Raw genomic sequence first — 72,089 nt, forward strand, 5'->3', positions numbered from 1 at the left:
AAAAAAATTGTGCAAAATCCGGGAAAATGTAAAATCAGGCAAGTTTACTATATGTTATGTATTAGTGGGACCACAAAACAATGGTGTAAAATGAAGGAAAACTTAAAATCAGGGGATGTATAATTAAGGTTTCACTATGGATAGATAGATACCATCAATTAGCTAGGTAGACAGAAATTAGATAGATAGATAGATAGAAAGGCAGATAGATAGGCAGATAGGCAGATAGTTAATAGATTATTACAAGAGAGCTATCCAGATAGATGTATGACGCAGAAAGATAGATAGACAGATGAGATTTCCTTGACGGTTACCTGTAAATCAATTTTTCATCCATTTTTTTGCAGGTTCATTTTTACGCGACAGAAAAATCTATTTGCCGAAATGATTATCTATGGAATTATTTTATACCTGCTGTCACTGATGTGAATTATGCTTGTGTTGCCATCCCATGCTCCGGCTAACCAGAGGTGCAGGTAAGCTCGCAATTGGATCTGTTGAGTGCATAGGGAACGACGGGGCCAATGGGAAAGCAAGAGGAGGGGTCCAGTATCCCCTGCAGTAGGGAAGCAGTTTAACAGCAGCGCCGTATCCAATGCACTGTATCTCTGCAGCCTGTGAGGACTGCAGCATCTACTCTGTAGCTTTGGAAACTCACACTTGCTTCCCAGGAACTGTTCTTTTTTTTTTTTTTTTTGCCGCATTTAATCAACAATTTTCTGCTTTGTGCATAACACCCTGGGCACTGTATATTTTCCCCTTCTTTCTGCATCTTGACAACTCTTTGTGCTTTTTGCTACTGCAACCTGTTGTATTTTTGTTACACCTGAGCACCCAAGTGAGCACCCAACCTGTCCTATGACCTTGGATCCAGCGCTCTGCCTTCTGACCCCAGATACCCATCTTACCCTGCTGCCTCTGCTTTGCATTAGCTCTTTAGTTCTAGACTCTGCCTACTGTATACTTGCCAGCCTGGCAGCTTGAACACCTGTTATTGGCATTACGGCTGGCAAAATCAGTGGCCAGGTCTTCCCCAGCCTCACCATGATGTCCTGTGCAGAGATGATCACTATGTGTCTCCTTTCAGCCAAACACTCGCAGGAAGACCAGAGGGAACAGTTCTCTCCTCCAAAGCTCTGCAGCCAGGATCTATCAATATTCCAAGATGTGAGTATAAAATCAACTTAAGAAACTTGGCCAGTGGGTTAATAGTCTGTAATACCAGTTGTATGCATATATAAATGTTTTTACATGCTTGCGTTGTAAATTGGGCATAAGGTTCCAATAATTATATATATATATATACAGATGAAAAATGTAGGGAAATGCTAAGGGCAACAGGGAGGCATTGGTTACTGGTTACTGCTTAGGTCTTTTCTAATGGCATGCTGGTAATGTCATTGGCTTTCATCTACCATGAACTACCAGCATGCTAGGGTTTTCTTATTTACTATTAAATGTTTGAATGTTTGAGATTTATAATTTGGAGTGCCATAATAGCAGGGGCGGTAAATTTTCAGTAATAAATTATATTGGCAAAATGATTAGATTAAAAAACTCGAGCTTTTGTGACTGCTTATTCTCTTCTTCTAGAATGCTGATAGTAACATAGTAAGTTAGGCTGAAAAAAGACACATGTCCATCATGTTCAACCATAATTCTATATATAACCTGCCTAACTGCTAGTTGATCCAGAGGAAGGCAAAAAAAAACCCATCTGAAGCCTCTCTAATTTGCCACAGAGGGCAAAAAATTCCTTCCTGACTCCAAGATGGCAATCGGACCAGTCCCTGGATCAACTTGTACTAAGAGCTATCTCCCATAACCCTGTATTCCCTCACTTGCTAAGAATCCATCCAGCCCCTTCTTGAAGCTATCATTGACTTTCTTATACCATAAACTAACAGCATAATAGGGTACTCTAATTTACTTTCAAATTCTGGAGTGCCATAATAGCAGGGGCAGTACATTTTCAGTAAGTGATATCTTATATTGGCAAAATGATTAGATAATAAAACTCAAGCTTTTGGGACTGCTTAGGTCTCTTCTTCTGGAATGCTGATAGTAACATAGTAGCATAGTAAGTTAGGTTGAAAAAAGACACACGTCCATAAAGTTCAACCATAATGCCCATATATAACCTGCCTTACTGCTAGTTGATTCAGAAGAAGGCAAAAAAAAACCCCATCTGAAGCCTCTCTAATTTGCCCCAGAGGGGAAAAAATTCCTTCCTGACTCCAAGATGGCAATCGGACCAGTCCCTGGATCAACTTGTACTAAGAGCTATCTCCCATAACCCTGTATTCCCTCACTTGTACTGATAGCTATCTCCCATACCCCTGTATTCCCTCACTTGTACTGAGAGCTATCTCCCCTACCCCTGTATTCCCTCACTTGTACTGAGAGCTATCCCCCCTACCCCTGTATTCCCTCACTTGTACTGAGAGCTATCTCCCATACCCCTGTATTCCCTCACTTGTACTGAGAGCTATCCCCCCTACCCCTGTATTCCCTCACTTGTACTGAGAGCTATCCCCCCTACCCCTGTATTCCCTCACTTGTACTGAGAGCTATCCCCCCTACCCCTGTATTCCCTCACTTGTACTGAGAGCTATCCCCCCTACCCCTGTATTCCCTCACTTGTACTGAGAGCTATCTCCCCTACCCCTGTATTCCCTCACTTGTACTGAGAGCTATCTCCCCTACCCCTGTATTCCCTCACTTGTACTGAGAGCTATCTCCCCTACCCCTGTATTCCCTCACTTGTACTGAGAGCTATCTCCCCTACCCCTGTATTCCCTCCCTTGTACTGAGAGCTATCTCCCCTACCCCTGTATTCCCTCACTTGTACTGAGAGCTATCCCCCCTACCCCTGTATTCCCTCACTTGTACTGAGAGCTATCCCCCCTACCCCTGTATTCCCTCACTTGTACTGAGAGCTATCCCCCCTACCCCTGTATTCCCTCACTTGTACTGAGAGCTATCCCCCCTACCCCTGTATTCCCTCACTTGTACTGAGAGCTATCCCCCCTACCCCTGTATTCCCTCACTTGTACTGAGAGCTATCTCCCCTACCCCTGTATTCCCTCCCTTGTACTGAGAGCTATCTCCCCTACCCCTGTATTCCCTCCCTTGTACTGAGAGCTATCTCCCCTACCCCTGTATTCCCTCACTTGTACTGAGAGCTATCCCCCATACCCCTGTATTCCCTCACTTGTACTGAGAGCTATCCCCCCCTACCCCTGTATTCCCTCACTTGTACTGAGAGCTATCTCCCCTACCCCTGTATTCCCTCACTTGTACTGAGAGCTATCTCCCCTACCCCTGTATTCCCTCCCTTGTACTGAGAGCTATCTCCCCTACCCCTGTATTCCCTCCCTTGTACTGAGAGCTATCTCCCCTACCCCTGTATTCCCTCCCTTGTACTGAGAGCTATCTCCCCTACCCCTGTATTCCCTCCCTTGTACTGAGAGCTATCTCCCCTACCCCTGTATTCCCTCCCTTGTACTGAGAGCTATCTCCCATACCCCTGTATTCCCTCACTTGTACTGAGAGCTATCCCCCATACCCCTGTATTCCCTCACTTGTACTGAGAGCTATCCCCCATACCCCTGTATTCCCTCACTTGTACTGAGAGCTATCTCCCCTACCCCTGTATTCCCTCACTTGTACTGAGAGCTATCTCCCCTACCCCTGTATTCCCTCACTTGTACTGAGAGCTATCCCCCTACCCCTGTATTCCCTCACTTGTACTGAGAGCTATCTCCCCTACCCCTGTATTCCCTCACTTGTACTGAGAGCTATCTCCCCTACCCCTGTATTCCCTCACTTGTACTGAGAGCTATCCCCCCTACCCCTGTATTCCCTCACTTGTACTGAGAGCTATCCCCCCTACCCCTGTATTCCCTCACTTGTACTGAGAGCTATCTCCCCTACCCCTGTATTCCCTCACTTGTACTGAGAGCTATCCCCCATTACCCTGTATTCTCTCACTTGTACTGAGAGCTATCCCCCCTACCCCTGTATTCCCTCACTTGTACTGAGAGCTATCTCCCCTACCCCTGTATTCCCTCACTTGTACTGAGAGCTATCTCCCATTACCCTGTATTCTCTCACTTGCTAAAAACCCATCCAACCCCTTCTTGCAGCTATCATTGACTTTCTTATACCACGAACTAACAGCATAATAGGGTACTCTAATTTACTATCAAATTCTGTAACAATATAACATATATAAAAATGTGGCTACCCATTAGAGTCGTCTAAGAATAACCTCAGCTAAGTCTGTCGGCCCTCCTTCAACTTCTCAGCATCCGCCACCATGTTGTGCTGTTCCAAGCTCCCAGCACCACCAATAAAACGGAATATAAAACTCTGGTGGCCCTCTATCACACAGATCCTTTGAAGACAGCTCTCCACATAACTGCAAAATGATGTTCTTGGGAGATTATTACAGTAGTTTAATACACCCCATCCCAGTGCAGCTGCCTTCATATGCCCTTGCCTCACAGCTCAGCCAAAGTAGACCACCATCAGTTTCTAAGTAGCCCCCAATCAGAAATAGGCTGAAAAATCTCCCTCTGTCGCTCTCTCTCTCTCTATATATATACTGTATATACACACACACACTATACATTGCATTGTACCATCAGCCGAACACATATATCAAATGTCCATTCCCTTAATCAGAAGGAAAGTCTATAGTGCCCCTGTCTTTTCCACTAATTTAATTTCATGTCAGAATGTATGAGAATGATGATTTATTACCTATTGCATTAATATCAGGGAGCTGTCACATATCATTAGCTGGAAATATGTTAGTGAGCTCTCAATTACTATTAGTTTCTCTAATGTCAGGGAACTTTCATGTATCATCAACTGTCAGAATGTAATAGAGCTCTCGTCAGGTTTTTTTTTTGTCATCTGGCCTGCCTGCTTGCTTTCACTAATCATCAGCTGCCAGAATGATAGAGATTTTGTATATTCTACTAAATGTCATTGTATGAAGGGACTTTCATTTTGGATCTACTACCATAATAAAGGGGTTCGCTTATCAACCTCTGCTAGGAAGATATGGAGCGTAGATTTACTATCAACTGTCAAAATGCCAAGGAGCTTTCACATATCATTACCTGCTGCAATCCTAGGAAGCTATTATTTACAATCAAGTGACAAAATGTTAGAGACTTCTAATATATTCTCTTTTGCCAGAAATCTACTGCGCTGTCCCTTATATTTCGTGAAAATGATTTGACTTGGCAGGCCATTTATTTTTGTTTAGTGCAGATAAAAATCATAGCTACAGATTTACCCAAGGTCGAGAATTTTTTTTTTCACTGTTTAAAAACCGTGGCAGTGGCAGTGCCTTGAGAAATTAGATTATTAGAAAACTTTGCTTGATTTAAAATTTACCTTTTGGTGCAACATAAAATAGCATAATTCATAACACAGAGTGAAGACACACTGGGCTACTAGTAGCGGCTACTTTTTTAAGGGCTCTGGCACACGGGGAGATTAGTCGCCCGCGACAAAACTCCCTGTTCGCGGGCGACTAATTTCCCCAAGTTGCCTTCACCTGCCATCCCACCGGCACTTAAATGTAAGTCGCCGGTGGGATGGCACACGCGGCGGAGCGATTTTGCGCAAATCGCCGAAAAAGCCTCACGAGGCAACTTCGGCGATTTGCGGGAAATCGCGCCGCCGCGTGTGCCATCCCACCGGCGACTTACATTTTCGCCGGTGGGATGGCAGGTGAAGGCAACTCGGGGAGATTAGTCGCCCGTGAACAGGGAGTTTTGTCGCGGGCAACTAATCTCCCCGTGTGCCAGAGCCCTAAGGCTACTAAACTCCAGAAAATCCCCTGCCATAGACAATACTGAGAATTGCCTCTGCTAAGGGCTCTGGTACACGAGGAGATTAGTCGCCCGCGGCACACAGAGCTACTAGTAGCAGCTACTTGTCACGGCTACTAAAACAGACAATGCTGATCATTTACTGATAATTGTCTCTACGTTTGTTTTAGGGCTCTGGTACACGGGGAGATTAGTCGCCCGCGGCAAAACTCCCTGCTCGCAGGCGACTAATCTCCCCGAGTTGCCTTCCCCCTGCCATCCCACTGGCGAACATGTAAGTCGCCGGCGGGATGGCAGACGCGGCGGCGCGATTTCGCGCAAATCTCCGAAAAAGCCTCGCGACTTACATGTTCGCCGGTGGGATGGCAGGGGGAAGGCAACTCGGGGAGATTAGTCGCCTGCGAGCAGGGAGTTTTGCCGCGGGCGACTAATCTCCCCGTGTACCAGAGCCCTAAAACACACGTAGAGACAATTATCAGTAAATGATCAGCATTGTCTGTTTTAGTAGCCGTGACAAGTAGCTGCTACTAGTAGCTCTGTGTGTCTTCACCCTAAGGGCTCTGGCACATGGGGGAGATTAGTCGCCTGCGACAAAACTCCCTGTTCGCGGGCGACTAACCTCCCCGAGTTGCCTACCCCTGCCATCCCGCCTGCGAACATGTAAGTCGCCGGCGGGATGGCACACACGGCGGGGCGATTTCAGGAAATCGGCGAAAAAGACTCACGATGGCAGGGGTAGGCAACTCGGGGAGATTAGTCGCCCCCGAACAGGGAGTTTTGTTGCGGGCGACTAATCTCCCCAGTGTGCCAGAGCCCTAAAGGGAAAAGCAATTGTTAGAGGCCACGTGAGGCTGGGAGGTCCAGCAAAATCCACTTTGGCTGGGTCGAAGCATAGTAACAGCCCATAAAACATGTATTAAGTTCAAAATCTATAATTTAGCCGGGATAATGCCCCTTGAATGTCAACTGTCAGACTGATAAGCAACTCTCACCATGAACAACTATAATGGCAGAAACCTGTTCTTTCAAATGACAGAGTAGCCGGGCTCTCTCACTGAGCATCAGCTGTTGGAATGTCAGACAACTCTCCCTTGTAATCAATTATTAATATGTTAGAGAGCATTTACTAACCACCAGGTATTATAATGGCAGAACGAAGTGTTCCTAGAACTCAGGAGATCAGGCAACTCTCACCAAAAACTACCAGAATAGCAAAGAACTCTCATTTACCATTATATATAAAGATGGCACAGTGCCCTAACCATTCCTTATCAACAGACATCTCTCACTTAAACATCTCTCAGTATCACATCTTTCAATGAAATATAGGAATGAGTACTTACTGCCAGAAATACAGAGAGTGCTTGAAATTAAAATGGCAGAGAGCTCCTACTTAACATTATAAGAGTGTCAGAAAGCTCTCGGTTAATTATGAAACACCACAATGGCAGAGAGCCATTATTTATCATTAACTGTCACAATGCAGAAAGCTTTCTCTTAAAATTAAATAACAGAATGGCAGAGAGCTCTCACTATCAAATGTTGGAATGGAAGAGTACTTTCAACCAACGACTGAAAATGTAATTTAACTTTCAAGGACGAAAGAGAAAGCCTTGGCTTACAATAAAGTGCATGGATAGAGAATTAGCTATGTTCTTTAAACTTTATATCCTTAATAATTATAAACAAAAAGAGCAGTTAGAAATTAAATAAAAAAGGGGCCCTGGCATTTCAAGTACACAGAGGCCCAAACAGTTCCCCCCAGCCCACTAAACAGTGACTTTCTAGGGCATTTTACAGCAGCCCCTCTGGCATTTGCCTGAACCCACAGATTGCCAGTCTGGGCCTGGGTCCTGGCATTCCAAGTACCCAGAGGCCCAAACAGCCCCCCCAGCCCAATAAATAGTGACTGTCTATGGCACCTTACAGCAGCCCCTCTGGCATTTGCCTGAACCCACAGATTGCCAGTCTGGGCCTGGGTCCTGGCATTCCAAGTACCCAGAGGCCCAAACAGCACCCCCCCCAGCCCAATAAATAGTGAGTGTCTATGGCACCTTACAGCAGCCCCTCTGGCATTTGCCTGAACCCACAGATTGCCAGTCTGGGCCTGGGTCCTGGCATTCCAAGTACCCAGAAGCCCAAACAGCCCCCCAGCCCAATAAATAGTGAGTGTCTATGGCATCTTACAGCAGCCCCTCTGGCATTTGCCTGAACCCACAGATTGCCAGTCTGGGCCTGGGTCCTGGCATTCCAAGTACCCAGAGGCCCTAACAGCCCCCCCCAGCCCAATAAATAGTGGCTGTCTATGGCACCTTACAGCAGCCCCTCTGGCATTTGCCTGAACCCACAGATTGCCAGTCTGGGCCTGGGTCCTGGCATTCCAAGTACCCAGAGGCCCTAACAGCCCCCCCCAGCCCAATAAATAGTGGCTGTCTATGGCACCTTACAGCAGCCCCTCTGGCATTTGCCTGAACCCACAGATTGCCAGTCTGGGCCTGGGTCCTGGCATTCCAAGTACCCAGAGGCCCAAACAGCCCCCCCAGCCCAATAAATAGTGACTGTCTATGGCATCTTGCCAGTCCCGGCCTGCACAGTCGACTATTAAAGTAAAGGGAAATAGCTATTACCGACCATTAACCATGACAGAGGCAGCTCACTCCATTAACCATTAGACTGACACAGAGCTCTCACTGGAATCACAGGGAGTTCTTGTCATTATCCATTAGAAAGGCAAAGAGAAAAATCACTTTCCATTGACCCTTGCTGTGTTAGAGGCCTCTCACTTACAATTGACAAAGAGTCGTTGCCATTGACCATTAGGATGAATGGGAGCTCCCGCTTACAGTCATGAATGAAAGGCAACTAACCATTAACTGCTACAGGCAATGCTTACTTATTAACCATTAAAATGACAGAAACTTGTCACATACCATTGGGAATTATTTTAGCTCATGTCATATTGTCTGGCAGCTAAGCAGGACTATCATGGGGGGAGACCAGTGAACTCACAGGATAATTTTGGGGTCCAAACTCAATATCTATTTCTTTTTGTAGGTTATGGGGGGCCTCGACTTGTAAAGACCCTGAGAGGGCCAAAGCAGTATAATATATATCAGGGATCCCCAACCTTTCTTACTTGTGAGCCACAGTCAAATGTAAAAAAATTTGAGAGCAACACAAGCACCATAAAAGTTCATGGAGGAGCCAAATAAGGGCTGTGATTGGCTAGCTACTGGTTGTGGATCACTCATCTATATAATAAAGATGTTCTTACAAGGTCCACATCTATTTCTGCTTGTCTGATTCAAGTGCAGTACCCCATAAATCTGTTGTTATGATCCTTAGCCCAATGTCCTTCATCATTTCATCTGTAGAAAATGAATTCACATAAAGAGCATCCCCCAAACCACACACACATACAAGCATACGGAACAGCAGCCTCTGTTAGTGATTAGGACAGTGCATCCTTTAGGTTTTCCCCAATATATAGACCCCAGTGGCTTTCACACAGCTCTGAGCCTGAACATCAGAGCAGTAATATGCGGGTCAGGAAAAACTCAACCCAGACCCAAACTTAACCCACAAAGTAATATCCCATACCTGACCATAACCCAGTGTTCCCCAACCAGTGGCTCAGTAGGAACATGTTGCTCCCCAACCCTTTGGATGTTGCTCCCAGTAGGTGCTCATTTTTGAATTTCTGGTAAGGAGGTAAGTTTTGGTTGCATAAAAACCAAGTATAATGCCAAACAGAGCCTTCTGTAGGCTGCTAGTCCACATAGGGGCTATTAAGTAGCCAATTATATCTCTCATTGGCACCCCCAGGAACATTTTTCTTTTTTGTGTTGCTCCCCAACTCTTTTTCCATTTAAATGTGGCTCACAGGTATAAATGGTTGTGGATCCCTGCCATAACCCAAACAATGTTGCCATTGTAGGACCCACACCCAACCCATACCCACGTCCTCCCACTCATGCGTTAAGGCTATGCATGCCTCAGTGAATCTGTGTACACCCCCAGTGTCTGAACCTGCATTGGCCACCCCAAACTTCAACCTAAGCCCACCCAACCCATGCAGTATTACTGATGCCCATCAGCTGCTTGATACTACATGATGCCCCTATGTAAAGCATTGCATCTATGAACACTCTGTTCTCTCTAGGTTCTGCCCAAGTGTATTACTGTCAGCAGTATTAATTAACCTTCACCTCCTGGTAGAGTAGAACGTTAGGGCACATGGCTGGGATGCTTCATAAGTGATTATTCATGCATTTTATTAGACATACAGCCAGCTATAAAGGCAGAGTTATATACAGTAATCAGTAAATAGCTGTTACCATATCTTGCTTCTCTACCTGCAGGGTTTAAAGCTGCGGAAAGGTTACAGGCAAGGCCCTGTGGGACGCCGGTCACAGATAGTTTCACAAATCCCTGCTGTCAGGGATCGTCTCATTATCATTGTGACAGAGCTGTGTCCTTAACCCTTTCCCTCGCATGGACCTTATCCCCGCAGCCTCTAAGGCAGAAATTTTATTGGTATTAGCAGATATCACCAACATGTTCTATGACAGGGTAAAGAGTATTCTACAGGTAAATACAGAATAATACAAAATGAGGAGCAAATGCTGAAATGCCCCCCAGGGTTCCTTAGCAGTTTAACTCCCGGCATTAACCCAGAGATTTAAATACAACAGTACATTTATGGCTGGGTTCTTTTGCAGTGTACAGTGTAAAGATCAAAATACACTACTATGATGATGTACAGTTGGTATTAAAGGAACAGTAACACCAAAAAATGAAAGTGTAATTAAATATAATGTACTGTTACCCTACACTGGTAACACTGGTATGTTTGCTGTGCCTTTTCTCCCCTTTTCCAGCTTGGATTTCTGTAGCAAACACCCCAGCTGTACCAGTGCAGGAATGGCTGCCCCCGGGGCTACACAGCGGGGTATTTATTTAAACTATAGTAGGGTTTCTGTAGCAAACACCCCATCTGTACCGGTGCAGGAATGGCTGCCCCCGGGGCTACACAGCGGGGTATTTATATAAACTATAGTAGGGTTTCTGTAGCAAACACCCCAGCTGTACCAGTGCAGGAATGGCTGCCCCCGGGGCTACACAGCGGGGTATTTATTTAAACTATAGTAGGGTTTCTGTAGCAAACACCCCAGCTGTACCGGTGCAGGAATGGCTACCCCTGGGGCTACACAGCGGGGTATTTATATAAACTATAGTAGGGTTTCTGTAGCAAACACCCCAGCTGTACCAGTGCAGGAATGGCTGCCCCCGGGGCTACACAGCGGGGTATTTATATAAACTATAGTAGGGTTTCTGTAGCAAACACCCCAGCTGTACCAGTGCAGGAATGGCTGCCCCCGGGGCTACACAGCGGGGTATTTATATAAACTATAGTAGGGTTTCTGTAGCAAACACCCCAGCTGTACCAGTGCAGGAACGGCTGCCCCCATGGCTACACAGTGGGGTATTTATATAAACTATAGTAGGGTTTCTGTAGCAAACACCCCAGCTGTACCGGTGCAGGAATGGCTGCCCCCGGGGCTACACAGCAGGGTATTTATATAAACTATAGTAGGGTTTCTGTAGCAAACACCCCAGCTGTACCGGTGCAGGAATGGCTGCCCCCGGGGCTACACAGCAGGGTATTTATATAAACTATAGTAGGGTTTCTGTAGCAAACACCCCAGCTGTACCAGTGCAGGAATGGCTGCCCCCGGGGCTACACAGCGGGGTGTTTATATAAACTATAGTAGGGTTTCTGTAGCAAACACCCCAGCTGTACCAGTGCAGGAATGGCTGCCCCCAGGGCTACACAGCAGGGTATTTATATAAACTATAGTAGGATTTCTGTAGCAAACACCCCAGCTGTACCGGTGCAGGAATGGCTGCCCCCGGGGCTACACAGCAGGGTATTTATATAAACTATAGTAGGGTTTCTGTAGCAAACACCCCAGCTGTACCGGTGCAGGAATGGCTGCCCCCGGGGCTACACAGCAGGGTATTTATATAAACTATAGTAGGGTTTCTGTAGCAAACACCCCAGCTGTACCAGTGCAGGAACGGCTGCCCCCGGGGCTACACAGCGGGGTATTAATATAAACTATAGTAGGGTTTCTAAAACAAATCAGACAGAGCTAGCCATAGGGTGCAGTAGCTGTGCAGGATGATGGGTGCAGTTTTGCTCTCATTAGCTTGCATAGGCACTTGCACTGGCTTTAGTAAATAAGCCAATTGGTGTAAAAGGATGTAGCCTTTAAAATGCTTTGCTGGCTGGATATTTAGATAACAAGAAAAGTTGACAAGAAATCAAGCAAGAACAAATGCAAACACAGATAGGCAGGCTACGTGTAAATCATCGAAAGGCCTGTCATAAAACCTTAAGAACATGCTATGTTTTAACAGTACATTTACATCTGCATTAAGTGTCTCCTATTGATCAGTCAGCATAGGGTAACTGAGTCACCCATCGATCCATCATTCCTCCAAGAAAAATCCTTCTGTACCAGGCTGGGCTGCTAAGCAAGAGCCTCTCCCACTGCCTGTAATATAAGCTTATCCCTGCTTAAAAAATGCCACATTAGTCAATAAGACCAGTCTTCTTAAGAGGCTCTAAACTCTCATGTAATGCACAGTTTCATGTTATATATCTGAGGTTCAGATATAATATATACACCTAGGGCTGCCACTGGGCTGGTGTTCCATCGGCCTAGCCGATAAAATACCAGCTAATGTAGGTGCCGGTAAATTTGTAATAACTTGTCCTTTGCTCTCAGCCCGCCTCCTATATATCCTTAGGGTGACACTTTTGTCCAAATCCATATTGTACAGGGCTACAGCCAGACCTGGACTGACATTCAAAATAGGCCCTGACATTTCAGGTACACAGAGGCCCAAACAGCCCCCCCAGCCCAATAAATAGTGACTGTCTATGGCATCTTACAGCAGCCCCTCTGGCATTTGCCAGAACCCACAGATTGCCAGTCTGGGCCTGGGCCCTGGCATTCCAAGTACCCAGAGGCCCAAACAGCCCCCCAGCCCAATAAATAGTGACTGCTATGGCACCTTACAGCAGCCCCTCTGGCATTTGCCTGAACCCACAGATTGCCAGTCTGGGCCTGGGTCCTGGCATTCCAAGTACCCAGAGGCCCAAACAGCCCCCCAGCCCAATAAATAGTGACTGTCTATGGTAACTTACAGCAGCCCCTCTGGCATTTGCCTGAATCCACAGATTGCCAGACTGGGCCTGGCTACAGCCTCTGGCTACAGCCTTCCTTAAGTTGGCCATACACATTAAGATCCACTTGCTTGGCGAGGTCTTCTCCTGATATTCCCACCTACAGGCGAGTGATATCGGGTGAATTTAGGCTAACCTGGTATTAGTATTTGGAATTAGAACACCGGTAATAGGCATGGTTGGTTTGGGGGGGCGCATCAACGAGCCGATGCGGTCCCTGATCCGACTACATTTTTTAACCTGCCCGATCGATATCTACATAGTTACATAGTTACATAGTTACATAGGGTTGAAAAAAGACCATTGTCCATCAAGTTCAACCCATCCGAGTAAACCCAGCACACAACCTATACTAACCAATCTATACACTCACATACATAAACTATATATATACAACCAGTAATACTAACTGTAGATATTAGTATCACAATAGCCTTGGATATTCTGCTTGTTCAAAAACTCATCCAGGCCCCTCTTAAAGGCATTAACAGAGTCTGCCATTACCCCATCACTAGGAAGGGCATTCCCCAACCTCACTGCCCTCACCGTGAAAAACCACCTACGCTGCTTCAAATGGAAGCTCTGTTCCTCTAATCTATAGGGGTGACCTCTGGTGCGCTGATTGTTTTTATGGGAAAAAAGAACATCCCCCATCTGCCTATAATCCCCTCTAATGTACTTGTACAGAGTAATCATGTCCCCTGGCTGATTTCAGGCCAGATATCGGTCGGGCAGGCCCGTCGTTTCCCCCCTTACACAGGCCGATAAGCTGCTGAATCGCTCTTAGGGACCAATATCAGCATCTACAATCGGCCCGTGTATGGCCACCTTTACTGTGGTTTTATTCTGTGGGCAGAAATAAAAATTCTGTTCGAATCCATTCAAACTGCAAGTGCCGTCAGCACTACAGATCAATACTAGATTATAAGCAGCCAATCTGTAACCCAGCTCACAGATATAGTGAGGCCTTACGGTGTACAACTGACTTGACAAACAGAAATAAATGAACACAATGACCCACTGGCCCCTTACCCTTTTATAAAACTGGGTTTTCATTAGATGTCACTGCTATGGGCTGCAGTTTCTCTTCACAGATGTGAAGTTGCCCAATGAGGCTTGGATGATTTATCTGCTTATCTGGGAAGAAGCTGCATGTGTGGGACACCATGTATAGCAAGGCAATATGGTATGGGACTGGGTTATAATTGCAGCACAGTGTTATAATGGATTATATATGCTGTGGCCTTATACAGGGTATTTTGCTGTGTGCCCAGTGCCCCGATCAATACTGGTTGGTTGCTAGGCTGTATCATTTCTGTACATTGCATGGCTAATTAGAAATGAATATATATACATGGTAACTCATAATATATTTACAGATTTTATCACATTTAAACAAGTGATTTGGTGATTCTAGAGAAAGAGAAGTGTGTACAATGGAGAGGAGAGATTTTAAAGAGAATGGGAATGTGGGAGATGAAGGAGTAGAAGCATGAAATAAATAGAGATGACAATCCCCAAAGGGCCCTGTATATCTGCAGCTTGTATTTTGCTTGCCTTTAATGCCTGATCATGTCTGACATGAAGATAACTTGACATTGAAGCTCTCCCCTTTTTCCCTTGCAGATATTCCGTAGAGCGGACAAGGATGGTAAGTTCCTGGAGAGATCTCTGACGTCCTGTGGTTAAGGTGTCATTCAGATATCTGCTCATGGGGGTGTGGGGATTCGGGATTAATGGATCTTCTCTATGATTGCATGGGGCGAGGAAGCTGACAGCGAGAAAAAGAGAAAGCAGGGGGTCATGTGATAATGAAATCTGAGGTGGGGGGGGATGAATGGTAAATGAATTAATGGGAGACTGGTAGCATACCAAACAGAAAGAGAGGGATAGACAGTGCTAGGGAGAGGGCACAAAAAGGAGGAAGAGTTCGGGTAAATGACACAGATCTGATTCACATTCTAACATGTTTTAATAGCTACAGTGTCCAGGAGCCCCTAAAAGTTCTATTTTCAAAGTATTTTGTACTACAGGTATAGGACCCCTTATCCAGAATGCTCGGGACCAAGGGTATTCCGGATAAGGGGTCTTACCGTAATTTGGATCTCCATACCTTGTCTACTAAAAAAATCAATAAAACATTAATCAAACCCAATAGGATTGTTTTGCATCCAATAAGGATTATTTATATCTTAGTTGGGATCAAGTACAGGTACTGTTTTATTATTACAGAGAAAAGGGAATCATTTAACCATGAAATAAACCCAATAGGGCTGTTCTGCCCCCAATAAGGGGTAATTATATCTTAGTTGGGATCAAGTACAGGTACTGTTTTATTATTACAGAGAAAAGGGAATCATTTAACCATTAAATAAACCCAATAGGACTGTTCTGCCCCAATAAGGGGTAATTATATCTTAGTTGGGATCAAGTACAGGTACAGTTTTATTATTACAGAGAAAAGGGAATCATTTAACCATTAAATAAACCCAATAGGGCTGTTCTGCCCCCAATAAGGGGTAATTATATCTTAGTTGGGATCAAGTACAGGTACAGTTTTATTATTACAGAGAAAAGGGAATCATTTAACCATTAAATAAACCCAATAGGGCTGTTCTGCCCCAATAAGGGGTAATTATATCTTAGTTGGGATCAAGTACAGGTACTGTTTTATTACTATAGAGAAAAAGAAAATCCGTTTTAAAATTCTGAATTATTTGATTAAAATGGAATCTATGAGAGACGAGCCTTCTGTAATTCAGAGCTTTCTAGATAACGGGTTTCCGGATAAGGGATCCCATACCTGTACAACAATTGGGCTGTCAGCTGGGAACAGAGGTTCCTGCTAAATTGTATTAAGTACTGTACAGGGGTATTCCTTTACTGCCATAGTTGGATGGTCTCTCTTTATACAGGTTGCACAGGGGAATATCTTAACTCTCTATTTACCCAATGGGAGGTGGACAGGGCTAGATATGATGTTCTAGTGCCATCCTTGGGTTAGTCCATTAGTGGTACTATAGTGAGCCAAAGAAACTGGAACCCCTGAATGCAACAAAGACATGACGATCATCCGGTTGCTATTGTGCCATCACTTCATTCTTTCAAGTCTGTTGCAGATGATGGGAAACTGTCCTTTGATGAGTTCCAGAACTTCTTCTCCGATGGAATCCTGAATAGAGAGGAGCTGAAGGAGATGTTCAGCAGGATAGACACTAAGCAGGGCAAGTGAGTATAGCTCTATTTACTTTAATCTGACAGGAGAACATAGTTTGTTGGGTCTGCCTTTGTGTCAGGTCTTTAATGTGACACTGTACCTTCATTTTGTTTACATTTTCCTACTGATTTGTCTAATTGAAATATTAAGAGGTGGGTGTATATGTATTTTCCTTATTTTACTCCTTTTTTCTATTCAAAGCTACTTATTACATTTTAGTCTTCACTAGCCACTGTTTTAACTAGCCACTCGAGTTGGCTGAAACATTCTTTATCCCTGCCCATAGCCCTACTGCTGTGTTATAATCCCATTACCAGAAGCCTAAAAGGTCATTGCCTAGCAGGCTAGGGGTGTGATATGATAATTAAGTCCAATTCAGCATGGAGTTCACAGCGCAATTCATCATGAATAGTCTCTTAGATTGCTCAGGGCCTGTATGAAGATATACAACAAATATATATAGGTATTCCCTTTTTCAGCAGGGACAATTTGTTAGTTTGCTCATAGCCTGTACAGAGAGATACCATAAAACTATGGCAGCATAGGGATTCCCCTGTACTAAGCACAATTCAGCAGGAACAGCCCCCTAAGTTTGCTCATAGCCTGTACAGAGAGATACCATAAAACTATGGCAGCATAGGGATTCCCCTGTACTAAGCACAATTCAGCAGGAACAGCCCCCTAAGTTTGCTCATAGCCTGTACAGAGAGATACCATAAAACTATGGCAGCATAGGGATTCCCCTGTACTAAGCACAATTCAGCAGGAACAGCCCCCTAAGTTTGCTCATAGCCTGTACAGAGAGATACCATAAAACTATGGCACATAGGGATTCCCCTGTACTAAGCACAATTCAGCAGGAACCGCCCACTAGTGCTCACCTGACCGTGTGTGCTGCTGGGTGCTGATCGCAGGTTGTGTGGTGCTCGTTGAGCTCAATCATGAGCAATTGCAGCCCTGGAGGGTGTGGTGCGCCCAAGGATGCTGATCCAGGAAAGCCCCAGGCCTCATCTGAGTCACCTAGGCCTCGGGGTGCTTCTGCAGAAGGAGGAGTTTCTGAGGGGCCCCAAGCGGAGTCCCCAGTGCAAGTTGCGGGGTTTAACCCTGATATGCTGCCGCATGAACCGGGATTCCAGGAAAATCTGGCCAAGGGAATTCAGAAGTTTAAGGAGAAAAGGGCTGAGCTTGCGGCTCTGAAATCTCTAATAAAGACCAAGAGGTACGAGTGCGCTAAGGCCTACAGCCTGGCCCGGCCCCGCAAGAAGGTAGAGATTGCTGCCCTGTGCGACAAACAGAGCACTCTGGAGCGGGAGCTGGACTTCCTTGGCAAGGGAATCGGTGCGGTAAAGGAATCCTTTGATAATGCCGAGCGGTTCCGGGAGATGGAGCAGAGGCGCCAGGAGGAGAAATACAGGGCATCGCTGAGAAGCAGAGCCATTACTGAGGTGTCCAGCGATGAGGAGCCTGAAAGCTCTGGGGCCCTCCAGCCAAACCGGCCAGCTCCAAAGTGCCAAGGAACACCCACTGGCACTCCTACTGGTACCCCCACTGGTACCCCCTCAGGTACACCGGGCCTTCTAAGGGAGATCAGGCAGGTGGAGTCTCCTTGCTCCCTGAGACCGCAAAAAATGGTCTTTTCTTTGGAAGAAATTGATGATATTGACCCCAAGGAAAAGGTGAAAGCAAAGGAAAAGAAACAGCAGCTGGAAGTAAGTAGCTTTGTCTACACAGAATCTGATTTCCCTGTCCTGCCCTCACCCCAAAATCAGCCTATGTCTATGGGTGTCTCCCAGGCTGCCCCTCAGTCAGCTGAGGATGTTGGGGTGCAGTCAGCCCCTGCTGCGTTGGCCAGTTGGGCACAAAAAGCAAATGCCAATGTGGCTGCAGCAGGGAACAGTGAGAATCTGCCATCTGGGAGGAATGCAGGGCAGCCGGCGCAGAAAATGGCTGAAAGGGAGTCAGTTTGCCACACTGCTGCAAACATCGGTGCAGAACAACAAGCGGGCCCTGAGGGTGACATCTCACAGCAGCCAGAGGCCATTACATCCACTACTGTGTCTCTCCCAGACCAGGAAAAAGCCAGTTGTGATGGGAACAACTCGGAGCGGAACCATAAAGGCAAAGCTGCAGTCGCTGAGCAGCAGGAGGAACAGCGAAAGGGAAACAAGAAGAAGGAGACCAAGCCTGCTCCTAAATCTGGCAGGAAGAAGGCGGCTGCAAAAGACTCTGCAGCGGACTCTTGTAGTTCAGCAATTCCAACTGCTGCCATTTCCAATGGTGCAAGTGTGCGTGGGCGTGACTGCAGTGAGGGGATCGGTGAGCGACTGCCTGAGGCTGGTGAGTGCACTGGGAATGTGAATTCTGTGGGTGTAAATGTGTGTGGGGGGAAAGTGTTGGGGGGCTCGGGTCCAACTGTGCAAGGGTCAAATGCTGTTGTGCAAGAGGTGAATGTGGGTGCAGATACAAGTGCTGTGGGTGCAGGTACGAGTGCTGTGGGTGCAGGTACGAGTGCTGTGGGTGCAGGTACGAGTGCTGTGGGTGCAGGTACGAGTGCTGTGGGTGCAGGTACGAGTGCTGTGGGTGCAGGTACAAGTGCTGTGGGTGCAGGTACAAGAGCTGTGGGTGCAGGGGTGAATGACCCAACTGGTGCAGTTAATGCCACAGCGGCGGGTGTGAGTGCAGTGAATGAGGTGGCGGGAGTGAGTGGCCAAAGCTTTGCTAATATTGTCCGTGGCAAGGCTAAAGGGCCTGGCAGTGTGAATGTGGCGAAGGTGGCAGTGAGTGGGGCGCGTGTGAGTGACAAACCTGCAGTGGGGAATTACCCCCGACGTGGGAGGATCTACCCCGCAGACTCGGGGAGGCGCAGGAATGTGGTGCGGTTGCAGTGGGAGGGGGAGGGTCCCTTGCCTGAAGGAAATATTGTTGTTGATAAGATCTGTGATATGGGCTTCACTGCAAATGATATTTATTGTTTTGTGCATAACAAAGTGTTCAAAGATTATACCATCAGCTTCATGAGGCCCCAGGAGCTAGACGAGTTCTGGGAAAAGTTTAGGGATGCCACAGGGATGTGGGAGGGGTTTCGGGCAGTGCCCGTGTCTAGGCCTGGGGTCTGCAAGGTCACCATTCTCATAGAGAACGAGTCCATCCCCCCCGCAGACCTTAAGATCTGGCTGAGGAGGTATGGGGATGTGATAGGGGAGCTGGAGAGGGACTTTGGGTACAGGGGGATATGGACGGGGGGCTGGCAGGCTAAGGTGCGCCTACGCACAGTAGGCAATGTCACCCAGCACATCCCCAGCTCCGCATACATTGGCCGGGATTTAGTCTGCTGCTTTTATCCCGGGCAGCCCAGGGAATGTTGGAAGTGCGGCTCCACCAGGCATTTCAGTATTAGTTGCGATGTACTGAAATGCGCCATGTGCCTTGGGGTAGGTCATGTGGCAAAGCACTGTCCCAAAAGCATCCGGTGCAACTTGTGCGGAGAGCTCGGCCATGCGTATGGTTCCTGTCCTATGTCGTGGCAAAGCATTGAGGAGGAATACCGCAAGGAAATGGGGGTGCTGGAGTCCGAGGCCACACAGGGTCAGGTGGTTGGGGAACTCAGCCTGTGCCTGATCCTGACCCGTTCATCCCCCATAATTCATCTCAGCCTCCCCAGGGCCCCCAGCCTCCCCAGGGCCCCCAGCCTTCCCGGGCCCCGCAGTCTTCCCAGGCCCCACAGTCTTCCCGGGCCCTGCAGTCTTCCCAGGCCCCACAGTCTTCCCGGGCCCTGCAGTCTTCCCAGGCCCCGCAGTCCTTCACATCCGTTAGGGCAACACGGGGAAGGGGCAGAGGGAGAGGGCAACCTAGTGGACGGTCACTAATGTCCCAAAGGGTGGTTCAGGAGACCCCCCCTTCTGAGCGGCCTAGTGTGGCTAACAACACATTGGGGGATTGGGTTAAAGTAGGCGAACCCCAGAAAGCCACCTTGGCCAAACAAAAGGCTACCAACTCGAGTGGGGGGAATCACAGGAAGAAAGAGGAAAGGGCAGAGGGTGCCCATGCAAAGGAGGGGGCTGATCCCTTTCCTTTATCTGTAAACAGATTTGCTCCTTTATCTTGGGGGATAGGGCAGAGTTGGAGGAGGAGGAGGAGCTAAACAGGGAGCTGGCACGGTCTGATAACGCCAACTCTTCCTCTTCGGAATTTGAGTACATAAGTCCGGCTGAAGCTGAAAAGCTTCCATCTGGTCTCTCTGCAAAGAGGGAATGCTCTGACGATGATAGGAAGGTAAAAAGGAGGGTGGAAACCTCCTCATCTTAATCACCCTGTAAATGGCTGTTCCCCCTCCGATACGCGTCGTGACCATTAATGTCGCGAGCGTTAAGTCTGTAGGTGCAAGAGACACGGCCTTTTTTTTTCTCTCCCGAGTTGAGGCAGACATTTTATTTTTGCAAGAGACCAGATTATGCAATCTTCAGGTGCTCCATAGGGCCAAGAAGGAATGGGTGCACGGTCCTTCTTACTGGTCTCTTGCGGCCGAGATGTACAGCGGAGTGGCGGTCCTTTTTAAGACCAGTAAGGTAACAGTCAAACGGGTGATTGAGGTAGAGATGGGCAGATGTATGGTCTTAGACGTCCTGCTGAATGGGCAGAATCTTCGCCTTATTAATGTGTACGGTCCTCAGACCCTAAAGGCGAGGAGGGACCTGTTTAGCAGGATTAAGCCCTTTCTTTTTACAGCCCGGCCGATAATTTTTGGCGGTGACTTTAACACCGTGACTAGGCCTATGGATAGGGGAGGTGCCGCAGGTCGGCTGGGCTACGATAGCATTTACCTGAATAGCATAGTTAGTCAGGCCGGCCTAGAGGATGTGCACATTCGCCACTTCCCTGACCGCACGGGTTTCACTTTTTATAGAGGAACATGTAGAAGTAGGATAGACAGGTTTTTTGTTAAACAGGACTTCATAGTGTCTCCTCCTGAGGTGACAGCCGTGGAGTTCTCCGATCACTGTATGGTGAGTGTGTCCTTGAATGTTTCAGAGTCCCCTCAGAGGGGAAGGGGTCTTTGGCGCCTGAATTCGGCCCTCCTGGGGGAGGAGTGTGTAAATCAGTCCTTCAGGGAGTTCTTTCAGGCTCAGGAATCCTTATTAGATCTGTGCAACACTAAGGCGGAGTGGTGGGAGATGGTCAAAAAGAGGGCAGCAGGACTCTTTCGAGGCCTAGCAAACAAGATACAAATTGATAAAGATCGTGCCTACCAATCTCTCAGGAGAAAGTTAGACAGACTGGTGTCTGATGGGGCCCAAGGTGGGGAAGTTGCCAGGGTCCGTGCCCTCATGAAGGAGTATCAGTATGACAGGTACTCTTCCCTGGTTTTGGAGAGGGACTACGGGAAGCACCACTCGCCCGACCCTTACCAAAACTGCCGGGAAGTGTTTTCCCGCAAGTCCATACACGGCTTGCAAAATGTGGCTGGGGTACTAGAGACTTCGGTCCCTGGTATTCTCAGAGTTGTTAAGAACTACTATGCTAAACTCCTGAAGGGGCAGGGGCTCTCCCGGGCCAGTATGTCTTCCTTTCTGGAAGAGACCCCTATTCTGCAAGATGAGAATATTTCTTTTGACGAATTGGAGTGTGAGATTGGAGTTGAGGAGGTCAGGAAGGCAATTGAAGGCTTAGGCCTCAAAAAGTCTCCAGGGCCTGACGGTTTAACAGCCGAATTTTATAAACAGTTTGTTGATGTCCTGGCCCCTCGTCTCACAGAGGTATTCAATAGCACCCTGGAAGAGGGCCTACTCCCTCCCTCTATGAGACACTCAGCTCTTATTCTCCTCACCAAGGGTTTGGACCAGTCTAAGGTTGAGAACTGGCGCCCCATCGCTCTTCTCAATACAGACCGAAAGATTCTGGCAAAGGTCATGTTCAACCGCCTTTTTCCTTTTGCAGAAAGGCTTCTTTCCCCCTCTCAGCACTGCACAGTGAAGGGCCGCAGCACCTTTTCCGCTGTCCTTGGCATCCGGGAGGTCCTAGAGCGGTGCAGGATCTGCGAGTGGGGTAAGTATCTGCTGACTTTGGATCAGTCAAAGGCTTTTGATAGGGTAAACCACGAGTATCTCTGGTTGCTCCTTGACAGGTACGGTCTTCCGGGTAAATTTGTTAATTGGCTAAAGATTTTGTATAAAGGGGCCGAGAGTTTCCCACTTGTGAATGGTTGGTCCGGGGAGAGCTTTGGGGTTTCTTCTGGGGTCCGACAGGGCTGTCCTTTGAGCCCTTTGCTTTATGTATTTGCCATTGATCCCCTCATAAGGCGGATAGAGTGCGATGCATTAGCAGGGGTTCCTCTGTCTCCCGGGAGGGCCCTGAAGGTCTCCGCTTATGCAGACGATGTCACAGTAGTCGTGTCTAGTGGGGAGGAGGCAGAGACTGTGGCACGGGTGCTAAGGGACTACTCAAGGGCCTCTGGGTCCTTGATTAATCAGAATAAGTGCAAAACTTTCTGGATGGGGAAGGGAGATCCTGCCTTCGATCTTCCGGATGTCTTCCCAGTGGCCCAGCCCAAAATTAAAATTCTTGGTATCGAATTTGGCCATGGCGATTATGCCAAGCAAATTTGGGAGGGCAAGTTGGAAACCGCATCTGTTCTGGTGAACCGGTGGAAAGGGTTGAAATTTACCCTCAGAGAAAGGGTGGATCTTATCAAAACCTACCTGATTCCAATCTTTTTGTATCTCAGCCATGTGTGCCTTTTGCCAGAAGCTTTCTACGTCAAGATCAAAGGTCTCTTCTTCCAACTGTTATGGGGGAATAAGACAAACCTCATCAAAAGAAATATTACCTACCTACAAAGGAAGGAGGGGGGTCTCGGTATGGTGAACCCCGTTGTGTTCTTCGTGAACACCTTTATTAAGTATAACTATAACAACCTCCTGTTGGAGAAGCCTCCTTTGTGGGTGGAGATCTTCAGAGTTTGGGCCCTTCCTTTTCTTGAGTGTTGGAAGAGAGGCGGCTTGGTAAAGAGCGTGCGTGCTCCTCATGCCCCTCTCCCGCCTTATGTTGCCGTGAGTCTGAAGGTGATGAGGCGGTGGTGTGTGTCTGTTGGGGAGATCAGGGCTTCTCCAAGAAGGGACATCGATAGGAGAGTCTTGGGTTCCTACTTTCATGCATCACTGGCCCTGAAAGACTGTCCAGACGAGGTGTTGAGATCAGGGCTCTCTTTAGTCAATTCCCCAAGGGTTCCCCCGAAGCTCAGGGATGTCGTCTGGCGCTCCTTCCACGGGAAGCTCTATGTTAATGGGAATCTGAAGTACAGACGCACTGATGACCGTGACTGCCCACGAGAGGAATGCTCTGGGGAAGTGGAAACGATGGACCACTTCTTGCTTCAGTGCCCCTTTAACATAGATGTTTACAAACAAGTCTCTGCTGCCTTGGGCATTCCTTGCCTCTCTGGTTGTAATTACCAGGAGTGGGCCTATGGGGCATTCAAGCGACACAGGGGTATGATTTGGGCACTCTTTTCTTAGTCAGCTCTGTTGTCCGCTTTTACACCTGGAACACACGGTGCAAGGTTTCTCTCAGGCGTGAAGTCCTCCCCTGTCCAGTGGTGGTGGATATGGTACTGGGTGAGCTCGGGAAGATACGCTCTTTGGAGAGACAAAGGATGGATGAAGCAAGGTGGAAGGGTCTGTGGAGGGGCATTCAGTTTGACCCACCGTGAGTCTCTTGCTAATTCTGATGTCTCTTTGGTGTTGGGCTAGTTCTTTTCACCCCCCTTAGATTTTTGCCTTTGTCGTATTTTTCTGATGGGGCTTCATACAGTTTTAGGTGAGTAGCCCAATCTTTTGCCTTCCTGGAGTCAGAGCCATGTTTTGTGTATATAGTTGTTTATAGTAGAGTGGCCCCAGCCAGGCTGAGCCGCTCATTGAAGTTGAGTTAAAGTTGGAAATTGAGCAGCGTTGTATAGCTCAGGTGCGACTATACATCAGCTTTGTAACATTTGTACAGTTGCCCACAGAGCAAGCGGATACGTTTATAGGATAAGCTAATTATGTTTACTGCATGTAAATCTATTTAATGCTTTTGCTTATTTGTTATGTTATTTTAAGCTTTATTGTATTAGGATGCAAGAACTCAATAAACAAAAATTTCCCCTGTACTAAGCACAATTCAGCAGGAACAGCCCCCTAAGTTTGCTCATAGCCTGTACAGAGAGATACCATAAAACTATGGCAGCATAGGGATTCCCCTGTACTAAGCACAATTCAGCAGGAACAGCCCCCTAAGTTTGCTCATAGCCTGTACAGAGAGATACCATAAAACTATGGCAGCATAGGGATTCCCCTGTACTAAGCACAATTCAGCAGGAACAGCCCCCTAAGTTTGCTCATAGCCTGTACAGAGAGATACCATAAAACTATGGCAGCATAGGGATTCCCCTGTACTAAGCACAATTCAGCAGGAACAGCCCCCTAAGTTTGCTCATAGCCTGTACAGAGAGATACCATAAAACTATGGCAGCATAGGGATTCCCCTGTACTAAGCACAATTCAGCAGGAACAGCCCCCTAGGTTTGCTCTTAGCCTGTACAGTGAGATACCATAAAACTATAGCAGCATAGGGATTCCCCTGTACTTATCACAATTCAGCAGGAACAGCCCCCTAAGTTTGCTCATAGCCTGCACAGAGAGATACCATAAAACCATGGCAGGTTGGGGATCCCTGCTCTAACATATCTTAATTTCCAAGAAGGGAAATTTGGAAGGCATGGCCATAAACAAATGATCAACCTTTATTTTTTCAGAAAAGTGTTACTTGTAATGGCTAAATTGTTCTCTGTGTTCATCTGTCTAAGGCTGATAATTCCTCACTGGGTAGAATAAAACCTTCCCTTTCTTCTTTACAGCAACATGGATACAGAACGATTGTGTGGTAAGCTATTTTTTTAATTGCTTCCTTGTGAAAACCCCTCTTACAAAGTACCAGGGTTATAACTTTAGTACAACAGGGAATGACAAGGGCAATAGAAACACAATTAATTACTGGATTTCTTAATTCCAGCCTCAGCCTTTCTGGTTTCCAGGGAGAATGGAACAATTCTATATATATATATATAGGGGAATACCTGCTTAGCTTACATCAGAATTAACCCTAGCAACAGAAATAGCAAAGCTAGTGCATAGCTGAACAGCCCAGGAGTATAGAAGGTAGCTGGGGGTGCAGGAGATTTATGGGTAAACGACCCTAATATAATTTTTCCTGTAGGTCCCAGTAATTTTTAATTATTCGGCCCTCATCAGAATTATTTTATGGTTCCTAAATCTTACAGAAATGGCTTTGTTTCCCCTTCTAATAATTATATTGCTCATCAGTGATAGGAAGTATAATATAATAATCATGTCTGGACTGGGATTCAAAATAGGCCCTGGCATTTCAAGTACCCAGAGGCCCAAACAGCCCCCCCAGCCCAATAAATAGTGAGTGTCTATGGCATCTTACAGCAGCCCCTCTGGCATTTGCCTGAACCCACAGATTGCCAGTCTGGGCCTGGGTCCTGGCATTCCAAGTACCCAGAGGCCCAAACAGACCCCCCCCCAGCCCAATAAATAGTGAGTGTCTATGGCACCTTACAGCAGCCCCTCTGGCATTTGCCTGAACCCACAGATTGCCAGTCTGGGCCTGGGCCCTGGCATTCCAAGTACCCAGAGGCCCAAGCAGCCCCCCCAGCCCAATAAATAGTGACTGTCTATGGCATCTTACAGCAGCCCCTCTGGCATTTGCCTGAACCCACAGATTGCCAGTCTGGGCCTGGGCCCTGGCATTCCAAGTACCCAGAGGCCCAAACAGCCCCCCCCCAGCCCAATAAATAGTGACTGTCTATGGCATCTTACAGCAGCCCCTCTGGCATTTGCCTGAACCCACAGATTGCCAGTCTGGGCCTGGGTCCTGGCATTCCAAGTACCCAGAGGCCCAAACAGCCCCCCCAGCCCAATAAATAGTGAATGTCTATGGCATCTTACAGCAGCCCCTCTGGCATTTGCCTGAACCCACAGATTGCCAGTCTGGGCCTGGGTCCTGGCATTCCAAGTACCCAGAGGCCCAAACAGCCCCCCCAGCCCAATAAATAGTGAGTGTCTATGGCATCTTACAGCAGCCCCAATGGCATTTGCTAGAACCCACTGATGGTCAGTCCTGGCCTGATAATAATATTACCAAGGTACTGTGTGTAAATGCCAATGTTTAATATTTTTTTTGGTCTTTCTCATTAGAAACAGGTTTTAACCTCACTAATAGACCAGCTATAGGCTGGAGGGTTTGTAGTTTTCAGGGAATACGGGTGATGTGACCTCTCTGTACATGTTCCCAGTGTAGACTCTAATCACAATGGACCATGGATGCTTTATGTAACTGGAGGAGTCCCAAGCCGGACATAGATTTCTTACTATTGAGTGCTATTCTGATACCTACTGGGAGCTGCTATTGCTCCCTTCCCATTGTTCTGCTGATCGGCTGCTGGAGGAGGGGGCGGGGGGAGATATCACTCCAACTTGCAGCGCAGCAGTAAAGTGTGACTGAAGTTTATCAGAGCACAGGTCACATGACTGTGGCACCCTGGGAAATAAACAATATGTCTTCTTCAATGTTAAAAAACAAAAGTCTACAAAAACAGTACTGGTTTTATAAGACATACAAAGCCATATAAACATATAAACCAATTACATGACAAGAAGAGTTGTAGGGAACTTGTACATATAGTGTAGAGTTACAACAATGTGCTGATCACTCTGCGCTCCTGTTGCCATGTTGCTCGGCAGACAAGACTTTACACAACTGCCTTTCTCCTGGGAGCCTCATTTGTAGTTCGAGTCAGCAGCTCTCTGAGCTCTGATATGATTTATCTGTTTCTGCCTCGGGCAGACCCTTTGTACAAATGCAGAGCTTTCAAGATCTTGTTCCTTTAATTAGCTGATCTGGCAGAATTTCATCAAAGGTATCACCCTGCAACACTTCCGCAAGGAGCCTCTGCTTCATTGGATGTATAGAAACCTTTAACTGACTGACTGCCATAGGAACCTGCCGACAAGGCACTTGCTTTCTTGCCATGATGACCATTGAAAAGGTCTTTGATAGGTGCCAGGGCCTGGTGTAATACAGATTTTGCAGGCAATGTTTCCTATTATGTTTTTGGCTGGCTTTGCAAAAATGATCTTTTGTGCATAGAAGTGTTGAGTTTGATTAAATTTTGACAAAATATTAGGCTCACTGCTACTATAGGCACCATCTCTCCCTACTATGCCTGCTATCCCACAGCCCCAGTCCCTTCCCAGAGGCTATTATCCCCCCACTGCTACTATAGGCACCATCTCTCCCTACTATACCTGCTATCCCACAGCCCCAGTCCCTTCCCAGAGGCTATTATCCCCCCACTGCTACTATAGGCACCATCTCTCCCTACTATACCTGCTATCCCACAGCCACAGTCCCTTCCCAGAGGCTATTATCCCACTGCTACTATAGGCACCATCTCTCCCTACTATACCTGCTATCCCACAGCCCCAGTCCCTTCCCAGAGGCTATTATCCCCCACTGCTACTATAGGCACCATCTCTCCCTACTATACCTGCTATCCCACAGCCCCAGTCCCTTCCCAGAGGCTATTATCCCCCCACTGCTACTATAGGCACCAACTCTCCCTACTATACCTGCTATCCCACAGCCCCAGTCCCTTCCCAGAGGCTATTATCCCCCACTGCTACTATAGGCACCATCTCTCCCTACTATACCTGCTATCCCACAGCCCCAGTCCCTTCCCAGAGGCTATTATCCCCCCACTGCTACTATAGGCACCATCTCTCCCTACTATACCTGCTATCCCACAGCCCCAGTCCCTTCCCAGAGGCTATTATCCCCCCACTGCTACTATAGGCACCATCTCTCCCTACTATACCTGCTATCCCACAGCCCCAGTCCCTTCCCAGAGGTTATTATCCCACTGCTACTATAGGCACCATCTCTCCCTACTATACCTGCTATCCCACAGCCCCAGTCCCTTCCCAGAGGCTATTATCCCCCCACTGCTACTATAGGCACCATCTCTCCCTACTATACCTGCTATCCCACAGCCCCAGTCCCTTCCCAGAGGCTATTATCCCCCCACTGCTACTATAGGCACCATCTCTCCCTACTATACCTGCTATCCCACAGCCCCAGTCCCTTCCCAGAGGCTATTATCCCCCCACTGCTACTATAGGCACCATCTCTCCCTACTATACCTGCTATCCCACAGCCCCAGTCCCTTCCCAGAGGCTATTATCCCCCCACTGCTACTATAGGCACCATCTCTCCCTACTATAACTGCTATCCCACAGTAATGCTTTTGTTTATAAAGGTAGTGGTAATTTTGACTTATTTTTTAATTTGATTTTATCCCTATGCTCTGAATTTTAGATTACTTCTCAGAATACCTGGGAGAATACAAAAATGTTCTTGTAGCTCTGGATAATCTGAATGTAACCATTTTAAGTGCTATGGACAAAACTAAGATGGTAAGCATAACCGTATTATTCCTGATATTTCTAATGGTATTTTTAAACTGAGTGTTTGTGTATATTGCTGTTGTATGTTTTTCATGTGACATATGTTAATTAAATTACACTGTCATTAAAAAGAAATTTTCCTGCTTTATGGCTGAGATTCTAGCTATCTGTATAACAGAGCATTCTGTCACAGTGGCACAGATCCTATCTGATCCCCCCCCATTGTAAGCAGCAGTCCTGCCCTGCTTTATGGCTGAGATTCTAGCTATCTGTATAACAGAGCATTCTGTCACAGTGGCACAGATCCTATCTGATCCCCCCCATTGTAAGCAGCAGTCCTGCCCTGCTTTATGGCTGAGATTCTAGCTATCTGTATAACAGAGCATTCTGTCACAGTGGCACAGATCCTATCTGATCCCCCCATTGTAAGCAGCAGTCCTGCCCTGCTTTATGGCTGAGATTCTAGCTATCTGTATAACAGAGCATTCTGTCACAGTGGCACAGATCCTATCTGATCCCCCCCATTGTAAGCAGCAGTCCTGCCCTGCTTTATGGCTGAGATTCTAGCTATCTGTATAACAGAGCATTCTGTCACAGTGGCACAGATCCTATCTGATCCCCCCCATTGTAAGCAGCAGTCCTGCCCTGCTTTATGGCTGAGATTCTAGCTATCTGTATAACAGAGCATTCTGTCACAGTGGCACAGATCCTATCTGATCCCCCCATTGTAAGCAGCAGTCCTGCCCTGCTTTATGGCTGAGATTCTAGCTATCTTTATAACAGAGCATTCTGTCACAGTGGCACAGATCCTATCTGATCCCCCCATTGTAAGCAGCAGTCCTGCCCTGCTTTATGGCTGAGATTCTAGCTATCTGTATAACAGAGCATTCTGTCACAGTGGCACAGATCCTATCTGATCCCCCCATTGTAAGCTGCAGTCCTGCCCTGCTTTATGGCTGAGATTCTAGCTATGTGTATAACAGAGGACATCTAGGGACACTGCATTACATCTAAGCTTTTTGTTCTAGTTTAATTAAGATACCAGATGCAAAGAAATACAAATTTAGACAATTATATAATGTAGGGTGCACCCATATAATTCTTTTTCTTCCCAAGTAATGTGTTTTTTTACAGTCATTCAACTACACCTACACAACCACCAAATTAGTCTTTATGACACTCAGGGAAGTCTTCCCATCATACCCATATCATTATTGTTTAGCGAACAGCTCAGTGCTGCAGAACATTTTTATAATTTTTTAGAAAAACACATTACCATTTGTACAGTACTGAGTCAGGGCTGGACGCATGGAGGCTCATACCTGCTGAGAGCAGCAGTCCTCAGCCGGAGGGGAATTGGTTTAATTTTGTTTTGTAATACTGTTTTTAGCCTTACATGTGCACTGTTTCAAATTTTAATATACTAGTATACAATGCAGTACTTTTTTCAAATGTAGTTGTTTTATTCTGTCTTTTCCTAAATGCATACAGGGAAGAATTAACTAAAATAATTGAACTAAATTATTAAAATAAATGAACCGTACTTATCAGACATGTAACTAATGCATTGTGGGTTCGGTGCTGGGTTGTATGAAACCATAAATCTTTTAATGCTGCTGAATGTCCCTGCAGAATCCATAAATGAGCGATCTTCTTGCAGAGAGTTACATAATGGGCTAGGAAATATAGGTCACTGGGAACATTAAAAAAAAGCATAAGCACTGTTATGCTTCCCACAAGTACTATTAAAAGAAAAGTAATAAAAGGAATACTGAAGAATGGTCTTATTATAGCTAAATGTGGCAGCTATAGAATTGGTATAGGGAGGAATATATGGAGCAATAGGGGGAGTAATAGGGAGGGGTATATGGAGCAACAGAATGGGTTATAGGGAGGGGTATATGGAGCAATAGGAGGAGATATAGGGAGGGGTATATGGAGCAATAGGAGGAGTTATAGGGAGGGGTATATGCAGCAATAGGAGGAGTTATAGGGAGGGGTATATGGAGCAATAGGAGGAGTTATAGGGAGGGGTATATGGAGCAATAGGAGGAGTTATAGGGAGGGGTATATGGAGCAATAGGAGGAGTTAGAGGGAGGGGTATATGGAGCAATAGGAGGAGTTATAGGGAGGGGCATATGGAGCAATAGGGGGAGTTATAGGGAGGGGTATATTGAGCAATAGGGGGAGTAATAGGGAGGGGTATATGGAGCAACAGAATGGGTTATAGGGAGGGGTATATGGAGCAATAGGAGGGGTTATAGGGAGGGGTATATGGAGCAATAGGAGGAGTTATAGGGACGGTTACATGGAGCAATAGGAGGAGTTATAGGGAGGGGTATATGGAGCAATAGGAGGAGATATAGGGAGGGTTATATGGAGCAATAGGAGGAGTTATAGGGAGGGTTACATGGAGCAATAGGAGGAGTCATAGGGAGGGGTATATGGAGCAATAGGAGGAGTTATGGGGAGGGGTATATGGAGCAATAGGAGGAGTTATAGGGAGGGGTAAATGGAGCAATAGGAGGAGTTATAGGGAGGGGTATGTGGAGCAATAGGAGGAGTTATAGGGAGGGGTATATGGAGCAATAGGAGGAAATTTTTTATTGAAAATTCTTGCAACAAAATTACGAAACAATTCAAATAACAATTCACATCAAAAAAAAAAAAAAAAACTTAAAACAGAAAAGACAAATCCATATTTTTCCAATAATCTGTATCAGTCTCTTTCACATAAAGATCTCTTAAGTCATTAAATATCAGTCTCTTTACAGATTCAATAGACAGAAATATTTGTTTTGCAGATTTCAGACTCCTTGCATTCCACAAATGATAAATAACTATAGTATTTATTACAAAGAGGGTGACTTTATTGAGGTCTCTGGGCTGCTTGAAATCCCCATATACCAACTGGGCATAGGACTGAACTTTCAGGTGGGGCAACTTTAAATCTTTTGCCAGTTCCCCCCAGACTTTCCTACTAAAGGGGCACTCATAGAGAAAGTGGCTCATTGTCTCCAGCTCCCCCGGGCACTCATCTCTGGGACAGTTCCTCTCATTTATACCTTTACATTTTACATTTGCCCTGACATACAGTTTCCCATGAAAACAGAGCCAAATGACATCCCTCATCTTACCCGGAACCCTGGGGCAGTTTATATTCCTAAGAGCACTGGGCACCATAGAGGAAGGGCAATCCCTTAAAGCCAGCTCAACACTATAATATTTACCTAAGAGGGAATTATACAGTTTCTTCCTATCAGACTGCAGGAATTCCCCATACAGTATCTGCCACTTAATCAGTACATGGATGCACTGCTGAGCATACCCCGCACACTGCTTATATTTACCCACCATCCTCTTGATTTTATCTCCAATTACCCAAACTCTAAAGAATTCATTGATCTGCTTTTTAAACAGAACCCCCCATAAGCATTCCTTATCATTTTGTAAAAAACTGAGGTTTTTAAACAAAAACAAAAGATTAAAAAACAATTGGGGACACAACATTCCCAGCCCCCCAGCTTTCCTAGGGAGATACGCCACATTTCTCTTAATGATATTTAGGCGGTTGCCCCACAGAAACTGGAAGAACAAACTTGTTATTTTCGGAACCAAAGTATCAGGCAAAGGAAACACAAAGCTGGTATATATGAACAGAGGGAGCAAAAATCGCTTAATCGCCTGGATTTTTTTCCTGTACGACCACTTCCAGTTCCGCCAGGATCTCACCTTATCGGAACAAATCTCCAGCTTCTCCTCCCAGTTCTTATGGACCATATTATCAGCAGAACCAAAGGTTATACCAAGAATCTTAATACTCTCCTTTCTCTCATAAGGGATGGCAAAAACCTTTCCTTCCTCTCCAACCCACAGAGCCTCACTTTTATCCTTATTAATTTCTGAATTGGACACATCAGAAAAATAAACTATTTCTTCCTGTAACGCTGAGTTATCAGCAGCAGAATGGAGAAAGACAGTGATATCATCTGCATAAGCACAAGCCTTTACCCATTCTGACCTGCCCCATAAGCACACCTCCTTCCCTTGGATCTCTCTGTTACCATTAATTCTTCTCAATAAGGGGTCAATACTGTAAACATAAAGTAATGGGCTTATGGGACAGCCCTGACGCACCCCAGCTCTCAGAGGAAAGGATGTACCTAAACTGCCATTAATTAAAGGCAAACTCACAGCCTCTTTATATAAGACCTTTAACCACTGAATAAATGTGTCGGGTATGCCATACTTCTTCATAGAGTGATAGAGAAATGCATGATGGACCCTATCAAACGCTTTAGTTTGATCCAAACCAACTACATAGAGATTATCTTTGTTATTTCGGGCATCTTCTATCACCTCCCTGACAAGGAGTAAAACATCATGAACACTGCGATGTTTAACAGCACATGATTGATAAGGACTTAGTAAAGCATCAGTAACTTTACTCAACCTTGTAAACAGAATCTTAGCCAAAATCTTATAATCCGTATTTAGCAATAGGAGGAGTTATAGGGAGGGTTATATGGAGTAATAGGAGGAGTTATAGGGAGGGGTATATGGAGCAATAGGAGGAGTTATAGGGAGGGGTATATGGAGCAATAGGAGGAGTTATAGGGAGGGTTATATGGAGTAATAGGAGGAGTTATAGGGAGGGGTATATGGAGCAATAGGAGGAGTTATAGGGAGGGGTATATGGAGCAATAGGAGGAGTTATAGGGAGGGTTATATGGAGTAATAGGAGGAGTTATAGGGAGGGGTATATTATGGATAAATAGGAGAAGTTATATGGAGGGTTTTATAGAGGAACAGAAAGAGCTATATGGAATGGTTTTACAGTAATGGTTATCTATAGGTCATACTAATTGTTTCTTGCTGATACATCTGCTTTTGTAAGTTATTGTTCTTTGAAGTTCCTGACTGTTTTGCCAACCTGACTGTCCCTTCTCAGCCTGTCAGTTATAGCTTGTAATGCTAACAGACTCCTGCTGCACAAATATGGCCTCCCCCTCATAGAGAAACAAGGGGGATCAGATAGATAATCGGGCAAATACGTTTAATGCACAATTATAAACAGCATGCAAAGACAGTGTGATAATATTGGTTTTAAAAAAGGTTTAATTTCTCTCTTTTTAAGGAGAAGGTATATGAAGCAGCAGAAATAATTGTCTTTTTCAAGTTATAGAATATATATTTATACAAAGTAATAAGCTGCAGGGCTAGCTTTTTTAATTGGTACTGCTGAAAATTCACAAAACTGACTGTGAAATCTCCTGTGCATTTAGCCTTGTTATAAATATGTAAAGTCACTGTGTTTGGCTACAAGCGCTGAGCCCTTACAGGCTATGGGATTTCACGAGACTCACAGCAGGCCTCTCTCTCCAGTCCCTGGGGTTCTCATATAATTCCATGGCAGTGGGACTCCTGCAGCGATTACAGCTCAGCCAGCTTCTCTTGCTCTCCGGGTCTCATTCATACTTAATCATGTGGCGGCAGGAGTTGTGGCACTTAGGGAAAGGGGGTAAAACAGGGGATCTTGGATAAATATTACATTCAATTACAAACATTCAATTTGGGTATAAAAGGCGACGTTCGCCCCAAGTGTATTCATAATGAAAGAAAATGTCATTCTTATTCACTTTCTACTGTACACCAACATTATTAATGGATTAAAAGCTATTTGTCAATGTAATTGCTATTGAAAACATCTGCTTTTCCCTCTCTGCGCGCTTCTTTACACGTTAGGTAATCAGTGGGCTTCCGTTACGCTGCTTCAATAGTCAGAACCAGCAGTGCAGACAATAGAAAGGGACAGACAGATGCTACGTTCAACGACAATTGCAAATAACTTTAAATCAACTGAAATGTTTTAATAAATGAATATTTCAACGTTGCTTATTGTAACATTTCAGCAACAGTGTTTAGCTCTGCTGTCTTGCAAAACTGGGGTTTGGGGTAGACATACCTTCTAAATAAAGTACAGGTATGGGATCCCTTATTCGTAAACCCATTATCCAGAAAGTGCCGAATTACGGGAAGCTGATCTCCCATAGACTCAATTTTAATTAAATAATTCAGAGTTTTAAGAATGATTCCCTTTTCTCTGTAATAATAAAACAGTACCTGTACTTGATCCCAACTAAGATATAATTACCCCTTATTGGGGGCAGAACAGCCCTATTGGGTTTATTTAATGGTTAAATGATTCCCTTTTCTCTGTAATAATAAAACAGTACCTGTACTTGATCCCAACTAAGATATAATTACCCCTTATTGGGGGCAGAACAGCCCTATTGGGTTTATTTAATGGTTAAATGATTCCCTTTTCTCTGTAATAATAAAACAGTACCTGTACTTGATTCCAACTAAGATATAATTACCCCTTATTGGGGGCAGAACAGCCCTATTGGGTTTATTTAATGGTTAAATGATTCCCTTTTCTCTGTAATAATAAAACAGTATCTGTACTTGATCCCAACTAAGATATAATTACCCCTTATTGGGGGCAGAACAGCCCTATTGGGTTTATTTCATGGTTAAATTATTTTTTAGTAGACTGAAGGTATGGGGATCCAAATTACAGAGTACCCCTTATCCAGAAAACCCTAGGTCCTGAGCATTCTGGATAACAAGTCCCATACCTGTATTCTGAACCCTGTAACCTGCCTGTTATAGGGAATACAAGCAAATACTAAAAACATTCTGACTGTCTCTATAAATAAATCATGACAATTAGCCATAGCAAATAGAACCAACAGGAGAGTGGGTAATCTGGATGACAGGGCTCCAATGTACCCTAATGGCTCTCTATGAAGCTTAAATATCATGCCTGAGTGATTCCCTTTTATAGATCAGCAAACTGTAATTAAATGCATATACCTATAGATGATATTATTATACATAATTGGAACAAATGTAGCAAGCTATGCTAAAATCTGTGCCACTACCCGTGCCCTATGTACTATTAAGTGGACCCGTGGCACGGTGTATGCAGGATGCTCCGTGGCCAGATACAGAAGCACATCAGCAAATAAATGCATTTTCAGCCGGTCACTAAACATTTCACTGAGACGGGAGCAATCAGTTCATTAACTTTGATTTCAGATAGCTGATGTTAATTTCATCTATAATGAAGCCTTATAGATATATACATTGGATAATAGTACTCTGATGGTTTTGAGCATTGATTGCAATTGCTGTTCTCTGTTTAGAAGAGGCAATCAAGTGACATCTGATCTTTTCAGCAGAATGGGGGGGCCCTTTCCCCTCCTATTCTTCTCCTCCTCTTCCTGTCCAATTTCATTAGATATTTCCTTCAAATCTCCCTAATGCAATCTCCCTTTCTCTCTTTATAGCTGTATATACCTGTGTCCCTCACTGTTGTCACTGTTGTCATTTCTCTTCTATCCTCTTATCCCATTCTTTTTTTTTATTATTTTCCTTCTCCTTTGAACAAAATCTTAAACCGTTTCCCCTTTCCTTATTTGTGTATTCCTTTCCCCTTTGTCCCCTTTCTCCTTACTGCCCCTTTCCCATCCTCCCCTTTTACTTTCCATTCTTACACCCTCTCTGCCATCCCTTCCCATCTATCTTGCAGGCACTGCGGTATTTATCTGTATAACAGACACATTAGCATTGGAAGCAGTCTCCAGACTATCACGGCACATTTCCTTCTAATTCCATCTTCAATTAGACAATAAAGCCAGAAGGGAGATTAGATATGGGGCCATCCCTATAAACTCCTCAGCCCAAAGCTATAGAAAGAGCAATGACACGCAATTACGCCTACATGTATTCTCACAAGGTCGTGTCAGAAGAGTATTAAGAGGAATGTTAATGCTCTTGATTACCAAATAATGCACTTTAGTTTATTTCCTCTAGAGCTTATTCTCATATCTTTTCCATATATCTTTAACACTGTTTTTAAGATGGACCACTTCTTGGTCCAAGCGACTGTACTTGTTATTACCCAACTTTGTATCGGGCGAGTTGCAGTTATCTGTAACTTTTGGTATAGCATGCATTGCATGGGACTCTTTCTTTCAGGTGGACCCTAGCTCTATTGGTAGAGGAAGAGTTAACCCTATACCAACTCTATAGCTACCACTTTTGCAAAAAACACCTCCTTGGAACCAGGGGGTCAAGGGTGCTGTGCCACCCCCCCACCCCCGGAATTTCCCTCCCCCAGTTCAGTTCTGAAAGATGTCTTCTGTAACTCCCCTCCTATTGCTCCATATACCCCTCCCTATAACTCCTCCTATTGCTCCATATAACCCTCCCTATAACTCCTCCTATTGCTCCATATACCCCTCCCTATAACTCCTCCTATTGCTCCATATACCCCTCCCTATAACCCCTCCTATTGCTCCATATACCCCTCCCTATAACTCCTCCTATTGCTCCATATACCCCTCCCTATAACTCCTCCTATTGCTCCATATACCCCTCCCTATAACTCCTCCTATTGCTTCATATAACCCTCCCTATAACTCCTCCTATTGCTCCATATACCCCTCCCTATAACTCCTCCTATTGCTCCATATACCCCTCCCTATAACTCCTCCTATTGCTCCATATACCCCTCCCTATAACTCCTCCTATTGTTCCATATACCCCTCCCTATAACTCCCCCTATTGCTCCATATACCCCTCCCTATAACTCCTCCTATTGCTCCATATACACCTCCCTATAACTCCTCCTATTGCTCCATATACCCCTCCCTATAACTCCTCCTATTGCTCCATATACCCCTCCCTATAACTCCTCCTATTGCTCCATATACACCTCCCTATAACTCCTCCTATTGCTCCATATACCCCTCCCTATAACTCCCCCTATTGCTCCATATACCCCTCCCTATAACTCCTCCTTTTGCTCCATATAACCCTCCCTATAACTCCTCCTATTGCTCCATATAACCCTCCCTATAACTCCTCCTATTGCTCCATATAACCCTCCCTATAACTCCTCCTATTGCTCCATATACCCCTCCCTATAACTCCCCCTATTGCTCCATATACCCCTCCCTATAACTCCTCCTTTTGCTCCATATAACCCTCCCTATAACTCCTCCTATTGCTCCATATAACCCTCCCTATAACTCCTCCTATTGCTCCATATACCCCTCCCTATAACTCCTCCTATTGGTCCATATAACCCTCCCAATATAGTGTAAAGGGGTGTGACAAAATAATTGCCAGTTTAATGGTGGATAACATTGAAAGTTATGTTGGGTGCCTATCTAATATAGAGGTCTGGTTGAAGGGGCAGATTTTTGCTTGTAACAAGCTTTTTTGGTGCTAGAAGACCTCTATGTGTGGCATCACAATACATTTATTTTTATCCCTACCACACTGCTTTCCATTTTGTTTAACCGGCGCACAATTAACCCTACGAGGGACCACAAATTCCTGTTCGTTTCTGCGCAGCCCCTCTCGCCCTGCAGTGCTGCATTCTCGATAATAACGTTGGCATGTCACCGCGCAGAAAATTACCCGTACTGTTACTAAAATAGCTCTCCTACTTATCTCTCTGCTGCATTAAACAATCTGCAGGCTCAGGCAGACTCTGGCATTTTTTTTTTAGGCAGCCATAAATTATCTTTAGAAATTCAAACAGCCTTGTTAAGCTGAAAAGAGAAGCCAACTGCGTGATATAAGGCCGGGCTCCATTATATGTGGGCTGCCATAATGGCTTTGCCTTTTAAACATGTAAAATCTTCAATCTCACAAGGTGAAATTGTGCACATTTATTAACCATGTGCTTTATAACAATATATATATATATAAAAAGGAACATTTTAGTTCTTGGTGGACTCAAGAGAAGAAAGGAGTACAATTTTAAAGGAGAAGTAATGTCAAGGCTTGTACCATTAAAGTTCAACTAAAACTTAATTTTTAATATGGTGTAGAGAGTGATATTCTGAGACAATTTGCAATTGGTCTTCATGTCCTGTAGAGATCTGTTATTCAGAATGTTTGGGACCTGGGATTTTCTGCCTAAGGGGTCTTTCCGAAATTTGGATCTCCATACCTTAAGTCTACTAAAAAATAATTTAAAAGTTAAATAAACCAATAAGGTTTATATATTCTTCTAATAAGAATTCATTATATCTTAGTTGGGATCAAGTACAGGTACTGTTTTATTATTACAGAGAAAAGGGAATCATTTAACCATGAAATAAACCCAATAGGGCTGTTCTGCCCCCAATAAGGGGTAATTATATCTTAGTTGGGATCAAGTACAGGTACTGTTTTATTATTACAGAGAAAAGGGAATCATTTAACCATGAAATAAACCCAATAGGGCTGTTCTGCCCCAATAAGGGGTAATTATATCTTAGTTGGGATCAAGTACAGGTACTGTTTTATTATTACAGAGAAAAGGGAATCATTTAACCATTAAATAAACCCAATAGGGCTGTTCTGCCCCAATAAGGGGTAATTATACCTTAGTTGGGATCAAGTACAGGTACTGTTTTATTATTACAGAGAAAAGGGAATCATTTAACCATTAAATAAACCCAATAGGGCTGTTCTGCCCCAATAAGGGGTAATTATATCTTAGTTGGGATCAAGTACAGGTACTGTTTTATTATTACAGAGAAAAAGGAAATCAGTTTAAAAAATGTGAATTATTTTCTTAAAATGGAGTCTATGGGAGATTGCCTTCCCGTAATTTGGAGCTTTCTGGATAATGGGTTTCCGGAGAACGGATCCTATACCTGTATAACTCACTTGGAACTTACTAGAGTTTAATGATGAACAGTGGGGCAGAGGTATTTTTAAGTATCGTGAGTCTGTATAGTGACCCATAGGGAAACACCTGTATTGCTAAGTTGTTGCATCACCCTAAATGATTTTATGAGCCATGATCCAAAAGCAGATTTTCCAAGACTGCCAAACGGTTTTGCTCATTCCGCAAGTGCCGCAGTATCTGAGTTTCCACTGGACTCTGTACCTCCGTTTCCTTATTCCCTCCAATAAAGTTAAGATCATAGAGACGGTGCATTTGAATGGTTGGGTGCAGAGAGCACCTTCTATATAGTGAAACTGCATATAAAGGTACAAACCCCAGCAGATAGGGAGGGGACGTTAATCTATTGTTTCTGTGTGTTAAGTCTTATTTCCCAATACCTAAACAAGTTCAGGGAAATCTTATATGACTCTTACTTGTTGACTCACTTGTACAGTTCAACACATACCTGTCCAACCAAAGGTAACCACTACATTACTACATTATGGAATGTTCGAGAGTTTGGAGCCTCCATCAAATGAATTCCTGAAAAGTTACCACCCACAAATCATACTTCTACAAGGATCCCCCTTAGACGGGGGGGAAACTGGGTACACTCAGAAAGCCATGGATCGCAGGAACATACCATGCCCCATACTCTACCTACTCACAATTGCAAAGTCTTCTTACTGCAAAGTCCTGCCTAGTCACCTTGCCCCATGTCATCTCAGACCCAGGGGGTAGATACCTGATTGTACAGGGCCAAATACATGGCAAACTACATACCACTGTAAATCTCTACATCCCCCACCATACTGTGACACTATTCTCTATGCCTTTATGGACCAAATAGCCTCTCTCCCACTGGCGCCAATGATAATAATGAGTGATTTTAACAATGTGATGGACAACAGTAAAGATAGCCTATCCCCTTCTACTAGACACCATCGATCCCTAGCTCTCTCATATTGACTAAGCCCTGGGCTAAGTTAAGTTAGCCACCTTGGAGGTCCAGATACTTACCAGGGGTATTTATAATCATTCCCCCCCATTAAAATGCAACTAAGTCCATGCTGGATTGATAGAACATGGCCAGCACTGGGTGAATCACTCTAAACTTGAAGAACCAATAGCTAATAGTATCCCTGATTTTTTTTTTTATATCATCTATATATCCTATTTATCTATCTATCTATCTATCTATCTATCTATCTATCTATCATCTGTCTGTCTATCTATCTATCATCTATCTATCTATCTATCATCTATCTATCTATCTATCTATCATCTGTCTGTCTATCTTGTCTATCTATCTTATCTATCTATCTATCTATCATCTGTCTATCTATCTATCTATCTATCTATCTATCTATCTATCTATCATCTGTCTATCTATCTATCTATCTATCTATCTATCTATCTATCATCTGTCTGTCTATCTTATCTGTCTATCATCTGTCTATCACCTATGTGTCTCAGGCAGGGAGAGACACATAGATGTACCCACTCCTGCCCCTACACATCCGCTAACAGACGTACAAGTAGGGCTGTTCTCTTAGTAAATGACCCCCAGGGATTATGGTAACTTCCACTAATTCATAAATGTATAAAATGCATTCTGTGTTTAATTCTAAACTATAACCTATTATTTCTAGTATAGTTTCCTTGAAATTATGTGATTTTTTAAATGAACCTGATTGTGCTTTGTTCAGAACTATGAGGCTTCTTCTCAAATCGAGCAGTTTGTGACCCGGTTCCTACTCAGGGAGACCATGAACCAATTGCACTCGCTTCAGAACTCATTGGACTGTGCCTTAGAAACTATTGAGGCTCAGACTGGTCATGAAAGGTAGGCTAACAACATTTTAGTGTTCTCACAACTTGACCCAGGCAACCACCACCGCATCCTTACTATAACCTAACTAACCAATAAAATGCATGACGCTATCATATTGGAATGATACTGGCCACAGCTTTATTGAAGTTACAAACAATACATTCCATCCAATAGAAAAGGATGATTTTATATAAACATATCCAAGAATAATTACACCTGCACTGAATGCTTAAAAAGATACAATGTTTCTCAAACTTAATTAAAAAAGTAGCTTTTGGCAGAATGACCAGATAAGTTAACAAGATACACCTGCACTGAGATACAATTGTAACTAATAAGCTAAACAGGTCTCTTGGGGGAACTGAGACTCACAGCTTAAAGGGCAATTTCACCTTTATTAGCAAAGCTGTAATAACACATAAAACAAACCCCAAAACCCCCAGAAATGTGTTCAAACTTTAAATAACCTGGCAAATTTTGTAAAATAGGAGTGGTATTTAGGGGGTGTGGTCCCAAAAATGGGACGTGGTCCAAAATGTTTTGCCGCTCTAGGGGCGCCATTTCTTTTTTTCCCTCTTTACATTTTTCAAAGGTTGGGAGGTATGCTTTCAGCTACCTAATTAAATATATTGGCAAAATGAACCCAGCCTAGCTCTAAAATGGCTGCCTATGCCAACCCCTCTCTTCTAAGCTCCCCCATTACAATCAAATACACCTGGGTCATGCTGCCCCTTCTCCAAGTTGCCTGCTAAATGCTGATTGGTCGCCTTGGTGACAAGGTCTCTGCATGCGTTTGTGTCTCCTATTATTATATACAACGTACATAGGACTATATTCTTATTTATCCTTTCAAGACAGGATGCCAGGAAGAGCACGCCGCAGCAGCTGGGACGTAAGTGCAATCGAAGGGCCCACAAGTCTGTCTGCCTGTCCCCGACGGATCCTTATTCAGGAATCCTGACTACAGGTAATGTGCCTGTCCTGTTTCAGCCACGTGCTGTTATCAATCAGCAAGCCATTCTGTAAGATTCTGTCTGTTACAGGCTTGCCAGTAGAAAACGATACGCCATGGTCTGCACAAATCAACCGCCTGGAGCAGCTCATCGACAAATTAGAGTGCACGGTATGGTTCCATTTTCACAATTGCTTCTATAGTGACACTGTTAGACAGGGGAGTTATTCCTGCTGAATTGTGCATGGTACAGGGAAGTAGCCATAATGACATTGCTTTACGGCATTTCTCTGCCCAGGCCATATACACATTTCTTGGGTGGGGGGGATCCTGCAGAACTGCTCTTAAGGTCCCCATACACGTGGACTTAGACAGATTTGGCAGCTAATCGGCCCATGTATGGGCACTACCGATGGGCCTGCCCGACCGATATCTGGCTTGAAATCAGCCAGATCTCAATCGGGCAGGTTAGAAAATCTAGTCGGATCAGGGACCGCATCAACGAGCCAATGTGGTCCCCGATCCAACTAGATTTTCTAACCTGCCCGATTGAGATCTGGCCGACTTTGCCTATGCCCCAGGGCCAAACGATTGAATTAGCCTGGATTCTCCCGATATAGCCCACCCGTAGGTGGGGGATATCGGGTGAAGATGTTGCCAAGCGAGCGGATCTTAAGGTGTATGGGCACCTTTAGTAAAGAGCACCCAAGCCTGTACAATGTCTAGTAAATATTTATTAACCCTGCCCCAAATAGCACCACCGTAACCAAACCAGAAAACTCCAAAAATAAAAATGTATATACAGCCATCTATTGGAATGGTTTGGTACTGCAGCGAATGCTTCTTTTCTTTGTTTTTAATTTCCACATATGGTTAAATGTTTCAATCATATTGCCCCTCTGCCTACTTTTTCTAAGCAGTAGATATATTTTAGTCTTTCAGGATATTCCTTATTATAATACAGTGGTTTTAACAGAGCAGAAACAGCCCATAATACAGAGATTAGGACAGTATCAGACTGGGGTGTAAGAGGTCCTACTACCATACTACGCTGAAATTGGGGGAGGAAGGGCAGCAGGGAGCAACTATTCTTGCACTGGGTTATTTCCCATGGTCCCACTGGCCCAAAATTTTAAAAGTCTTATGTATTCCCACCCTCCCTATTGTTGTGCCCAAGGCATATGTCTCTTGTGCTGACCCCTAGTTCCAGCTCTACATTTACTTTCATTATGCAAAATGTAATTGTAGGGACCCAGAGGGTTAATATGCTGCTATGGCTTTAAACCCTACCATTTCCTATTTATCCTTGTTACTGGGCAAAGACCCATTTATCTAGTTTGATATTAGCATTCTGTGCCTTGTTGGTTTATAGGTAGACCATTCCCTTTACACTCTAATATAGTGTTCAGCAAAGGGGTGGATCTTTCTCTTTGGCTGCATCTGTTGACTCAGGTGGAAGATCCACTGACCCTGGGATCAACTAGGAGTTCATACAGCTATGGCAGCAGGACTAGTAATGAGTGACTGGGTTGTATAAATTGCCATTTTGTTGCTTGCAGAGCCCACAGTTCGAGCCTTTGAAAGGAGATCCATCTATTGATCCTACAGAGCCTGTAAGTCCTATTATTATTACCCCACAGCCATTATTCCTTACATTCCTACCCACTGTGCATTTGATTAAGAAGCTGCCCATTTCTTCACAATCACCCTTTGTAATGATATAACCGTTTCAGTTTTTTTTTTTATTATTTACTTAAATAGAAGTTGTAAAGGAGAAGGAAAGTCAGAATCGCTGGGGGGGGGGGTACCAAAAGCTAGGCACTCCCAGTGATTAAAGTCACTTCCCTGATACCCCAGGCAGGTGCAATTTTCTTATTACATAAGCACAGGCCTAGGGTTCCTCCAGTGAGCACCAAGGAGCACTCTTCTTCCACCTTCTTCTTCCTTTGAGTGGGTTCACATACACAGTAGAGGGAAAAGCCAAACTTTACCAAAAAGCCAGCATTTTCACCCTACTATGCATGTGTTGGCCCCCAGGTAGCAAAGAAAGAAGATGCTGGAAGAATAGGGGTTCCTTCTAACAGGAGCACTGGCCTGGCATATAAGGTAAGTGAATGCAATCACTTGGGGCAACTAGCTTTGGCCCCTGCCAGGGATGGTGACCTTCCGTCTCCTTTAAAGTAGAACCAAAGTGTCTGCTATATCTGAGGGCCTCTGTAGAGGCCACCATTCACCTTCCCCACTCACCCATACCTGATAATAAAAAGCAGATTTGTGTGGTATGGGGGGGCCCAACATGTCTAGCTGTTTCACTTTATTAATGGTGATCACTGACCAGGAGCATACACAGTAGAAGCCAGTACCAGGGGCTGGGGAAATGAGAGAGCAAGTAGCCTTCAGGAGAAGGGTGAGCGAGACATGCATGGATCTGGGCATAGTAGTATTGTCTTGGGCACTTATACTACTTGGCCCAGTTCTGGTTGTGATATTCTGTTATATAATCATTTACAGGGGAGTAGTATTGTGTTCTTAAGTGTGGATGGCACAGTTGATGTAAAAATCGTTTTACTTCTCCTTTAATTTAAACAATAGGATGGACTAGAACACTATGATGGCAGTTTACATGGGCTTTACTCTCAAACAGCAGGAAAGAGTAGATCTGTAGAGGTCTTGTACTTCCACAGCAGGGCAGCTTTGGCCGTATTGTTTACTAATGAAAAAGGGGGCAGAAGGAGGTGTATGCCTCCCAACACCTTTCCTTCATGAATTCAGTGCTGGGAAACACAGGCAGCACTGTATTCATGGGGCGAACTTAGCTCTGGTCAGGGCTGGACTACAACAAGAGTCTATAAAAGCAGTGGCAGAAACTATTATTTAGCACATTATAGCATATTATATCATATTATTATAATATTATAGCATATTATTTATCATATTGTTATAATATTACACACATTTAGGTACTGGTATATCTTGAAAAGCATTATAAAGTACAGGTATGGGATCCCTTATCCAGAAACCCATTCTTCAGGAAGCTCTGAATTACAGGAAGGCTAAATCCCATAGAGTACATTTAAAGCAAGTAATTCTAATTTTTAAAAATGATTAAATAAATAGTAAATCAGTAGGTTGCACTTGATGGTAATTAAACTGCATGAATCCATATTAGTAGCAAAACAATCCTATTGGGTTTATGAAATATTTAAATGTTTTTCAGCAGTCTCAAACATTCCAGATAATAGATCCTATACCTCCCATTGGAGGAAAGACAAGTGTTTCTGACATAAGATTATGTGTCTCTCTGTTTTACAGTACATCTTGGTGGCACAGAGGCAGCTGCCTGTAGCTGAGCATTACCAGGACCAATTCAACCTGTCCCTTGAAAGTTACATAAAAATGACCTCAGTCCAAAACAGCTGCTTACAGTAAGTGACCCACAGCATGCCTGTCTGCTATCTGTACTGCCATAAAGTGAGGATGAAATCAGAAAAATGTACAGCTAATTGTAGTGCCTATAGGATTAGCAATGTAATGGGAGGCAGCCCACAAGTGCATTCAGCAGCGAATAGGCTGTGAGTTTTATTGGTGTCAGTTTTAGCTCTAACAAGAAGCATTTCAGCTAAATGGGAGCTGATATCAAGGTTGATGTATGACGCACCAGCAGATTAGGCCTCATTAAAAAAAAGACTCTGAATTTTCTTCAGCCTTCCAGGAAAGTTCAGGTTAAAAAAAGAGCTAGAGTTATGGTATGGTATTTATAGCCTTATACAGATAGAAATCTCACTTTGCATTATTGATCCGCCAAGTCACCCCTGGAGACTTGTAAATGCCTCAAAAGCTACTGAATGATATTGATCTTATGTATCAGAGAGTTGGCACAGCGCTAAGCTCAATAACGGGCCCATTTAAACACAATGCACAATGCCCCTGAACATTTGTGTGCAGGGTGCAGTGCCCAAATTATTATTAATTCAATTTATATTTTATACTTTATCTGGAAGATTGCCAGGTGAAGGGAGGGTACCCACTGGAAACTAGGGATGCACAAAATCCACTTTTTCCGGATTTGGCCGAACCCCGAATCCTTTGTAAAAGATTCGGCTTCCGTGTTTATGTCACAAAAAGTCTCGTGATTATAAGGATTTGGATTTGGTTCGGCCAGGAGCATGGATTCGGATAAATGTGAGTGCTGCTGAAAGAGGCCAAATCCCGAACCGTATCCTGGATTTAGCGCATCCCTATTGGAAACTCTCAAAATCAAAGTAAGTTTTCTTAAGAAAGAGTCTTTTAATCATTTAAACATCAGGGGAAAATAACAAATAAAATACAGTTCTTAACTTGGCACATGAATAAGTTATTCTACGTTGCCTGGCCTATTATCCTACATGGCCCCAATGTTAAAGGTATCTGAAGCCTTGTCGTTCCTTCCAACCTTTTCTAATTGGAGTGTCTTCTCGCCCACCCTTTCTCCTCCCTAATGCAATTAGAGTTTTGCACTTTTTTTTTTTTTACGTTTGCACGTTTTATACTATTGTAGCATAGATCATATTCTACTTAAACCCACCCATTTGCCAGTCAGAGGTATAATACTTCTAGGGATTGCCTATTATGGATATTGCTGTGTATCAGCACAACCCATTATGCAGTAGGTGTAGATAGTTTCTGGTTCTGCCCCAGTTTGAATTGGAAGCTCTGCAGGTTGCTTGGCTTATTGCCCTTTAATGAGGGGAGCTTTTATATTGAAGTTTGGAGAATAACTCTATCCCTTCGTGTTCTTTGCAGCATTTCTACTCATAGACGTCACTCTGAGTCAGCCTATGTCCTCTATGAAATATGGGAGGACCAAGAATCATGGAAAAAGTGAGTAGCACACATTTTCCGTCATAAACAGCTTCTAGTTCATGGAAAGTACTTGCGTCTGTGGTAGAGGTGCCGGCCCCACTTTTGCACAGATAGAACTGGTTCTGGGCAAGGGCATATAAGGAGTACTTAGACACCCAAGGGGATATCAGGAGTACTTAGACACCCAAGGGGATATCAGGAGTACTTAGACACCCAAGGGGATATCAGGAGTACTTAGACACCCAAGGGGATATCAGGAGTACTTAGACACCCAAGGGGATATCAGGAGTACTTAGACACCCAAGGGGATATCAGGAGTACTTAGACACCCAAGGGGATATCAGGAGTACTTAGACACCCAAGGGGATATCAGGAGTACTTAGACACCCAAGGGGATATCAGGAGTACTTAGGCACCCAAGGGGATATCAGGAGTACTTAGACACCCAAGGGGATATCAGGAGTACTTAGACACCCAAGGGGATATCAGGAGTACTTAGACACCCAAGGGGATATCAGGAGTACTTAGACACCCAAGGGGATATCAGGAGTACTTAGACACCCAAGGGGATATCAGGAGTACTTAGACACCCAAGGCGATATCAGGAGTACTTAGACACCCAAGGGGATATCAGGAGTACTTAGGCACCCAAGGGGATATTAGGAGTACTTAGACACCCAAGGGGATATCAGGAGTACTTAGACACCCAAGGGGATATCAGGAGTACTTAGACACCCAAGGGGATATCAGGAGTACTTAGACACCCAAGGGGATATCAGGAGTACTTAGACACCCAAGGGGATATCAGGAGTACTTAGACACCCAAGGGGATATCAGGAGTACTTAGACACCCAAGGGGATATCAGGAGTACTTAGACACCCAAGGGGATATCAGGAGTACTTAGACACCCAAGGGGATATCAGGAGTACTTAGACACCCAAGGGGATATCAGGAGTACTTAGACACCCAAGGGGATATCAGGAGTACTTAGACACCCAGTTATTGAAAGTCTGTAATATATAAAAGAACACAGCACCGGGATTCAGAGACAGTGAATTAAGTAAGTAAGTAAGTATTAAACCCTATAATGCCAGTCATTATTTGCTTTTCAATCTCCACTGCAGGCTTACTGGTACTTACCAGGTTAAATCAGTTGTTCTGCTGAAGGCAGAAGGCTGTTCTGAGAAGGAAGTCTGTCCATATTGAATAAAACCTGTCATGGAGGTTCAGGCATTTCTTTTTATTGAAAATGTAAGATCCCCCTAACATACATTCTATAAATACACAGTCCTAAAATGGTACAATATCATTGGGCACTTGGCATGTTGGTTGAATAAAAGGATTGCATCCTTTATTAAGAATTTCTGGTGCGACAGTTTTAAGGTTTAAAGTCCAAATATAAACCTCATTCCTCAGGAGGTGCAGGATTTATGTCCTCAGGTGGCATTTGGATCTGCTTGAGCAGACTCTGTGCTCCCATTCTGATCAGAGCTTGCACACTGGAGACTCGTCTTGGCCTGGTTTCTTAGTGCTGCTCCTTTTATAACTTTAGTCGGTTAAACATATCCAAACCCACAGAGATATTTTAGTAAGTGAATCACATTACAGGAATGACAGGCACAGAATCCCTAACAATTAAAGATAGCAAAGTGTGATAGATGGTCTGCAGGTAATGCTGCCGCAATTTTTCTATAAAAACTAAAGATACCTTCCTACTATATATGTACTTTGGGGGGTAGCTTCATATGAGGCGTGGGAATTTGTTTCATAAAGCATTTGGTTTTGCATTTAGAAATAACTGAATATGCCTTCGTGAATCATAACTATTTATCTTTGTAAGCTATGGCGTTGGGTTTGTATTGCTACAATGCTTAAGAAATGCTGTTGCTTTGCTAAAACAATCCTCAGAACCACTGTTTACAGGCAGAATAGACATTTGTAGTTGCTAGTAGATTCAGTGGCAAACAGAAATAGATTTCTTGGTGAACCCATAAAATTAAGGAAATGGCACGGGGTTGGTGGGGGGAGAGTAATATAGAACATCAAATAAAGCAGGGCACGCACAGGACTTAAAATCTAGATCCGGAACTAGAGGTTCCACTCCCTTGCCCCCGTCGCTTGTCAATGCATCGCATGGGTGGCTGGCCGGGTTGTCTAGGATGCCCGGCCGGTTTGGCCCTCTCCTGCTTAAAACAATAATAAATAATAATTAATAAGGGAATACCGAATAAACTGTATTTCTTTTTCATCATAGTTTTAAGTGCCATGATTTATATGACGTTCTATATATATTTATATATTTCGTGATGTCTTGATAAAGGTCCTCTGTATAGGGCCAAAACGTCAACTTACACTTTTAAATTTTCCACCTAATTTAAGTCCAATGAGTGCTATGTGTTCTACATTTTTATATATATATGTATATTCCATGATACTCACAGTAACCACTTCCCAACCCACCCTTGGCTCACAGTGTCATGCAACCCTTCCCTTACCTTGTTCCATTGTAGTGTTGAAGTCTGGGACATGAAGTTCTTCTGCTTTCCATAGTGAGTGCTGCACAGATTAGAGTCCTGCACGGGTCTGATTGGGAAGACCCCTGCTTACCCTAACCTGCTGACCTGCAACCTGACTCACACCTGCAATACTGCTATATCCCCTACCCAGACCTGCTACCCAACCTGCACCCACAATGGCTTTACTTACCACTTGACCGGGGGACCCACAATACCAGAAGTGATATCACCATGTGTCACGCTGGAGGTGGGTCAACCAGGTAAAGGAAAAAGCTTCCTTAAATGTCAGGGGTAGGTAGGAGGGCTAAGACCCGCAACTAGACAAGATACCTAGGTAGCGTACCCACAGATAGTCCATCTGGTTGGTGAAATGGGAACTTTCTACCCAAAATCACATTACGGTTGTTCCGAAGGTACCCGACCCACAGCAGAAGGACTTCTAGTTCCAGACTCCATCACATCCCAATGAAACAAGGTGAGGGAAGGGTTGCAAGATACTGTGAGCTTAAGATGGGTGGGGAAATGGTTCCTCCATCAGCCATGATATTTATGATACATAAACAATGGCCACTGTGGTACATTTTAAAGGTGACCTAATTTTAGCTCTGGTCCTAGGGCATGTGCAGGGCCCAGCTTTCCCCATATGGCATTTAGCAAAAAAAGGGGTGGAAAAAATGGCAATGACGTGGTATACATTAGGTCACAAATTAAATGTAAATAAGGCAGGGTCATTGATTTCAATGCAAGTGGAACTGGTTTGACCTGCTAATGTACAGGGAGACTTAAAGGTCACTGCTGTCCAAGGAGGATCACAACGTTCCATAGTATGGTAAAGCCCCTATGGAAAAGAAGATTCTGCTCTTGTGTAGAAGAATGTCAGCCGAAAGGCACAGTACGACTAAAAATAACGATTGTCGGGGTTTTTCTTGTGGATTCGCTCATTGAAACCTTCGGTTATTTATATGGTTTAGGGGATTTCGTATGGTCAATTTCTTCATTCTGTTGGCCCTTCTCAATACTCCACTTTTCTGACTTAACCAGTGTTGCCACATTCCTCTCTGGGTCAGTAGTGGCACGCTGGGGGCCAAAAATAAACCACATGCATACCAAAACCTATATTCCAACCATTTTTGGCCACATTCCAAAGGCAAGCAGCCCAGACATACCTCTTGTAAGCCCAGCACTGATTGGTCTTCTGCTTCCTACTGCTATTGTTAGTAGGCCAATGGTGAATGGATTCCTTACCAACCGGTTCTAAAAGCACTGAATAAGCATCCATGTGCTAAGGGTTTGTACACACACGCGCACAGACACACAACAGTATTATATGGAGACAAATACTCATATATATGCTATACTTTATTGGATAAAGGAACAATGGCAGCCTCGGTTATTTCTGAGCTATTCTTCACATACTTTTGAACTAACTTTACCCTTGGGGTTGGCACCGTACATCTGTTGTTACTCATTCTAGATCTAAAACTTACTTTGCCCTCTCTTTGGGATGGGTACATGTAGGGGCACTGCTACCATGGGGTACCACAGGGATGGCAAAAGCAGCTACTGGTAACTTTAAGATGCAAAATTGGAATCTCCTCACTTCTAGTGCAGAGAATGCAATTGCCCCTCTTGACCCCTGACGAAAAGTTAAGTGTGGGCAGGGGCAATGGAAGGTGGCATCATTGTGGGCAGGGGCCAAAAACACCCTGGGTACATCTGTTTGGGTTTGTATACTGTAACTACTTAGCCCTCTCTCTGGGATCATTACATTTCTAGTTACTTATTCTGAGGTACCAACTACCTTAAAGGGATACTGTCATGATTTTTATGGGGTACTTTTTATTTCTAAACAACACTGTTCACATAGCAAATAATTCCCTCTGCCATTTAAACTTTTATTCTTGAACCAACAAATGTATTTGTAGCTGTAATATTGGTGTGTAGGCGCCATCTCAGTGCATTGTGCCTGAGTCTGAGCTTTCAGCCAGCGCTACTCATTAGAACTGCTTTCAGCTAACCTATTGTTTCTCCTACTCCCATGTAACTGGAGGAGTCCCAAGCCGGACTTGGATTTCTTACTATTGAGTGCTATTCTGATACCTACTGGGAGCTGCTATTGCTCCCTTCCCATTGCTCTGCTTACTGGCTGTTGGGGGGGGGGAGATATCACTCCAACTTGCAGCGCAGCAGTAAAGTGTTACTGAAGTTTATCAGCGCACAGGTCACATGGCTGTGGCACCCTGGGAAATGAAGAATATGGCTAGCCCCATGTGAGATTTCAAAATAAAATATAAAAAAATATGTTTGTGTTATTGAAAAACAGATTCCAATGCAGGATTCTACTGGGGAAGCTCTATCTCTATTAACTGATGGGGTTTGAAAAAAAAAAAAACATGTTTTCCCATGGCAGTATTCCTTTAATCTTTGTCTTGGCTGGGTATATCTGTGGTTATTTAGTATGTAACACTTATATTGCCCTCTGTCTGGACAGTGTACATCTGTATTTACTCCTTCTAATGGCAGATATTAGTGGGTAGGTTTGGGTAGCAGGTAATACGGTGGGATGTCCAGAGTTGTAATTCAACAACAGCTACATTACCTGTATTTTCCCTTCATTATTCAGCCTCACAGCAGTTCTACCCCCCCAATATGTATTTCAGTTTCTAGAGAAAGTCATATTCCCTACAATTACATGTACCAGTGTTCAGATAGAGATAGAGTTATATCTCAGGCAACCCCAGGTTGTTTGCTCTGCACATATTGGATAAGCTGTATTCCTACATGTGATTAGAGTGCTAAAGGTAATCTGAATGCCCTTTTAGATAGGAAAATCTGCATCAGTATGTGCTATTTGCTTTGTCATCAACATCAGTCCCAGTCCAGTCTGTAAAAGCGGCTGAAACCAAACCAATGTCTGGACCAAGTAGGCATAGGTAGAGCAAAGTGGAATTTGGTGCATTGATGAAGAATCACCATTACCCTCCTGCCTATACTTCTGCTAACTGATCTATTGGCCACTATGGAAGACTGCACCCAAGTGGTCATTTGAAACATTTTGGGCAAGGTGCAAAGTGCAAAAAACAGATACAAACTGCCATGTTTTTCACACTTTGCACCTTTACTTACTGCCTGCCCTATGCCAAGTGTTAAGGATGGAGTTGCCTTGCATGTCCTGACCCAACTCTTTGCACCCAGCGCTGTATTTCAAATTCAATGACCCCAGACCCTGGATGCAAGTGCGTTTGTGTCTCTTAGTGCTTTACTCTTTGTGCCAGGGGCAATAACGTAACTATACCGCCCCGGGCCTGGGTACAGGGCATGCAACCAGGCCCCTCCCCTCCCTCCTCTTCCCTTCTGGACACATCTTTATGGCGTATTTGCACTGGTGGGTGCAATCGCACCCTCTGCACCCCCAGTAGTTCCACCACTGGCCAGGGGTTATAGTAAATTACCCTTCCTGAATACTCACCCAGCCTAACTGTGATTAGAGACAAATATTATTCTCCATTAAGGTCTAAACCTCCCCCAGATCTGTTGGAATATCTATTTCCCACTACAAAAGGTCATATTTCCCATAAAAAGATTCCTAAGCAAAGGTAGTTGGTTACTGGGAGCCAATTCGGATCATACATGATTTTTCTGAGTCCCAGTGAGGCAAAGAACAAAGCCTGACACATACAGTGGCTTGCAAAAGTATTCGGCCCCCTTGAACTTTTCCACATTTTGTCACATTACAGCCACAAACATGAATCAATTTTATTGGAATTCCACGTGAAAGACCAATACAAAGTGGTGTACACGTGAGAAGTGGAACGAAAATCATACATGATTCCAAACATTTTTTACAAATAAATAACTGCAAAGTGGGGTGTGCGTAATTATTCAGCCCCCTGAGTCAATACTTTGTAGAAGCACCTTTTGCTGCAATTCCAGCTGCCAGGCTTTAGGGTATGTCTCTACCAGCTTTGCCCATCTACAGACTGAAATCCTTGCCCATTCTTCTTTGCAAAACAGCTCCAGCTCAGTCAGATTAGATGGACAGCGTTTGGGAACAGCAGTTTTCAGATCTTGCCACAGATTCTCCATTGGATTTAGATCTGGGCTGTGACTGGGCCAGTCTAACACATGGATATGTTTGGGTTTAAACCATTCCATTGTTGCCCTGGCTTTATGTTTAGGGTCGTTGTCCTGCTGGAAGGGGAACCTCCGCCCCAGTCTCAAGTCTTTTGCAGACTCCAAGAGGTTTTCTTCCAAGATTGCCCTGTATTTGGCTCCATCCATCTTCCCATCAACTCTGAGCAGCTTCCCTGTCCCTGCTGAAGAGAAGCACCCCCAGAGCATGATTCTACCCCCCCATATGTGACAGTGGGGATGGTGTGTTCAGAGTGATGTGCAGTGTTAGTTTTCCGCCACACATAGGGGCTGATTTACTTACCTACGAACGGGTCGAATGGAGTCCGATTGCGTTTTTTTCGTAATGATCGGTACTTTGCGATTTTTTCGTATGTTTTGCGATTTTTTCGGATTCTTTACGAATTTTTCGGATCCAATACGATTTTTGCGTAAAAACGCGAGTTTTCCTATCCATTACGAAAGTTGCGTAAAAAGTTGCGCATTTTGCGTAGCGTTAAAACTTACGCGAAAAGTTGCGCATTTTTCGTAGCGTTAAGTTTTAACGCTACGAAAAATGCGCAACTTTTCGCGTAAGTTTTAACGCTACGCAAAATGCGCAACTTTTTACGCAACTTTCGTAATGGATACGAAAAACTCGCGTTTTTACGCAAAAATCGTATTGGATCCGAAAAATTCGTACAGAATCCGAAAAAATCGCAAAACATACGAAAAAGTCGCAAAATATTCGTTTTCAAGTCGGAACTTTTCCAATTCGGGTCGGATTCGTGGGTTAGTAAATCAGCCCCATAGCGTTTTGCATTTTGGCCAAAAAGTTCCATTTTGGTCTCATCTGACCAGAGCACCTTCTTCCACATGTTTGCTGTGTCCCCCACATGGCTTGTGGCAAACTGCAAACGGGACTTCTTATGGTTTTCTGTTAACAATGGCTTTCTTCTTGCCACTCTTCCATAAAGGCCAACTTTGTGCAGTGCACGACTAATAGTTGCCCTATGGACAGATTTCCCCCACCTGAGCTGTAGATCTCTGCAGCTCCCCCAGAGTCACCATGGGGCTCTTGGCTGCATTTCTGATCAGCGCTCTCCTTGTTCGGCCTGTGAGTTTAGGGGGACGGCCTTGTCTTGGTAGGGTTACAGTTGTGCCATACTCCTTCCATTACTGAATGATTGGTGGAACAGTGCTTCGTGGGATGTTCAAGGCTTTGGAAATCTTTTTGTAGCCTAAGCCTGCTTTAAATTTCTCAATAACTTTATCCCTGACCTGTCTGGTGTGTTCTTTGGACTTCATGGTGTTGTTGCTCCCAATATTCTCTTAGACAACCTCTGAGGCCGTCACAGAGCAGCTGTATTTGTACTGACATTAGATTACACACAGGGGCACTCTATTAAGTCAATTAGCACTCATCAGGCAATGTCTATGGGCAACTGACTGCACTCAGACCAAAGGGGGCTGAATAATTATGCACACCCCACTTTGCAGTTATTTATTTGTAAAAAATGTTTGGAATCATGTATGATTTTCGTTCCACTTCTGACGTGTACACCACTTTGTATTGGTCTTTCACGTGGAATTCCAATAAAATTGATTCATGTTTGTGGCTGTTATGTGACAAAATGTGGAAAAGTTCAAGGGGGCCGAATACTTTTGCAAGCCACTGTACATTTACATACAAGGTATATAAGGAAATGTAAGGAAATAAAAAAAATAAAATTTTGACTTACGCCAGAGAATTTTACCTGCTGATTGGTTGCTATGGGTTACTGCTCCTGGGCAAACTTAGTGCTTTTTATTACATAACCCCCATGGAATCTTAATGAGTCAATACCAGACAGCAATGTAATTGTAGAAGATTGAATTACGAACAGTTACAGTAAACACTGCTCCTGGGCAAACTCAGTGCCGTTTATTACATAACCCTCATGGAAAAATATATGCAAGCAATAGCGTGAAGGTATAAAAGAAAGGTGAATGGAATATACAAACCTAAACTTGCTTCCTTTTAAAGGAACAGTAACTCGGTAGAACTGTTTATTGCCAGGGGAGTGGGGCAATGGCAAACGCTTGGCACAGTCTTTAGATGCCAAGGAGACTTCTGTGCTTCCGTCATAGATTCCACACAGTCTTTACCCTTTGCTTGGTCTGTGTGGCTTATAATCTGCGGAAGCACATTATACATAATTTGCCCTGGGAGCTAGGGCTGCAGCAGGTTCAGTTACATTGGCTGCCATATTTCTTCCGCTTAGCAGCCATTTGCTTTGTGCAACCAGAGTTACCTGGGTCCACCTCACAAAATGTACAGAGCTAATGGAGAATTAAAGTCCTGAAATGGACTATAGGAATCTATTAAACTGGTGTTTAGAAGGAGGGAGACCAGGGCATCTATAGCAGTGAGGGGCTACAAAACCACAGGTGGGGAAATGGGCTCAGATTCAGGAAGATTCCTGGTTGGGCCATGAATGTAGTATGGCAGGGGTTATGCGCATAACAGCAGGTTGGAAAACTCCACATCTAAATCACAATAGAGATCTATAGAATCATAATTTAAAGTCAAAAGTACACAAATGAAAATATGTTAAACACTTATGTATACGTCACAGATATCAAGATAAAACTGTTGTGCAAGGGGGTAGGAGAGAAGATATATATATATATACATAACTGACCTTATGTTTGGGCAAGCTGATTGGTTGATGTGTTTGTACATAGCATTCTTGAACTCATACTCTGCATTCTCTGCATTAAATTCCCTCTAGGTTTCAATCACATCGCCCTTCATAAATAAGGTGCTGCAGATCTTAAAATCATATCGCAAATATAGTTTCAGGACTGTATGTTCTATATAGGCACCCGAGGCAGTGGTGCAACGCTTAGAGCAAAGAATTTTCCTGTTATTTACTATTTCAAAGGCATTTTGTGAAAATTTCCCATGTGAGAGAGTGTCTCCAGGTGCAAAACAATTAGCAACCTGTTTCATGTTTCAATTGAATTAGACAGAACCTTCAAGTCTGGCAACATGACAGTGCCCCATACCCCATCAGGTACATATAAAATCTGCATGCTGGATGGCTAATATTGCATTGCTTGCCAGAAAGCAGTACAGCCTGCAGCACTAGCTTAAAATAAAAGTCATTACAGTCTTGGGGATATGAGTTTAGAATAACCCTATGATTCTACATAAGCTTTGTGCTTATTAGGACGGGAAGTCTGTGTTCTCTGGAATCCTTAGATCAGAGGTCCCCAATCTTTTTCACCAATGAGCCACATTCAAGTATAAAAAGTTGTGGAGCAACACAAGCATAAACAAATTCCTGGTGGTGATAAATAAGAGCTGTGATTGGCTATTTGGTAGCCCCTATGTGGACTGGCAGCCTATAGGAGGTTATGTTTGGCAGTACACATGGTCTATATGCCTCCATAACTTGCCTCCAAGCCAGCAATTCAAAAATAAGCACCTGCTTTGAGGCCACTGGGAGCAACACCCAAGGGGTTGGGGAGCAACATGGTGCCCTGAGCCACTGGTTGGGGATCTCCCATCAATAATAAGCAAAGCACAAACAGTGACCAAAGCTCCATCTCCTTTTTATGCAAAACAGCAATAATTCTTGAAACAAAGTTCCCTATGTGGAACATCACTGGTATGCTGGGCATTGCAATGAAACCACAACTGGAGGCTGACGGTGGCCATATATGTGCCTCTCCAGACTGAGTCTGAGCAGTTTATTGTCCCTGGTCAGTTAGAAAATCCAGCTGGATGAGGACTGCATCACCATGTTCCCTCATCTCCCTCTGCATCATTTGCCCGGGGCAGGTCTAGACTGGGCTTCAAAATAGGCCCCGGCATTTGCCCATATCTATAGACTGCCAGTCTGGGCCAGGCCTGGGGACCAAACAACTCAATCATACTAAACTGGCACAGCTTGCTGGTGGCCACATTGGGTAACAATCACCTAATTTGGTGTTTCTGCCAACCTTATAATTGTGGGGAAAATAAAGGAGAGAAAATATATCACAAAAATGATTTTCTTTTTTTTTTTTTTTTACTTTTAAGTCATCTCCAGTCTGCCCAGAGCAAAACCTTTCAGAGAGTCATCATCGATTGCCTGGAGAACCCAGAACAGCTCCGGACCATGCAGTTTCCAGGTAAAAGTTGCACTAGCACCATTACTTTTGCAATTAGGTCCTATCATCTGAAGGCTGATGCCACATGGGGCTGATTCTCGGCCTACGAAAAAATGCTTACTTAGAATCCACCCCTCTGCTGGCATCAGCCTCCTACCTTACCTGCACCGGGAAGCATTGTGTCCACTCAGGGGCAGGCATACGGCATATTATTGGCTAGGGACTTGCATTTCTTCAACTTCAGCAAACCCCAATAAGGGGTAATTATATCTTAGTTGGGATCAAGTACAGGTACTGTTTTATTATTACGGAGAAAAGGGAATCATTTAACCATTAAATAAACCCAATAGGGCTGTTCTGCCCCAATAAGGGGTAATTATATCTTAGTTGGGATCAAGTACAGGTACTGTTTTATTATTACAGAGAAAAGGGAATCATTTAACCATTAAATAAACCCAATAGGGCTGTTCTGCCCCCAATAAGGGGTAATTAAATCTTAGTTGGGATCAAGTACAGGGTGCTGTTTTTTTACTACAGTGAAAAAGGGGAATCATTTTTGAAAATTAGAATTATTCTATTAAAATGGAGCGGATGGGAGATGGCCTTCCTGTAATACGTAGCTTTCTAGAATACAGGTTTCCGTTAAAGCATCCAATACCTGTAATTCCAGTTGGTCCTTATTAAAGCTTATATATTTCCTGTTTGGAGAGGCAATGGGGGAAGGCAGAGATAAGAAAGGGGGAGGAGATGGGATGTGAGGGGAAAATAGGCAGAAAGAAGAGAGATGTAAGTGAATATGACAGAAGAGAGGAAGAAAAACCTTAGTGATGAGAAATATAAATTGTAATGGAGGAACCAACAGACTAAAATAGGAAGAGAAGGAAAAAGAAAGAGAGAGACTTTGGAATGATAGGGTAGGTGAGGAGATGGAGAAGTGGTGAGGACAGGGTCGGACTGGGGGGTGAAGGGCCCACCGGTGGTCCCGCCCCAGGGGCCCTGCAGGTGCCCCCTGCCGGCCGTGTCCCATAACTTCCCCCTCCAGGGGCCCCCCTAACCCCCCTAACCCCCCTCACAGGGCCCCCCCACCCGACGTCCTCCCGCGTAAATTTAATGCGTCAGGGGAGAAGCGGTTGGGCAGGGGGAGCGCCAGCAAGGGTCGGGTCAGGGCTGCCGGGGCCACTGGGATTTTTCCCGGTGTCCGGGTGGTCCAGTCCAACCCTGGGCGAGGATGATTGTATGAGGGGAGGAAAAATGAAAAGGATGAGTAAGGAGGGAAAAAAATAAGAAAGGGGAATAGAATTATTATTATTATTATGCCTTTAAACTCTATTATTTATTTATTTATAGCATCATGGTGGAATTTAAACCCAAACTGACCCCCTGCGATACAGGGAGCTACAAAACTCGCCTACTCTTGACAAGACTGGATCACGCTGTTCAGATCTTGTGACTTTCCCCCTTACCAAACCTTTTGTCGGAAGTCACTTATCAAACATGAAGGATGGTACTAGAGATCTTATCTGCCGTGCTTTCCCATCGGTGGTTAACTTGGCCTTTACTATCCGCTGCTATGAGAGGCAAAGGGTTTCACAGTGGCAATATCATACATTCATTAGGCGTTACATACGCTCTTAATGTATGATGTCACAGCTTCCTGAAAGTGATGTCACTTTTTGTCACAGAATGATGTGATTGTCCTTGCAACATCTTGAATCTGCTTTTTTTTTTTTGTGGATCCTGACGCACATGAACTTAACTGGGTTTAAAAATCATTGTACACATTTTCATTGTGCCATCTGAAAATTCCTAGAACTAAATTGAATGTTGTAATTGTTTTTTATTGGATCGGTTTAGGGTACAGGGGCCAAGTTTCTGAGCCCAATCCAGACTGGTAAATGCCCAACAGAACTTCATACTTCTAATGGGTTGTGCTTTCTCAGATGAGCACCCCCCAGTGCTCTAACGACTCACCTACACTTATCTTGTTTATTGAATGGCTACCGGCCATTAGTGGTGTCAAGTGAGACTGATCATTTTGGACAATTTAAAGGGCCAGTGATGTGTGTTTTTGTGTGAAAGTGCAGCTACATATAGCTGGCTTGGCCCCTCACCCGAACCTGTAGTGTATGTGTATTTAAACTACAAATGGATGGTTATATCTGTCTACCTCTTTATTATTTATCTGCCTATTTATCGATTTATCTTTATCTATGTAAATATTAGCATTGCTAAGCATGCACTGTTGGGGTCGCTGAAGTGCAAGGAGACCTTGAGAACTTGAGATTGGGGTGCTGGGACCAGCAACAGAAATCACAGGGCCCATTACTACTAAGTTAGCAGGTCCCTCTCCCAGGGGCTCCAGCTGTAAACCCATTGGCCACCTGCAGACCCAGGCCCCCAGCAGAGTAGGCTCCCAGCCCCACTCCACCCACCCCCCACTTGGAGCTAATTTCACCCACTGCTTGGTTACTCTCTACCCCCTGCCCAAACCCCACCGCTCTGCTCAGCAACTTGACCCTCCTTCCCAGTCACTGCTCTCATCTCCATGAAACTCATCACAGCTTCTGATCAGACGCACAGGGTCAAAGTGTTAGAGGAGGCAGAAGAGGTTGGGTCCTTGGGTGCCCATCTTTGTGCCCTAGGCACGTGCCTCTTTTGTCTACCCCTAGTTCCAGCCTGGGCAGAGGGCCTTGCCAACAAGTAGAATGGGTCCCAATGAAAAAAAAATACCCATGGATGCATGACCATGCCCCTAGCCACACCCCCCATGCAAAATCCCACCCTCAGTCTACCCAAATGTGACCTACTATCCAGCAAGCCCCACCCATTTCATGGCTGTTTACATCTCTAGGGGCCCTGACTGCCTGCATGGACATCTTTCCATTCCATTATAGGTGTAGTCTATACAGAACATTAAGCTGGCCATACACGGGCAGATCCGCTCGCTTGGCGATGTTACCAAGCGAGCGGATCTTCACCCACCTACAGGTGGGCGATATCGGGGGGGCATTTAGGTGAATTCAATCGTTTGGCCCTGGGGCCAAACGATCGAATTCTACACGTGGCAATGGGGCAGTCGGTTTGGGGACGGCATCAATGAGCAGATGCAGTCCCCGATCCGACTGGATTTTCTAACCTGCCCAATCAATATCTGGCCAATTTCAGGCCAGATATCGGTCGGCCAGGCCCCTCGGTTCTGCAACTACATGGGCCGATAAGCCGCCGAATCTGTCCAAGGGACCCATATCCGCAGCTACAATCTGCCTGTGTATGGGGACCTTTACTCATGCTAATCATGTTCCATCACTATCTGTATACAGAGTCCACCTTTCCCCATTTCATTATGCATCCCATAGCAGTTACTCCATTGCCGCTTATTTATAGCATTACTGTATATCACTGCATGTCACGGCAGCCTCCTTCATATTAAAATTACTTGCTTAAAAAAGAAACCGTTCCATCAGCCTTATGCTTATTCCAGCCTAGATTCCAGCTGATACAGAGAAACGGGGAATAAAAGAAAGAAATAGGGATGGATCTGGCTTCTTTGAAAATGAAAGACTTTCGAATGGGACTCAAGGCACAAGATTCATGAATGTTTTCATTTTTAAGAGTAAGGGCTTTTATTGTTTACACCTCTGATACCTACAGAGATCCTTATTGTATTAATTGGCAGTCTGTTTTTAATAAGAATATGACATAAAAGAGAAAGAACAATCTCTAATAATGTGTATTAAGATGCTTTATTAAGTAATGGAAATTGCAGTGTTATTGGAGTATGTTTAAACCCTGGCAATGTATTATAGTATGCCTTTAATGCCATTGCTACTCACCTCTGCATTACTTTTATAGGAAAATAGATTGGGTCATCCCCAAGCAATGACATTCATTAGTTAAATAGAACCGCTGTCATTCGTAGCCTGGATGTGCTGCTATGAACGCATGCTGTGCTGCCATAGTGTATTACTTCATTATAAGGAAATCCATCATCCTGTCACATTGCCTGTGTGCCCTGCTCCTTCCTGACATCCCCTGCTTTCATGGCTCTGACTTGCTATAGGGATCACGCCCTCTTGGTGAGTACCAACTGCATCTCTGTTAGTCACCGGCTGATTCACGGAACTCTCATACCATCATAAGACCAACATATAATAAGCCAATCAGTAGTCTGAATGAACATTTGCATTTATTCATGGCTAGAAGCTGCCATGTTACTTGATATGAATGCTCATCAGACTGGCATTATAAATGGCGCAGTTGTTACCCCTGTCTATAGAAAATGCCCTGGTGGGATATATTTACTCTTTAAAGGGGTGGTTCACCATTAAGCTAACTTTTATTCTGTTATAGAATTACCCATTCATACCAACTTTTCAGTTGGTCTTCATTATTTATCTATTTGCAGTTTTTAAATTGGGGGTCACTGACCCCAGGAACCAAAAAACTATTGCTTTGTGAGGCTCCAGTTTTATTGTTTTTGTTACTTTTTGTAACTTTCTTTTCTATTTAAGCCCTCTCCTATTCATATACCAGTCTCTCATCCAAACCACTCCCTGGTTGTTAAGGTAACTTGGACACTAGCAACCAAATACAGTAACTGCTGAAACTCCAAACTGGAGATCTCCTGAATTAAAAATGAAATAACTAAAAAGCTGCAAATAATAAAAATGAAGACCAATTGCAAACTGTCTAAGAATATTACTCTCTACATCAGTAATCCCCAACCAGTGGCTCGGGGCAACATGTTGCTCCCCAACCCCTTGGATGTTGCTCTCAGTGCCCCCAAACCAGGAAGTTATTTTTGAATTCCTGACTTGGGGGCAAGTTTTGGTTGAATAAAAACAAGATTGCCTACCAAATAAAGCCCCTGTAAGCTGATAGGGTGCATAGAGGCTGCCTAATAGCCAATCACAGCCCTTATTTGGCTCCTCCATGAACTTTTATGGTGCTTGTGTTGCTCCCCAAGTCTTTCTACATTTGACTGGGTCTCACAAGTAAGAAAGGTTGGGGATCCCTGCTCTACATCATAATAAAAGTTAACTCAAAGGTGAATAAACCTTAGTCTGCACGGCATTAGAGTTTATATGCAATTCATGGGTTAAAGCAGTCGTTTTTTTGCTCTCAAATTTGTAAATGATCATAATAAAAATAACTGTTATTTGCCAGTGTTTCTCTCATGTGTTATTTAACTCACTGTTATCCATAAAGGGCATAAGCTCTTTCATAAATACCTTAGGTATTCATAAACATGGCATCTATAGTTGCAGGAACACTTTAGGAAATAGTTTATAGGAGGTGTACCTAATAGCCCTATGTTGTACAGGTATATAAGCCATTTTCATGATTTGGTGTTACTTGCTCTTTAAATAGAATCAGCCTGCAGTACCCAGGGGTCACAAGAACAGTCCATATGCCACGGCTGACATGTTGCCTTGGGCAGGCAGGATTCTGTCACTACAAACATCGCCCCACAGGGGATAATGGAAAAACTGTAGTAATATTACGTCAGAGTGAAACTGCTCCAAAGAGATTTGCCATAGGGGGCGCTATGACCTTCATAGCTGTCAGGGCACACTAGCCATTCAGTGCTTCATATGCTGCGGGGCCATACATGTCATTGCCCCCCTGATAAATGCCCAGAGGGCTAAAGTTACTTTTGCCTCAATGTCAGAGTTACAGGGCAAACACAGAAACTGGACTGTTACCAAGCCATGATATTTAAGAGTGTATTTAGGGCTACATTAACTAAGTAAAGCAAATTGCTGATACTTTCCAGGGACTGAAGATTCATAAATCTATATTGGTGTGTTCTTATACTATAACACTGATACATTCCCCTCCATCAGGTTATATATATCTCTCAGGACCCAGATTAAGCCAGAGATGTTGCCTTGGGATAGATTGCATGTAGAATTATAATTATAAGATTGACTACTGAAGAAAGACATTTTACTGTATTAAAGAGGCCAATGTTTGTCCCATTCAAGCCTAGTTGGGGGGTCTCAATTCATAGGTTAAACATCGAAGTGATATTCATGTTTTTATGTAGCTTCCATACTTGTTCACACTACAATACTGAACTACCACCACAAGAGGGGGATATAAAAATATATTGTTGAGCTTCGCAGAGCTGCTAGTCCTTAATATGTAGTTATTGCTGTGTTTTTCTACTATACCTGCTATCCCACAGCCCCATTCCCTTCCCAGAGGCTATTATCCCCCCACTGCTACTATAGGCACCATCTCTCCCTACTATACCTGCTATCCCACAGCCCCAGTCCCTTCCCAGAGGCTATTATCCCCCCACTGCTACTATAGGCACCATCTCTCCCTACTATTCCTGCTATCCCACAGCCCCAGTCCCTTCCCAGAGGCTATTATCCCCCCACTGCTACTATAGGCACCATCTCTCCCTACTATACCTGCTATCCCACAGCCCCAGTCCCTTCCCAGAGGCTATTATCCCACTGCTACTATAGGCACCATCTCTCCCTACTATACCTGCTATCCCACAGCCCCATTCCCTTCCCAGAGGCTATTATCCCCCCACTGCTACTATAGGCACCATCTCTCCCTACTATACCTGCTATCCCACAGCCCCAGTCCCTTCCCAGAGGCTATTATCCCACTGCTACTATAGGCACCATCTCTCCCTACTATACCTACTATCCCACAGCCACAGTCCCTTCCCAGAGGCTATTATCCCCCCACTGCTACTATAGGCACCATATCTCCCTACTATACCTGCTATCCCACAGCCCCAGTCCCTTCCCAGAGGCTATTATCCCCCCACTGCTACTATAGGCACCATCTCTCCCTACTATACCTGCTATCCCACAGCCCCAGTCCCTTCCCAGAGGCTATTATCCCCCCACTGCTACTATAGGCACAATCTATCCCTACTATACCTGCTATCCCACAGCCCCAGTCCCTTCCCAGAGGCTATTATCCCCCCACTGCTACTATAGGCACCATCTCTCCCTACTATACCTGCTATCCCACAGCCACAGTCCCTTCCCAGAGGCTATTATCCCCCCACTGCTACTATAGGCACCATCTCTCCCTACTATACCTGCTATCCACAGCCCCAGTCCCTTCCCAGAGGCTATTATCCCCCCACTGCTACTATAGGCACCATCTATCCCTACTATACCTGCTATCCCACAGCCCCAGTCCCTTCCCAGAGGCTATTATCCCCCCACTGCTACTATAGGCACCATCTCTCCCTACTATACCTGCTATCCCACAGCCACAGTCCCTTCCCAGAGGCTATTATCCCCCCACTGCTACTATAGGCACCATCTCTCCCTACTATACCTGCTATCCCACAGCCCCAGTCCCTTCCCGGAGACTATTATCCCTGCTGTTTGCTACTCTCCCTACTCTCTAGACACACACACATATTGTAAATCTGGTTATCTGAACTACTCAAATGGAGAAACATGTAATCTTTTCTGTTACACCTGGTAAATAGAGTTATTAATACACATCAGAGATAACGCCACAGTAAACACAGTCTCTAAATTAGACTGTGAAATGTAATAAAACCCTTGCAAAACCGTGCAAATGGACACCAATAATATGTATCCTTTACCTGACCAAGATAAATGTAATTTTTTAAACCAACACATTTGGCCCATTCTTTACCCTACATACATCTTAACAGGGTTTCCTGAAGGCTACTGCCTGGGTCTGCTATAAGCGGAGCATATCTCAGGACTTTTTGGCCATTTTATGCATTTTTATTAATCCTTGAGTGCCGTGATGGTCAAACCCTAAAGGGACAATCCTGCAAATGTGACAAAAGAAAAACATATAGGCATATCCTTGTAGTAAAGCAACAGGTTTAACCATTAACTACACAAATCACAGTGACGGCTGCAAAACACCACGTTTATTGTAAAATACTCCAATTGCAACATGCTGCCTTCGTGCAATGGCCAGACCTTTGTTAGACACCCCCGGAACCAGAGCCAGAGGGGGAAATGCTTCCTGCAGTCCTGGGTGACGTGAATATGTGCATAAACCCCTGTACTCCTGGTCGTTCTACATATTTGTGTATTTAGGTATCTCTACGTGCTAAATCTTATCTCATGCCCACGCCGAAAGTCTGGCCATCTGTTACACCTCTGTTATACCTTATGTCATATTGTGCTGACGGCAGGCCCAGCGATTGGTCCTGAGCATTTTGCTCTGATTTAAAGGGAAACTTTTCAGCCTCCTATGGGTGCTCCCTCTCCTTGCCAACAATGTAACTCAGCGGCAGCAGAAGCAACATGCTGTCCAAGATGTGGTACCTACATTTCCAGGCTTGATGCCAGCATAGGGGCTGAATCTGCCCAGTGTGGCATTATCCTTATTACTCTTAAATCGAGGGACCAGGTACATAACTTTTAATCCCACGTACCCTTGTCCCTCTTCCACACCAGCCTTGTGGCCCCTTGCCACCCTCACCCACAGGTCCTATACCCATATCAAACCCTCTGCACCCTGCCCACCACCTTTACCTGCAGGCCCTGCTTCCCATCCCCAACAATGCACAATGTAGGGTAGATTGTGGATTATTATTGGGCCCCATCTCTCTGCAAGTAGGGTTGCAACCTGGCCGGTATTTCACTGGCCAAGCCAGTAAAATACCAGCCAAAACAGGTATTACAAATTTGGGGCAGGTATTACAAATTTACCCTTGATGTACTTGCTGGTAAAATTGCAATAGCTAGCCAAATGGGCCCCAGCCTGCCTCTGATCCACCCCAAACCCACCCTTTCCCTCCATCTATACTCATCAAATCCTCTAAACCCCAGTTTTCACAATGTGGCTCAGCCCCCTTCATTTTAAATTCTGCCCCCTGATGTCATGGCCACACCTGCCTATGTCACAATCCACCCCCTTGTTAACCCCCCACCCCGCCCGGCCATTATACTTTGTAGAAATGGTGGCAACCCTATCTGCAAGCCCCTTGTGCTCCTGTTCTATGAGATGTATTTCTTCTATGAGATAAACTTCAGATTTCTCTCTGTAAATCCAAGCAAAACTTCCACCTTTTTTCATGAAAACTTGGCCAACTGAAAGCATTGTTTCATTAGATCCTTAGTCAGGTTGGAGCAAAGCGCAAACACTTGCACAATCTGTCCTTTCCCCACCCTGATACAGTGCCCACCAGATGTTGCTCCAAAATCTTACATCTACTGCTTGGGGGCAAATAATTCTATAATGCAAAACTTGAACTTGTTTCTAAATGCCAAATAAGTTGCATCATAGGAGTCATATGGGTGTTCAATGTTAAAGCACACACGGGTGCTGGCCTAAATACGGGATCAACGGTAAGTATAAATCATCGGGTTCTCTTAGAAAGTAACATAGTAAGTTAGGTTGAAAAAATACATACATCCATCACGTTCAACCATAATGCCTATATATAACCTGCCTAACTGCTAGTTGACCCAGAGGAAGGCAAAAACCTCAACTGAAGCCTCTCTAATTTGCCGCAGAGGGGAAAAAAGGCCTTCCTGACTCCAAGATGGCAATCGGACCAGTCCCTGGATCAACTAGTACTAAGAGCTCCCATAACCCTGTATTCCCTTATATATTTATACATAGTTATCATGTCACCTCTTAAGCGCCTCTTCTCCAGTGTAAACAGACCCAACTTGGCCAGTCTTTCCCCATAACTGAGACTTTCCATACCCTTTACCAGCTTAGTTGCCCTTCTCTGGACAGTGCTCTGTAAAGGGGAAGAATAACACCCTCCTCCCATGAATCTATACCCCTTTTAATACAGCTAACCTCTTGGGCGATATAACAATGCCAGCTGGTAACTGGCGACTCTCCTTGTATGACCCCTGTTGGGCATTGCTGGACATCATTGTCAGCCTAGGATAATTGCATCAGAAGCACACAATGCCGCAGTGACCTATCTCTGATGCAAGCCCAATTATGGCTGCATTTGCCATAATAACTTATACCAGTAGGACAAGGGTTGCACTGTAGCAGAACGCGCCACACCCCAGCTGCGCGTGCTAAGGCCGCCGTGTTTACACCCTAACGCCATGACCCTCTATAGAAGCCCAAGGTGTCTCCTTGCACCTGCTCCCAACCGACTCGCTGTGAGCCCCACAGCAGGGAGCAAAGTACAAAGCAGGTGTGAGCAATGCAGGGTGTGCCTTTTGTAAGTTCCCTTCTGGCAGCCACCCAGACTCCAATAAACCCCATTGCCTCGTACAGGATCAGGTTACAAGAACAACACAACGGGAAAGTTTAGTCGAGAGCTGATGTCACAGAGAGGTAGGTTATAAGGGAAATGCAGCTCCAGCCTCCTCAGACACTGGTGTCGTCCCTTTAACAGCGCGTGTGTAAGCGTGTCACGGACTACAGGCAAAGCGGCAACTGGCGGCACAGGTGGGATTCTCCTTTATTTATATTCATTGACTTTTAGCTCTTTGCTTTGTCTCTATTTGGCTGCTTTGTAATAGTCTTTCTAACATTACTAGGGGTTCTTAATTGGCTAAAGCAGTGATCCCCAACCAGTGGCTCAGTAGCAACATGTTGCTCCCCAACCCCTTGGATGTTGCACCCAGTGGCCTCAAACAGGTTCTCATTTTTGCATTCCTGGATTGAAGGCAAGTTTTGGTTGCACAAAAACTGCCAAACAGAGCCATCTATAGGCTGCCAGTCCACATAGGGGCTACCAAATAGCCAATGACAGCCCTTATTTGGCACCCTCATGAACATTTTTCATGTTTGTGTTGCTCCCCAACTTTTTTTTTACAATTGGCTCATGGGTAAAAAAGGTTGGGGATCCCTGGGCTAAAGCAATATTATATGTCAACACATATATATCTAAAGGCTTCACTGTCCCTTCCTATACTATATTTCTAAAGGGCAGTTCTATGGCTACCACTAAACCAGGATTTTTTTAACCAACCCAACTAGAAATAATTCTACTTGTTATTAACAGGGAATAATACTAAAGAAACTGTTCTTTTTCTAAGTAACATGGAAGCCCCCAGGCTGTTTGAACTCTCTGCAAATCTCAGAAATTTCAACAATTTTCTATAAATAGTTACATTCATGTTAAATGTACTGTGTCGAGTGTAAACTTCTCCTCTTCCACTTTAGACTTTGGGCTGAGAGCTCCTTCCTCCTGTGCCCTAGTGCTTAATCATTAATGCCATTATATATTTATTTGTGTATTTATTTATTTGCTTGCAGTCTCCTGAGTCTGTAATATTTATTGTAAGGAATGGCCAGCTCTTGTGTATATACGAATAGTGTTTTATCCATAATAATACACGTGCTGTATTGGTTTCAGCAATACCTCTTGAAGGTTGGTACAGGATTGGGAAATGCATTGTGCAAGGCTGTGCAGAAATATCTAAAAGCATTGTGCAGGACTGTACCGAAAGCCCCCCACAATATACAACCCCCACTAATGTATAGAGAAGCTTTGTATAAATGATATACGACTTCAGTGATTTTAATATAGTACATTTCCTATAAGTGTCCCTATATAGAGGGAAATGTTGGCAGGGACACATAGTGACTTAAATGGCACTGCAGAGACCTCAGCCCTGCATGGCACCAGTAATAAAGATTATTATAAGGGGAGATATTGGGCTAGAGCAGGGGTCCCCAACCTTTTGTGAGCCGCAGTCAAATGTAAAAAGACTTGGGGAGCAACACAAGCATCATAAAAGTTCATGGAGGAGCCAAATAAGGGCTGTGATTGGCTATTAGGCAGCCTCTATGCACACTATCAGCTTACAGGGGCTTTATTTGGTAGGAAATCTTGTTTTTATTCAACCAAAACTTGCCCCCAAGTCAGGAATTCAAAAATAACTCCCTGGTTTGGGGGCACCAAGAGCAACACCCAAGGGGTTGGGGAGCAACATGTTGCCCTTGAGCCACTGGTTGGGGATCACTGGGCTAGAGTGAGGGCTGCTCAGATGATTGCCATAGACATTCATTATTTATTGGGCTGGTGGGGGGGGCCGCTTGGACCTCTGTGTACTGGAGATGCCAGGGTGTGTTTTGGGTCTCAGTCCAGACCTGAAAGGGAAGTTATACTCCAGCCTGACACTTTTACGGTAATGTTTATGTTTCGCTTTCTCATAAATTCTATAACCCTACCCCAGTAAACACACTCTTCACCCACGCCTCATGTGATTGTTATTACCCCAAGCTACTGTTTAACTCAGGGATAGTTCTCTTGGAGTCTCACCATCTGCAGCCCATTTAAACCCAACTGAGCTGCTGTTTAAGGGGGGTAAGGAATCAAATAGAAAATTGAAGTAAACAAGTAACAAGTAAAGAGTGTTTTTTACTCTTCGTAGGTGAGGATAAGAGTTCATGGGAAGCCTTATCAGCTTTTCTAGACTGCTAAGTGGCCATCAGTGTTTTTCCATATCTGTAACCTTGTTATGGGCTAAGGGGGGACCTACACAAAGGTTGTTCCTTCAAGTTGGACTTGTACTAGTAAGCCGGACAACCAAGAATAGAGGCAGGAGTAGCAGTTATGATGAGACTTGGGGAAAATGCCTATTTTGTCTCTAGAGTATATATTTTACTGTAACACAACTGCCACTTTTATGTAGAAATGTGAGTTTTTTTGTGGAATAATGTCAGTTCCAAGGAGCAAGGTTGAATTCTAATACCCAGGTAGTAACCAGTGTGAAATGAGTGGAAATCTGCAGGTTCTCCTAGCTTGCTGCCATACTTTGGCTCATCAGTACCCGGGCAGAAGTCAGAGAGAGAAGAGGAGCCCTGAGCAATGCAGAACATTTAGCCCCCCCAGACAGCTAAAGTGGCCCTTCGCATAAACAACTAGGTTGTTATCTGCAATATACCAATTTTATTTTTTTGACCTGCTTAAAATGAAATTAACACAGGTTGCATCAAAACTGTCATCCACAGCTGTCCCTACTTCCAGGAGTCCAAACATGGACTGCTGCTTTGGGGTCTCTACATAGTTGGGGGCTTCAAAAGCAGTTGTTGAATGGAAAAGTGAGTTTAGTAGGGAAAGATTGCTGCAATGGCCCACCTTACTAGCCCTGCTATGCTGCAGCCCCAGTCCCTTCCCAGAGGCTATTATCCCCCCACTGCTACTATAGGCACCATCTCTCCCTACTATACCTGCTATCCCACAGCCCCAGTCCCTTCCCAGAGGCTATTATCCCCCCACTGCTACTATAGGCACCATCTCTCCCTACTATACCTGCTATCCCACAGCCCCAGTCCCTTCCCAGAGGCTATTATCCCCCCACTGGCCACTGCTACTATAGGCACCATCTCTCCCTACTATACCTGCTATCCCACAGCCCCAGTCCCTTCCCAGAGGCTATTATCCCACTGCTACTATAGGCACCATCTCTCCCTACTATACCTGCTATCCCACAGCCCCAGTCCCTTCCCAGAGGCTATTATCCCCCCACTGCTACTATAGGCACCATCTCTCCCTACTATACCTGCTATCCCACAGCCCCAGTCCCTTCCCAGAGGCTATTATCCCCCCACTGCTACTATAGGCACCATCTCTCCCTACTATACCTGCTATCCCACAGCCCCAGTCCCTTCCCAGAGGCTATTATCCCACTGCTACTATAGGCACCATCTCTCCCTACTATACCTGCTATCCCACAGCCCCAGTCCCTTCCCAGAGGCTATTATCCCCCCACTGCTACTATAGGCACCATCTCTCCCTACTATACCTGCTATCCCACAGCCACAGTTCCTAATTAGTTAAGTTAATATACCAAGGAATCTGCATACATACCTTTGCTCTGCCCACAGCCTTGAAATGTGACATTTATATGACTTATGTAATTTAGTCTGTTGTGTAACTGTAGTAAATTGTTTTCTTTAGAAGTATTTCCTAGAATTGATTACTAAGATGTTACAACCTAAACTCAACATTTATGCTCACAGTAGAACAGGTCACATAGAGAAAAAGAACCTGTCTCAGAACAAGTCTGTATAATTACACTTCTAAAGCCTCCCTTTTTGCAGAAACTGTCTATTCTGGTAGGCGCTTGCCTGCAGCATTTCACATTTATTCCCTGCTCTTTTCTTTAATATAAGGGGAAGTTCAGCTGAAATTGATGTGGTTCCTCTT

General features: G+C 44.5%; 2 protein-coding genes across 3 annotated transcripts in view; both read left to right on the forward strand.

The window, feature by feature from the left end:
- Nucleotides 1–615: 615 nt before the first annotated feature.
- necab3 (N-terminal EF-hand calcium binding protein 3) lies at nt 616–60,695 on the forward strand. Of its 2 annotated transcripts, XM_031894748.1 has the most exons (14): nt 616–1,167; nt 14,734–14,758; nt 16,227–16,335; nt 25,215–25,240; nt 28,757–28,854; nt 41,294–41,430; nt 42,273–42,385; nt 42,462–42,541; nt 43,930–43,983; nt 44,408–44,476; nt 45,683–45,795; nt 47,153–47,230; nt 57,909–58,000; nt 59,327–60,695. In XM_031894748.1, exons 1-14 carry the CDS (start codon nt 1,045–1,047, stop codon nt 59,353–59,355), a joined length of 1,146 nt encoding a protein of 381 aa, XP_031750608.1. In that variant the 5' UTR covers nt 616–1,044; the 3' UTR covers nt 59,356–60,695. The 2 variants fall into 2 exon arrangements, with proteins under 2 accessions (XP_031750608.1, XP_012808180.2); XM_012952726.2 differs by lacking the exon at nt 44,408–44,476.
- Nucleotides 60,696–68,222: 7,527 nt separating this feature from the next.
- LOC100494099 (interleukin-17D) overlaps nt 68,223–72,089 on the forward strand; it is an 8,482-nt gene continuing 4,615 nt past the window's right edge. The window contains exon 1 of the mRNA XM_002932858.3: nt 68,223–68,377. The gene's annotated coding sequence lies outside the window, so the exon portion shown is untranslated. The remainder of the gene's footprint in view (nt 68,378–72,089) is intronic.

Source organism: Xenopus tropicalis, chromosome 10 (assembly GCF_000004195.4).
Source record: "Xenopus tropicalis strain Nigerian chromosome 10, UCB_Xtro_10.0, whole genome shotgun sequence".
Classification (NCBI taxonomy): domain Eukaryota; kingdom Metazoa; phylum Chordata; class Amphibia; order Anura; family Pipidae; genus Xenopus; species Xenopus tropicalis.

Coding starts and splice junctions, on each gene's coding strand:
- necab3 (XM_031894748.1), top strand. CDS start 1,045: ATGATGTCCTGTGCAGAGATGATCACTATGTGTCTCCTTTCAGCCAAA. Junction 16,336..25,214: donor ATAGACACTAAGCAGGGCAA/GTGAGTATAGCT, acceptor TCTTCTTTACAG/CAACATGGATACAGAACGAT. Junction 41,431..42,272: donor GCTCAGACTGGTCATGAAAG/GTAGGCTAACAA, acceptor TATCCTTTCAAG/ACAGGATGCCAGGAAGAGCA.